We start from the raw sequence: 72,089 nt of genomic DNA on the forward strand, positions 1-72,089 counted from the left end.
GCATAACCAAAGCAGTAATGTGCTTTCATTCAACAGAGGCAATAAAGTTCTATGGAAACATGCCAGTATGGTACAGCAGTAGCTTTAGAAGTCCCATAGTGTTATTTGCTAATGGTGCAATTGTACATTTGGAAGTTCTTTACAGGGAAGAGCGATCATGCTGTCTTGCAAAAAGGCTGGAAAGTAAACAGAGATTTATAACAACTCACTGAAGAACTCAGGTATGGCCATCCTGAACAACCCTCATGACCATCTGCTCTTTTCTTTTTAGCTGTGGCTGTAGAAGAGTAGGTGGATAGATTGTGCACACAGTGATATTTCCCTCCAAATTTAAAAGACTCAGCTAAGATTTCTTTCTGCTTTCCCTAAATTGCTATCTAAAATTAATTTAGGAGACTGTCAGCCCATAGTCAATTCCAAGTGCACAGACTCTTCAGCACAGGAATGAGCTGGTGACAAGGAACCACAGCAGTTCCTGGGGCAAGGATTTCCTGGAGCAGAGTGCCTGAGCATTCAGAATCACTGAAATGTTAAGGGGAAATTCCTGCGGTCCTTGCAACAAACTTCTCTGAGAGGTTGTGGAGATGGCAAATGCTCAAGGAGGGGAAAACTTTCCTCTCATTAAAGCAATTGGAGGTTACATTTCCAGCAGTTCTCACCAATGCTCAATGTCTTTTTATTAGAGCCAGATGGAATTTCTACCTCTGACATTTGTAAGATCAGCGTTACACCAACTCACTCTAAACCAAATTAAATAATTGTGTCATGCTGTATAGCAAACACAAAAGACTTTCAGATATGTCTTTTTTTTCCCCTCTGTAAACAGTCAGAATAGGAAGTGACCAATAAGTAGTACTGCACTTCATCATTGGTCTCTTGAATTCAATTCACTCGTAATTCAAGCTCATAAGTAAGAGGAAAAGCTATAGAAATAAGTAAGTCCCACATACATACACAAGGTAATCCCAGAGGGCTCTGCTAAATGAAAGAGGGAGCTAAATAATTTTAAAAGCTGGATTTTATTTATTTTAGCATAGCAGAATAAACAAGGTAGAGAATGTGTTCTGCTGATGCTCAAAAGTGCATCTTAGGAGCAGTAATTACTCTTAATTACTATTCTCTGTAGCCAGCTGAGCTCAATATCAACTTCTCCATTTGTTCTGTTTGAATCCTATTATCTTTCCTTCTTCCCTTCCTCCTTTTTTTTCTTTCTTTCCTTCTTTCCTTCTCTCTTTGTTATTTTTGAGGAAGGACATCGCATGTCTGTGCAGGTACTGGAATGGAGAAAAGATCTTAAGGGATTGGCAGGTGAAAGCTGAATGCCTGTTGTAATTGACATGTATGCTCTTCCCTCCAGTATTACTTTCAATAAGAGATTTACAGTGTATATACTTTTGACAGGACAACAAAAAATAAGACCTGATTAAATGAATCTGTGACTTGTTTCCACCTGCAGAGTGGGCTTTCTCTGACTGAGCAAACTGGAAGTGACTCATAATTGCAATCAAGGAATAATAAAGTTCCTATAAGAATTACCTATCTAAGCAGTAGGGATCTGGTCGTGACAACCCAGACCTGATTTCCTAAAATAGGTGTTACTTGCCAGTGTAAGGAGTAAGCTAACAGAAAAAAAAAAGAACCGTCTGAAAGATATTTCAGTGTCTGCCTCTCCTTTGTCCTATTACTTGGCATATCCCCTGTTCCTGAACATGAAGGGTATCTAACTGAAAGGCCAGGTTCTCCCAGGACCAATTTAACATCCTATTCATGCAAGAGACTTTGATCCACAAACACACACACACACAAAAATCATAAACAAAAAGGATGAAGAGGATGAGGAGTCTGAAACAGGACAGAGGTGAACTTCAGGTGCATGTGATCCAGCAAACAAACAAAAAACTCACATTTTCTCTGCCTAACTGTGCTGAGCTGATTACACCTGTTGAGCTTATTTACTGTTTGACCTGAGAGTTGTCTTGGTGTCCACATGCCTGAGCATGCCCCAGAACAGTGATGTGAGCACTTTTGGGGCTTAGTCTATAGTGTGCTGAGACTCGGGTTGATGGAGCAGAATGGTCTGATCCTGAAGTTTCACAGGGCATCGCCATGTATGCGTCTCAGGTTGGGACTGCAGAGAGGAGGCACTCACTTTCACACACCCTAAATGTGCATTTGCACAGCTGCTGGAATGAATCCTAGATCCTGGTGCCTGCAGCTGAGGCATTCAAGAGCTACACTTTAAAAAGTGTAAGAGCCCAGCTGGCTCTGTCCTGTTGTGTCACTGTGAATTTGTAAAATATTATATTTACAATAGGAATGTGCATATAGAAAATGTCAGCTTTAGGTGACTGTTTCGTACTGGCACTTACCAAATCTTTAGCAAATCAAAAAACGAAAATGTCAAGACTAACTTTCTATTAAAATAAGCTAGCTGGGCTCTATGGACATGTCCCATTTTGCAACACTGAATGCAAAATGCTTTCTTATATAGGTCTTTTGGCTGGAGAACAAATGCAACAGGAAAAACAGCAATCAAAACAGTTCAATCTAACTACGTTTATCTCGGCAAACACATAGAGAAGTCTGGACAAGCTTTGGCTCTCAAAAAAATTCTCAAGCTTGAGGGCTAGAGTGCCAAGATTTCATTGCTGTTATGCTGAAAGAGTTGCTGCTTTACCGAAAAAGCTGGAAACCTGCTCCCAAATACCAAATATGATTTTGTACTTAATATTACAATCCTCCACTGGCAATGAAGGAATGAATTAGGTGATGTAATAACTATTTTCAATCTCAAAGTTCTGCTAGGCCATGTATTTTCTTTGGTAATTATTGTGATTTCATCTAATGACCCAAAAAGCGCCTCAAGCTTTGGCAGAGAATTGAGTTTTGTTAATTGGAGTATTATTAATTACAGTAATTGCATATTTCAATAAATACTTTTTGCTGCAGTGTATTTTGCAGTTCCTCCTTGAAATTTCCAGCAGTTCCTATTTTAAACTTGGTGAGAAATTGCTCAAGACTGAATGCCCAATGTTCTGCAATGATTTGAATGGGCAGCAGCACGAATTGCAAGTCCAATTTATTTCAAAATTTGACATCTTCTCATAATGCAGAGTATGTGCTATGCAGGAGGTTCTGTTTCTTTGTTTTCAACATACTGAATTTTAATCATATCTCACTTCAATTTCCAATTGTTGGAAAAATTCTGCAGACTCAAAATTGAAATAAATGAATAAATAAATAAAGCTAGTGGGAAGCTTTGGTTTCATTTACTCTACTTCTTTTTCCTCATCATATCACGTATGGACAAATGCAGCAGTGTTGTTGAAGTTTCCTCAGATACAACTTTACTGACTGGAGTCTTGTGCTGAGTTAAGGACAGAAGAATGCCATTTTGAAACCATGCAAATGATCTTAGATTTCTGAGCTGGCAATTTGATAAGAGAGCAGGAAAGACTGCCGTAAGTATTGTAGTAGGTAGGTGATGCCCCATTCTAGCGGCAGTGCTACTTGCTTTGTAGAGCTCTGGTAACTATGTTTTAGATCTTTCGTCTGTGGATAGATACTTACCAGACATGACATGGAAGAAGTAATAGGACTGAATAGAGAAGAGAGTGTCTGTAACTGAAGAAGAAGGAATGCAACATCTGCCAGATCACTTGCAGCTAAACATCATAAGGAACTTAACTGAGGTCTTTGAAGGCCCATGGTAAATTTTTGTCAAAGCATGGAAAAGTGAAAAACTGAAATACTTCAGAGAGGACTGACAAACTCTTGATAGAGGTCTGGTGTTTGAAAATGGAAAGAATGACAGAGATAGCTACCAGATTATTATACTGGTAGAACTGGGTAAAAAAAAAGAATACAGGACCATGTGCTTTGGACTACAGAGCAAAGAAGTAGAAGCTGAAAGTATTTTGATCAGAAGGTAGGTTTTGTTTGCTTTCTTTTGTTCTGAAGCTGGCAGGCAGTGGTTACTACACTGATGTCACATTTGGATTTCTCCAAGGCATTTGACTTTTTATCCATAACTTTTTTACTAAGAAACATGAATTATATAAGATTAACACTATATAGTGAGACTGTCATAAAGTAGGTCCTGGAGAGATCTCAAGCAGTTGCTACAGAGAAAGTGGTAAGAAGTAGATCTGTATCCAGCACTAAATATTAAGCAGACATTGTTCAGCATTCTCACTAACAACAAAGATGAACATACGAAAGTGTTTTCCAGTAGGATATTTAGTCAGCACAAAATATGTGGGGTTAAAATAGAAGGAAACACAATACAGGCAGCATTGATATAATTGCCTCCTTAAATCATCACACACAGTCCCATAAAATGTGTGCCAGTAGATGACAATATCTCTAGAAATAAAGATGCAAGAAACATTTCTTTCCATAGAAAAGTGAGCTGTGCCCTGGATTTCCTCTGGCTTGTGTTAGACTCTTACCAGAGTCTTAATGTCCTGGATGCTTTCCACAATCACTGGGGAGAGATATGCAGCTCCTGAGGGTCTTTCAAGCAGAATCAAGATGTGCTCCAACAGGAGTTCATTAACTCTTTAATTATAAGCCATCTATAAAATTTTATTTAACTTTTTAGTATTATACTATCAAATTAGATGTCATCAGGAGTTGTGTTTGAGAGTCTGAAGTTAGATGAGATTATCTCAAACATTCCAATGGAAAAAGTGGCTAAAATAAAAATTTATTCAATATCTTCAAAATTTTGAACTCAGAATAGTGTGATCCTGGCATATAAGAAGGAAAACATTGCACTGACACTAGGAAACACCATGTCTGCACAGCTTTGACTGGACTGTTACCGCAGTACTAAGCCCACTCTTATGTCCGCAAAAGTTCAAAAGAATGTGGAAATACCAGTTGAACTATAAATGGGACCTAAGGTTTGGGAGGCAAACCTTTTTTAAGGATTAAGATATACAACTTTCTAAACTCACTGAAGAGAATAGGAGAGGTCATTCATCCATATTCTATTGTGTATGGTAAGACCTGATAGTGGCATGTTTTTCATTCTTGACTGCAAAAGCTAAAAAGGAGCTAATGGCTTGAAATTTGACTTAGACAACTTGTTGTGAAGTCAGATGCATTTTCCTAGTGGTAAGGATAGTTAAGCACTAGAAACACATAACTAGGATGGTAGTGGATTTACAGTCTCTTAAAGAGATTTAAGTTTTACACTCTAAACCAGAAACTGGATTCAGATATGAGGATTACTTTGGTAACTTTCTTAGGCCTGGGAACCAGCAGATCCACAAACTATGTTTTTTATCTCTCTCCTTTATGAGCCACAGTGAAAACAGAAGAGTAGGCATGTAGTTCAACATACTTGTAACATCTACATTTTATCACAGACTTGTAATGTATCTCATACTTCACATCTCCAGTAAGTTGCTGAGGAAGATTTCCCTCTTTCTTTATGTTTATTTTTTCCAGATATACATGTTTACTTATTTCCTTTTTCCTACCTCCCAGCCATTACAGACTTGTTTCAACTGGAGGAGGGCCATCACAGCAATGTTCTCAGGGGAAGCAGAGATCAGTTTGTCCCTCCTGCTAGCATGCTCAGGAGTCTACTGATCACCAAAAAATTCAGTGCAGGCACCAACAGAGCTTTATTATTCTATGCTTGAGACATTTATAACCCTTTTTAGTCTAGCCCTAGCACATCCCTGAAGACATTCAAGGCCATATGGGCTAGGGCCCTGGGCAACCTGAGCTGATGAATGGCAGCAAGTGTTTGGAGTTCAGTGATCTTTAAGCTCCTTTCTAACTCAAGCCATTCTATGGTGATACTACAACTGGTATTTTCCCTTCACCTGAAAGGGAATGAAGGCTAGGATCTTTAATAGGAATGACTTGAACAAAAATACCAAGAAATTAATACCACAATTCTACAATCATTTGCCATTTTCTCTGCCATCTATTTCTATTTAAGTATGTTCATAGTCAACAAATGATGACAAACTGGAAGTCTTCAGAAAATATACAGCTGCACTTGAACTCTGATACAGGACTGTTATACTGTCTCATTCATGCAAAACTGACTAAGGACCAGTGGGTGAGTGTTGAATTAACTCATGTCGTGTTTTAAAGGGAAAGTCTTCAATGTACTAATGTTTGAATCCTGAATGTCTGAATGTCAGTTTAGTAAACATATAATGTCATTATGAGTGATTTTTGGCTCACCAGTGTTTTGTGAGGTAATGCACTGTGTAGTGGTTACTTGTTAGGAGTTGTGATAAGGGATAGCACTTAATTCATCATCTTACATTGCCTGGAGTCTATAGCTGAACGTTAATTCATCTTAACCAATCTGACGCACTTGGGACTAAATTACTCTTGGAATGTGCTTGACTAAGTATTTTGGAAGTCATCTAGAGACCTGCTGTCTGAACCTTTCTTTGAATTTCTCTCCTCCCAGACATCCAAATATTGCTGTGTCTCTATACTTTATAAGAGGGCTGCACACAGCAAAGATGAAGAGTCCCTTCTGGCTATCACAATAATACTTACTTCACTTTTGGTGACACCAGGCAAGGTGCTGGCAACAGTGAAAAGGTCAGCTCCACATGACTCAGTTTCCAAAATAATTGGTTTTTGGGTTTTGTTTGTTTGGTTTTGTTTGTTTTTTTTTTTTTGGGGGGGGAGCGAGGACGCAAGGGAGGAGAGGGAGGTTGTTTTTGTTTTTTGTTTTTGGTGAAAATTTGGGCTTGGGATGGATCCAGTATGACTTTCAGAAGGACAAAAGGTAGGACTTATTAGGAAGGATACTTCAGTGATGTGAAAGAGCACAGCTCTGCTGAAACCAACTGAGCTCTTGCAGGCTGTGTCTTGGGAGCAGCTGGCCAAAGGACGATAGTCTTCCCAAGAACCACTAGTTGCTGCTCAGGTAACAAGTCCTCAGCTGAGAGGTGCTCTGAGCATGAAAGTATAATAGGTACAGATTTTACTGTAAAGCGAATACGTTCCACAAGTGTGAAACATCTTTTTCTAAAGGTAATTTGTTATTTTTTATAAACTGTATCAACCCCTTTCAATTAGATTTGCTTTCTGTAATTATTTGCTCATTGAGTCATGTCACTTGCTGGATTATTTTGCCTAGTACTGACATCACGATGACATATCTGTAATTATCCAAGTCATTTTATTTACCTTTTTGAAGTATTAGCAAAATGCTTGGATTGGGGGGGAAGGGTGTTGCTATTTATGTTGCTGTTAAAATGCAGCAGGTATTTCAGATTGCTTCTCAACTTTTTATTTTTCTATTTTATTGTTCAAGGGATCTACTTCTTTAAATTAAGAAATACCATTTCTTATCTTTCCTAATTACTAATGTGGTAGGAAACCCAAGGATGGTATGATGATAAATGAAAGAAGAAGAATTAATGACTTATTCTGGTTGGGGTTTCTTTTGCACTGTAGATAAGTAAGACATTCCGACTCTTCTAACAAGAAGTCTATAGTTCTACTAGAACTACTAGAAAGCCTGAAGTCTTAAAATTTACTTCCCCATTATGTTTATTCTGTGTAAATCTCAGTGGTTGCCTAAAATGGGGGGGGTATCAACATTTCAGAAGATAACATGTCAGCATTAAATGTTAGAAGAGTGAGGATGCTCCAAGAATACACTGGAGCGATAGCAGATCATCTCAGGGTTTCTTTAGAAAGTGTTAAAATTAATTTGTATTTCAACTTTGGTCTTCCAAAATAGCTGGGTTATAGCTACAATAATTAACTTCTCTTGTGTATCATTACCAGTCATTAGCAAATGTCACCTGTCATGTTTTCCAGTTCCCGCATTATGACGTGCATTTCTGCTTCCCAATGACTGTGAATTGCCCTTGTTCAATCCTGAACTGTTGAGACAGCTGGCAAGAACATCCAAGATGTCAATTATCTCATATGTTTGGCAGATGGGCAAGACTTCTTCCAGAAGACCTTTCTGACAGACTCTTACTGAAGCTGTCATATCCCCCACCTGACCCTCATCCTTACTCCATTTACTTCTGTCAGAGGACTTTACTATGTATTTTCATAATTACTTTCCACAACTTATCATATAACTCATACTTTCAGTGATGAACTGTGAAATGTAACAGATGGGATTGCAAATCCCCAAAAGCCCAGGAAGTAGTCATTTTCCATGGCTGCTATATAATCATGCAAGGATGTTAGTGACATGTGAAATTGCTTGAGACTTGCAAATCTTTCAAAAACACCTGCAAAAGGGGTGCTTATTTTCTGTTTAAAATACTAGCATGAATTTCTACAACTATGATCCATTTTGGGTGGTAAATTCAAACATTTCATTTTAAAAAAGATGTCCCTAGGAAGAACTGACCATGAGAAAACTTCTGGACTGTGTAGAACATGAACTTGGGGGGAAAAGAAATGTCTAAAGAAAGTCACTAATGATTTCACATTGGTTTTCACATCCAGTGGGGGGAAGGGGGGAAACCCACCTGTCAATTCTTGCCACTCTGATTATTACACTTGTACTTGCAGATGAGCCAGTGTTGTACTTTTCATTTGGCTTGCCCCAGCCATGATGAGTGTGACTAATGACACTGAAATTTCACCTTTCTGGAAAGCTTTGAGGTCACCCCAACCTCTCCTGTGCAGCAGGCGTTACTGGTGTGCTCAGCATCAATCCTGCACTTCATTGTATACAAAATAGTACAAGCATTGAGAGAAAGTATATCTACTTAAGACTAGATTTAAAAGCTCATTAGAATAATATTCAATTCCTATTTTTAAAAGGAATGTTTACCTGAGGCTTCTGGACAGGTTCCATTCCCACTAATTATGTTTATGAAATAAATTATCACCTGCAGTTTTACTTGGACAGACTACACTTTATTTGGTTCTTGCTCCATTTGGGTAAGCAGTGTTCCTCTGAGGTGCAAGCAGCTGCTATATGTATAAATCACGGATAATTTTGCAGGAAAATACAGACCAAGGTACTTGATCACATCTGGATGAGATATTCAGAATGTTTTGCAGGTGAGCAGGCAGAACAGGTACCATAAAGACTAATTCAGGATATGGTGATTAGCATGTTCTCAGCCAGTCAAGGTCCCAGTTTCCAGTCATTTTCTGCTACGCTATAATTCTTTAATTTCAGCTTAGAACCTGGTCCTGACAACAGTTGCATGTGGAATCAATTGCATCAGCATGCTTGCTCCCATTAACTGAATGGAATTAAACACGTGAATGAGGTTACACCTTGCCTTATCATGCCTCCATTTTTTATCATAACCAATCATACTTCTTCAGGAATCTTTTAATAAGTTGATCATCTACTGGAAGTAGTCTGCTCTGGTTTTTTGTCCTTTGCAGAAAACAATTTTTACTGCAATTTCTGAAACTCAGACTTACATGTAAAACTATTTCACTCAAACAATATAATACTGTAAAAATTCAGTAAGAAAATATTTACGTTCATATACTGGCTGTATAACACAAATATTTTATCACCATTAACATTCCATGGCAGCTTAAAAATGAAAAAGCATACAATATACTTATTTCTGAAGTGTTGAATATATTCCCTTTCAAAACATTTTCAGAAATATTACTAGGATGAATCACTGAATTTCTCTGCCTTTTGGGCTCACCAGAGACACTATTATTCTCTCTTGTTTATACTGGTAATTAAATTTTTGGCAGTTCTCCAGAAATATTCACTAGCACGAATCGAGTGCAGTGAACAGGACATCAGAAAACTGGCATCTTGGACTGTATCTACTTGAGGGGCCGTTAAACACAGTCATTCCGCTAATGACTAGATATGACTCTGAGCCAATCCAGAAGATCCACACACCTCTCAGCATAGCTCCGGGCATCATATTATAAGTTTATATAAGCTATGAGCAAGCAAGGTGCTAATGTGGCTCCTATAATGTAGGAACATGGAAGGTGTTTCTTACCAGTTTCGCTCAGAGTGCAACTGTTCTGTCTGCATCCACCTGGAAGGACACCTCTCCATATTTCCCATAGTCAAAATGGAGCTTGTACTCATTTCTTCCCAATGTTCCCTTTGCCATAGCTCTCAAATATAATGATAATATACGAAGTACTAAAAACTTTGAAGAGGTTACAGAATGACTATACCATCATCCTGACATGGAATTCTAGTTTTCATTGGGTTTGAGTGTTTGTTTGTTTTTTCTTTTAGAACAATAACAATTTTTATCTCACTCCTTCTTCATCCAAGGCTGTCATCACAAAATCTCATTTCCCACTTCCCCTCCTCAGGCCCTGCATGGGGTGCTATCAGACTGGACTATTTTGCTATCTTGATCATTTTCTTAGTACCTGAAACTTCTTTTCTTTTCCTTATCTTTTACAGACTCTACCTGTTTCTCATCAGATTATCAGTGGCATTTTTCCCCCAGCCACTCCATCCATACACCCAGCCTTGACAGTTCCTTCATGCCCTGCCATTGCTAGCACAGATAAATAGATTCTTTGCTTCACTTTCAAGTGGATTGTCAATATCTGCTGATAGATGTGGCATGACTGAAATCTGCTAGATTCTTCCCTAATTAATGTGAAAGAACCCAGGCATTTAGGTTTAGTCACCCACGTGTGGGAGCATCTGTTCCTGGTTTAGGAATTGTTTAGGTAAATAGACATATGGTGAAGTTTGCAGTTAGTGTCACTAGGAACAGTCATTCTCTGTTTTCTACAACAGTCAGGTAGATTCACCTTTTTCCAAGACCTTCTTCCCATTCTTTCCAAGAAGAGGGACATTACATTTTCAAACTTTAAATAGCATTTATGTTTACCGACTAAGTTCCCTAAGCTTGCAATCAGATATCCTTGCTGTTTTTTTCTACTCTGCATTAAATCCAGGCCAATTTAAAAAAAAAAAAAAAAAAAAAAAAAAAAGAGTCTTCGAGCTGTACAAATAGTTACACTAGAGCCTACTACTTCGGGCCTAGCGACACAGTTCCTCAGCTCCTGGAAATTTTTCTTTTTTTTGTTCTTGTTCCTTTCCAAGCAAGACTTTATTCTTCATCCAATGTCTTATGCGACTAACATGCTCATCCAAGGGACTTGGTGTGAAGCTCCAGCTCTGAAGTACATGTGTTTCCTGTAGATACAAAGAGCCACTGTACAGCACAAGCACCCTGGAGTCACCACTGGACATGACATCATTGTTCTGATGATGACGATAACATCTTTCTTCCTTGAGCTTCAGGAAGAAATCAGAGCAGCAAGAATATGCAGTCAATAAAAAAGGCAAGATGCTCTGAAGTATTCAAGCACTTTGAGTAATAAATTTCAGGCAACTCTCAGTTCCCTGCATAATAGAGGATTATATGGATCAGAACTGCAGGGTCATATAAACCGTTTCAAAGCTGGGTCTTTAGTACCTCAGAAACAACAGTCCCTGAGCATGAATACGCCGTTTCTTATATACTCATATTCAGAAGCATCATAGCTACTTCAGCATGTCCTGCAGTTCAAGCTACCAAACCCTGCTAAACGTGTAGTAATTCAGGATAGAACCAGCTATCTGCCCCTTGTTCATATCCTTGGGATCCAAGGAGACATGAAATATAGTGCATGATACAGAACCAGCTCAGAACCAACAGGGTTTATTAGTCTTGTTAGTCTGAGCTACTTCTGTATATTCACATTATTCTCTAGCCAGCTTAAAGCCTCTCCTGACCCTTTGGAGGATGGAAAACATGGATATACAGGCACAAGAGAGATTCTCCAGAAGCCACTTTGAGTTGAGATAGCGCTTTGGCCAGTGCTTGAATATCCTGATGAAACCAAGTTGACTGAGTGGGGATGATGTTAGCACTGTGTGTTCAGTAACTCAGGCACTGGATTTTCCAAGTGCTTTCATCCTCAGTAGCCCAGATAACAAAGAGCTGATGGTGCAATTTTTACAAAATCACATTTGAGATTATCTTCAGATTGATGTTCTTACTGCTGTTAAAAATATAAACCATAACTTAAAGAGCAACTATTCCAAGGACAGGCAGAAACTTGCAGCTTCACACAAGAGGGAGCCATTTGTGGAAGATCTTTGTTTGGAGCATGCCCCAACTCTGGAATTTTGACAGCAAGAAGAATTACCAGGTCCTCAAAGCCATATAAAAACAGACTGTAAAAATCTTAACTTGCAGAGCCTCACAGTTGGAAAGCCCTTAGCTGACTTCTTTGGAGTATTTTCTTTTTTCTTTTTTCCTTTTTTTCATGTACATTTCTTTGAAGTGTTTTGCATGAAAGTGTTATGGCATATTTTGGGAAGTGATATTGTCCCTGTGTTTTTTTTTCCAATGTAACTATAAATTTCTACCCAAATATGCTCAGAACATGTTCACTGTCAGAACATGAAATCGACTAGTAGATAAGCATATATAAAGGTAGTTATTTTCATACAGAAATCAAAGGCATAAAACAAATTAACATTCTTTGAGTTTTAAATACAGACAGCTATATGGGTGGCGGGAGAGGTGGTTTTGCTTTTTAAAGTATATTTCCTTAAGCATGAGCTTGAATTTAAATGTCCCCAACATGAATTTGCATCTCACTATTGAAGATCCTATCAGCTTTTTTATTACACTTTGTTCACAAAACTCTATCTCGTATTTCAAACAGTGATAGAGCATTGATTTTAACTGTCTAAAAGTTAGTTAGACAGTATAAAGCATGTCATCTACTACCTTGATAGTGCACTGAGGAGGAGAAGAAGATCCCAGAGGTCATCATCCTATATACTATATAGGATCCTACATCTCAATCTTTACATACCATGAATTCAAAGCCCTGACTTTGTGATTACAGGGAGGATAGTGGCCACTTAACTTGGATGAGGTGCACAAGTTTTCACAACTAAAAGTAATAGCATTAAATCTTGTCCAAATTGCATTGAGGATATGGGAGGCTAGATTTATGCTAGCAAGTAATTCACTCTAACAGGATCAGGTCAGTGCTTCACAGTAAGGACCTCACAATTTTTCATGCTTAAGCCTTGTGCTCTGGACTAAACATCCCCCCGAACTGCTGGTTCAAAGCCTTTTAAAGGGATGGCTGTTGGTTTCAACCTTTATGTCCCCATGAAGGAGATCACACAGCATGTGCAGGACAACCAGGGGGTCAGGCCCAGCCAGCATATTTTCATGAAAGGCAGGTCCTTCTTGATCAACCTGATCTCCTTCTATGAATGAGTGACCCTTTTTGTGAATGAAGGCAAGACTGTTGACGTAGTCTACCTAGTCTTCAGCAAAGCCTTCAACACTGTCTCCTCCTGTATTATCGTGAAGTAGCTGGTAACCCATGGCTTGGACAGGTAAGCTGTTTGCTGCATAAAGAACTGGACGGATGGACAAGCCCAGACATTGGTGGCAAATGGGGTCATGTCCAGTTGGCAACCAGTCATGAGTGGTGTTCCCCAGGGGCCAATACTGGGGCTTGTCCTATTCAGTATCTTTACTGATGACCTGGATGAACGCATTGAGTGCACCCTTGGTAAGTTTGCCAGTGACACCAAGTTGGCAGGATGTACCAACTTCCTGGGGTAGGAAGGCTCTACAGAGGGATCTGGACAGTCTGCAGTGCTGGGATGAGGCCAATAGGATGAGGTTCAACAAGACCAAGTGCTGGGTCCTGCACTTTGACCACAGTAACCCCAGGCAACGCTAGGAGATTGGGGCAGGGTGGCTGAAGACTACGTAGAGGAAACAGACCTGGGGGTATTTGTTGACACTCAGCTGAACATGAGCCAGTAGTGTGCCCAGATGGCCAAGGCTTTCTTCAGAAATAGTGTTGTCAGCAGGAGCAGGGAAGTAATGATTTCTCTATACTCAGCGCTGATGAGGCCACACCTCGAGTACTGTGTTTAGTTTTGGGCCCCTGCTGTGGAGTGATCTCTAGACTGTATCCATGACAGTAGGCCCACAGGCCACTGAAAAACAAGGTGGGAGGGTTGTGGGCAGTTTATGGGCTGGTTCAGCCCAGTTCTGTGACTACTGGGGCAGTCGTCCCACAGACCCATGCCCAAGGAAAGGAGAAAGGGGAAAAGGGGGAAGGGTAGGGAGGTAGGCGATAAATCTAAAAACAGAACAGGCAATTAGATGAGGAGGATAGTTAATTTACTAAATATGATATTGGAATGCAAGATAACACAATATAATACAATATAATTGGAATTGAGGCTGATAAATCAAATAAAAGAGAGAGTGTCTGAAACCAAAGGCCTTATTCTAAAGTTGAAGGTGAAACGGCAGAGAAACATTCATTTCCAGGTGGATAGCAAAAAAACAGTCTCCCAACTCGTGAGCAGTTTTAACTTTTCCTCTGAACACAAAGTTCTCTGGGGTATGTAGTTCTTCTCTTCTGAGAACAAGGTACCTGGAAAATTGGCAGTACACAGAACCGAAGCATTAACTCTTTAACTCCCAGTGTTTTATGTGATGTTACGATGTGGAACACCGGTAACAAAAAATCATAAAGCCATGGCAGTGGCTCAGTATAAGAAAGACATTGAGGCGCTGGAGCGTGTTCAGAGAAGGGCAACAAAGCTGGTGAGTGGTCTGGAGCACAGGTCTTATGGGGAGCCGCTGAGGGAGCTGGGATTGTTCAGCCTGGAGAAGAGGAGGCTCAGGGGAGACCTCATTGCACTCTACAACTTCCTGAAGGGAGGTTGTGGTGAGGTGGGGTCGGCCCCTTCTCCCACATAACCAGAAATAGGACAAGAAGGAAGGGCCTCAATTTGCATCAGTGGAGATTCAGCCTGAATGTTAGGAAATAATTCCTCTTTGAGGGACTGGTCAGGGTCAGGTGCTAGAATGTGCTGCCCAGGGAAGTGGTGAAGTCACTGTCCCTGGAGGTATTCAAGAACATTTAGACATTGTTTAGTGGGAAATATTGGTGATAGGTGGATGGTTGGACTGGATGATCTTAGAGGTCTTTTCCAACCTTGATGATTCTATGATTCTATGATTTGTAGTCAAAATGCTTCTGGCTTAGTTTCCTTTGGATTTCAGTTTTGCCTTCCCCTCAACTGCCTTGCAATTGAACCATCACATGAGACAATCAGTGAGACCCCAACACAGATTGAAAAGTTTGCAGGGAAAGATCCCTGGTCCAGATAAAAACCCATATAAACATATTGATAAGAGTTTCATATTTCTAAATCATTGGTCTTTAGGCAACATTGTGATCTATAAGAAAACTTGCAAGCAAATCCAAGGACAAGAAATTAAAACAAATTGAACAGACAGTAATGTAAGGACAGACCAAAATCTTCTTGTACCTCTTGTGATTTACTTGTTACTCATTGTACATGTACTTATTTACATTTTTTAAAAATCTCCCCTGTCCTTTGCTAAAATCAAATGCTTATAACCTGCTGTTACAGTGGATCTTTCACACAGCAGTTCAAAGTCTGTTTTCTTTTTTTATCCCTTATACTGTCACATCTTAAATCCCTCTGCCTCTTGGTTCTTGCAAGGCATTAGGATTGATTTTTTTTTTTTTAACTGTAACGAAAAAAGAGTTCATCTCATTGTGAAAAGAAAGGTGAGATCTTCTCAGGGTGGTTCACCTGCCTGAGCTCTAGATTTCCTTTTGAACATGGCGCAGTTCAGTTCAATATCAGAATTTTAATGAGTCATAGTTGTAGTTACTGTCTGTTATCAGGTTTTCCTATACACATCAGGTCCATGGGATGAGTGAGTTGCCTTTTGTGCAATATCTATACTACATGAATAGGGCCTTGGAATTACTTTGATCTGGTCGTTAGTAGACTGAATAAAAAGAGTAGGCATTATATGAAGCAAATTCTGAGAAGGCAACAGAGAAACATTTGCATCCTGCCAGAAGCAAAAGAATCCAGATAGGAGGAGCTCAGATATGGTAGTGGCAAGATGAATATAAAAAAGAGAGTTGATAGAAAAAAATTTATTATAGCAAAATTGCTATTATAAACCAACTGCACTTCAGGAATAATTGGAGAATACACAATGAATAATATTCAAAGAGCTTGTGTTTCATGTTTCCCTTTTCAAACTGTCCCTGAGCCATTAGAAAATTTGAAATTACAAGATTTCATCAAAAGTATTTCACACATGAACACGCATGAACACACATATAACTGCAAATTGCAAGGAACATTTACCCACGTGAAACTTTCTAAATAAGGTGTATGCATCTCATCACAAAGTATATATGTAAAAAACATTAGTTGGTAAATTTCCCTTAACAATAAAGACAGAAAAGATTTCTTGTTGTTTTTGATTTTCTATCAAAATAATAATAATAATAATATTAATAATAATAAATCCACAAATAAATCTGGACTTCATATTTTTTTAATTAAATTCTAAAAATGCATTATTTTATCTTCTTCCTGCACTTAACGCACTTACTGGTATTTTGACATAGGCAGGTGGAACTTTTGCAAAATTTTTATACGTTGATATGCTCTTTTTGCTGTTTTTTTTTTTTTTTTTTTTTTCTCTAATTGCCTGATTATTAGAGGTAATTGTCTAATCATTAAATTATTAACAGCATATTTATAAACGTGGACAAAACATATCAGTAGTTAATTGAACTTTGCTCACTATTTAGAATCATGTTCTCAGCTGTTGTAAGCGTTCTGGGATATGCAAGTGTATCTATTTACATCACCGAGCCTGATCTTCTGTATTCTTTAGAAATTCTGAGTCATCAAGCACATCTTCTACTTTCTGCATAACTGTGCTCCAGACTATCAGATCCCTGGCACAGAAATAAGTGAAATAAGTGAGAGTTCTGTTGAATGATTGGTCTGATAAGAGTGAGGAATGTTTTAAGAACAAAAAGTTCATAGCTGGAATTGCAATCATTGCAGTTACTGTGAGCTGGTCTTAAAGTAGATAGATTGAACTTTAATCAATCAGCATGCTTTTCCAGATGGCCATAAGTATGTGTTGTATAATCTGCAGTTTATGGAGTGTTTGTTTCTTAACTCCTGAGGTAAGGGTAAATTAAGATATAACCCTGAAATTAAAGAACACAAATGCTGAAATTTTGCTTTCCAATACACAAATAAGATATTGTTGAAAGACAAAGATAGCCTATTCTTTTCCATTTCTGTTATGTGAATACTTGCAGGTGCCCATGAATAGTGTGCTGCCAACACCTTCATTGCTTATTCATCAGCAGAAAAGCCGCCAGACTCTAAGGTCTGAAGTTAATCAGCACTGCTCCGAGCTTTTGTGTCTGTGTGCTCGATGCTGGGTTAAAGAACATCAATTATGAGTGCTGGTCCCTGTGCAGCAGGCTGCTCCAGAGGATGGCCTTTAGCAGCAAACCTCAGCAGCAGGTCCCAGCAGCTGAAGAAGGCCCCACAGTGTGCCAGTCGCTCTAAGCAGCCCCTATTATCCTGCCTTAGGAAGGAGCAGATCTGGAGGGAGCCTCAATTGTGTAACGCCGGTATTAGCAGGGGGATCAGAAATGCCCTAATTCCTAGAGTAATTTGGAGTTGTGTAACGCAGCGAATGAGCTTTGCTTTAGCACATGCTCTGGAGCAGGAAGGAGGCACTTGAGGGAACGAAATGAAACACACTACAACTCAGATGAAGCCGTGGATTAAATGGGATTTTAAAACAACACAAGCATTATCTGTAGTAGTGGCAGAGCATACCAGAATGTACCGCCTCTCTATCTCTGCAGGAAAAATCAACAAAGCAAAAATCAGTCATGAAGGAGCAGGACAGCAGAAAGCTTCAGAGGGCTGACAACATGGTGCTCAGAGATTACAAAGCCTGCCAACTCCCTTTTTCAAGGTTGACTCTTTCAGTGTTGCTAGCACTAAGTGCTTTATCCCCAGTGGCTCCCCCACAGAATGAATGTGTTTCTTCACATTTTATTATTCAGCATCTCATAAAGTGGAGCTTCTTCCTTTATGCCCCACTGTAGGAAGCAAGAAAGACTTGTAAGGAGTCAGAAGGAAGGGAACAAGGACAAAGCAGGAAGGAAACCATAAAAGTTGGTATTTTGTTTCCAATATAAATTAAGAACATCTAGCATAGTGCCCTTCAGAAGTTTTATAAGTCAAACAAACTTAACAATAGAAAAAAAGAATGAAATCAGCTTTTCATCAGTGCGCCAGGAGCTCTTCTAGGAACATATTATGTGAGACACAGAATCCTTCTGAGCAAGATTCAGACCTTGCTTTGTGTCATCTTCTGGAAATCCCTTCCTCTCTGTTGGCTGTACAGGGAGGACATGAGAGGTCTGCTCTACGATAGGCTTCTGCTTAGGGACCTGAGCAAGGTGGGTTGAATCTGCAGCTGGACGAGTATGTGTTCCCTCTGGAGAACCTTGCGTAATTTGCCTCTGAGGTCTAGAAAACAAAAGGCAGCACAGCAGATCATGACACAATGACAACTGTAGCTGCAGCTCTCCAGTGAGCTCTTTATACTCCTCTTATTTGGCAATGAATGTATGGGAACAACTTGTTTAGCATCTCCTGCTACAGTTCCACCTTCTGATTTTGTTTTCTTTAAAACACAATCAAAAGGTGTCCCTTCTGGATAGATCTGCATTGTAAGTACTAGGGGCAGAAAAATAATATCTACATGAAATTTTAAATCTGATTTGAGAATAGTCTCTCAGACATATATTTAAACTCAACTTACTAGTCTCTTGCAAAATATGTCCTGGGATCTTTAGTTAATTGTGTAAAATGAAAAACACATTGTTGTGGGTGTTTTTGCTGTTGTCGTTGTTGTTTTGGTCTGTTTTATTGTTTTTTGTTGTTTAAGATTTTGTTAATCTATGTATTGGGCTACCGGTACGTAAAACCTACACTGAGGTGTTCATTAACATTCTTGCAGTACAGCTGTTTTGTTGTTTTTTTTTCCTCCTCTAAGTCATTATGGAATATGATCAGGAGGAAGCAAAATCTTTCACATCCAGTCACATTCCGAAAGGCAATATCAAAGCAATTCAAATGCCATGAATGGAAGCAAGACTTGTGTGCTGTACTTACTGTCCTGCATCATGTGGTTACTCGGATGCATTTGTGGAAGAGTATCTGTACACACAGAAATAACACCACTAGGAATCTTGGCAGTGCTCTTGAAAGTTTTTAAAAATATATATTTTATTACCTCATCTGGCTTATTATTGTACCTTGTATTATTTTCCTTCTTCATTAGAGTTCTGTAAAAAGCATTTGGTCTTTTTGTTAATTTTCTTTCTCTCTCTTTTTTCCCCCAGTCTTAATTGTATACCTCTGAAAATGTGTCTCTGAGGTTTTCGCTTTGGCTGGAAACACAGTAGTTATATTTATGGGTCTACTGTCAGTTTGCTGCAGTTCAAGTGATTTTCTGCTTTTTGCTTGTTATGTTTTTGCCTGGACTTGATATACTTTATGAGTTTTTCTGCGATATTGGCTTGTGTATCTGGCATAGATAATATTTTGCCTCTCTGCTAATATCCTATCAGAGACCCAAAGAGTAATAATTTTTTCTTCCTGTGTAATGTTGGGAGATTATTTTTTTTTAAATGAGCTGGAAAGCTTTATTAGTTTACCAGAAATGAAAGCTTGTAATGAATCCACATGGAATTCTTTAATCATATCTCTGTTATTTTATAACTGTACCTTCAAGTGGAATGTGTTTATATTTGCTGAGGAAAAAAAAACCACTTCTCTTGTTTAGCATTTCAACATTATAAGAGAATTTTCAGTGCATGGGGTTGCTCATCATTTTTTGAAGAGTACAGATAGTTCCCAGAAGGGAAAGAAGAAAAAGGTGAGAGGTGCTCTTCCAGTCTGAGAAAGGTGAAACAGCAGCTACTCTTTGCCATCAGAGATTCAACTTCTGGCAAGCTAACTAGCGCACATGGAGCAGGGCTGCAGTACTATAACTGACACAGTTTGTCGTATTGAAGGCTTTGGCAAATGGTTCTGTTTTATTAAGCTTGCTCTACATGATGGTGTTCCAAGAGATCTAGGCTAACAAGGTTTTCACCTCCAGAATTCAGTAGATATCCAGGTAGATATTTTGAGATGTTGTTTTGTGCATATCATAATATAAAAAGCACACACATCTCTGGCAGATTGCAGACATGAGATCTCACACGGAGATTTTGTTCATACAAATACAAACCTAGCCTGGCCACATTTGGAATGGCAGCCTTGACCTGCAACCTCAGCTGAATCTGTCTGTAGCTGTGGACAGTCTGGGTGGTACACACACGAGGCCTCAATGTCTTCCGGATGAAACTGCTTCTGCTGGGTTTCCTCTACAATCCCCAGATAGGCTGTTGGGTCTGTTGGAGAGGGTCCAGAGGAGAGCCACTAGGATGATCAGGGGACTGGAGCACCTCCCCTATGAGGACAGGCTGAGGGAGCTGGGCTTTTTCAGCCTGGAGAAAAGAAGGCTGCGGGGTGACCTCATTGCAGCCTTTCAGTACCTAAAGGGAGCCTACAGAGGGGAGGGGAATCAACTCTTTGAAAGGGTTGATATGTGTAGGACGAGGGGAAATGGTTTTAACTTGAGGGAGGGGAGATTTAGGTCAGACATTAGGGGGAAATTCTTTACCCAGAGAATGGTGAGATGCTGGAACAGGCTGCCCAGAGAGGTTGTGGATGCCCCGTCCTTGGAGGTGTTCAAGGCCAGGTTGGATGGGGCCCTGGGCAGCCTGGTTTAGCATTAAACATGGAGGTTGGTGGCCCTGCATGTGGCAGGGGGGTTGGAGATTCATGATCCTTGAGGTCCCTTCCAACCCTGGCCATTCTGTGATTTTGTGATTCTGTGACTCTGTTGGGTCTCTCAGGGAAGGATGTTCATTGCCTATTTCTATGCTGCTACTTTGACATGCCCTCTGGTAAAATCCAAAACCTCTCTGAACCATATCCCGTATCTGTAAAACCAGCACCAGCTTGTCTCCTGACTGGGCAACTCATCACTTCAGTGTTATCTTTGTGGTGGGTAGCAGCTCCTAGCAACATTTGCAGCAAAAGTGGCTTAAAATGACGTACTAAAATAGGAAAGGGAAAGCTTCTCCAAGAGTTCTAGGGAATTTCTGTTCTAAATCTTGGACTTTTTGTTTTTTAAATACTGGATCCTAACTGATGGCAGATCCTGGTTGCAGGAAGGTGGGCAATAGGTCTGGAGTTTTTCAGTTGATAGATGCCTTTCATAACAAAGCATTAAAGACTTAGTAAAAGATCCAGGGTCTGTCTGGTTAAAACATGTAGGATAAACAGACTGAATCCTGCCACTTTCTGATGTACAGAAAAGGTTCTTATTCCACATTGCTTTCAGCTGTCTTTGGAATTGCTTAACATGCATAAAAGCATTAGAGCATCATATTGTTATAATATTTTAACACTGTCAAAAAAACAACATGCATTTGTTTTTGAAAGCATTGTAAGACCTCCTTCAAAGAGTCCTGCAAAATTCCAGATTGCCTGGATTGCTTTCTTACATTACTGAAAACTAATCTCTCAATGGTCTTCACAACAATTTCCATTTCTCTACATTATGTCAACTGTTTTTTGTTTCTTTCCCCAGCTGTTAGGTAGCACTTTCATTGCCACCTTTCAATTACTGAATTATTTTCTTTCTTCCTAATGCGGCCATACCTTTATCACTTCATTTTATAATTTAAATGGGATGCCTTTCTTCCACTGTTATTTCTGAAAAACATTTGTAAAAAAATGTAAGTGAAGTTAAAAGAAAGAATATTTAAGGCCAAATCAGGATCAAATTGGAAAGACAAAGGAAGCAGCAGCTCCCTGAACAGTCTTATTTATTCCTCTATTTATTCACTTCTCAGACATCTTGCCAGGAAGGCTCAGTTTGGAGAGTATGCAAATGGTAGCAAAGGGAGAGGGTGGAGTTACGCCAAAACAACGGATATGTTGTGGGGAACAAGCCAAGTGCCAAGGGCAGTCCTGCACCTGAACAGTGGCCAGAAGATGATGTCTGCACTTCAAAGAGCTTTTGACACTCTGAGGCTTAGTTCTGGTGGAGAACAAAAATCAGACCTCTGGTGTATTTTTTGTGCAGGAGGAAACAAACAATAAACAAAACTGTCAGAGACTGCTGGCAGCATAGTGAGGACATCTTCTGTTGAAGTTAAGCTGTAGGGCACTGCAGATCAGAGACTTGAAGTCTGCATGCCCACAGATCAGACAAGAACCATGAGCTCTTGTAGGGTCTGTCTTGGTCTTTGAGCTCCTCTTCCTACAACCTATGCAGCTACGTCAGGAGGCAATGACCATAGGATCTATCTAGCTAACACCTTCCATTGTAATGTGGTTCATCCAGATAAAATTTTTCCTCTACCTCCAAAAGTACAGAAAGTCTTTAATTTGGATTCTGTCACATTTCCACATCACCAGACCTGGGAGGTTCCCTCCTGTGTCAACCTGGAGCCTGAGTAACAATGCTGTTTGACAGAGGGAAAATGTTTCAGCCAGCTCAAAAGGACTCATAATTTGGTCTAATACATACCCTCGGATTTACTCCACGTGTATTAAATACATATGTAAATGTCTTTGCATTTTTTGACATATATGTCACGTTGTACAAGCTGTCGAGAAAAAAGACGAGAGGTGCAAGTGTTTAGTAGGAGCTGCTGACATGCTTCAGAATTCTAAATAAAGTGTTACTGTAGAAAATTGTGACAAGCCTGACTTCTGCCCTCCTCAGTTTTTCAGCACTCAATCAGAGACAACTTAAAAGGATCCTGGTTTTCAAGGAGTGCTTTTGACACCAAGGTCTTTTATGGTAGCAACTCAAATAACCTGAAACAGTTGAAATTCCCTGTTTGTATTTGAAAATTTAAACGAGGAATTTATTTTTCAAAGTTACTTGATAGTCAAAGACAATTACTCACTCCATCTCCTTTCAGAAGACTGATAGTATATTAACATCACATATAAATCTTGCACAGATTATGAGAACATCCTCATGGAGATGGTTTTTACCCTTAATGAGATATTTCATTTCATATCATTTGACTTGAGATATCAAGTTTTTTGTATCACTCTATTCTGTAGTGTCAGTGCGAATGATATGCTATGGCTGAGTTTTTTCATTAAAAAAAAAAAAAAGCTGATATTGATACTGGAATAAAATGAAGCTTCGCTTTCGCTTTTAAGAGGAAATTGGAAACGATAACAAGAGCAAACAAAAAATACTATACATTTTAAAATAGGTATTGCTTCTAGTGCTGTCATCACAGGCTGACAGGGGAAGAGAAACAGATCAAGTCATCCATGTGAGAAAGAGAAGGAATTTCATCTCTACTGGAAATTCTTCCAGACCACTCTAATAATTGGTTGTTCCTGAGTTTATTTCCCATATATTTTAATACTTGATTAAAAACAAGGAAATGAACACGTGCAGGAGGGCTGCAAACTCAAGGTTGTGAAGACGAGGGAAAGCCAAGATGAGGGCAGGCATGAAGTCCTACTTAAAGATATGTAACATCGTGTTAAGTTACTGTCCTAGAAATTTACATTAAGTCAGAGAAAGAATAATTCTCCTCTGTGTATTTTTGTTCTCTCTGTACATGCAAGTTTTTTTTTTTTTTTAATTTCCATTTCTGTTTTATTTTCATCCTAAAATAGGCAGTTAGAAGATTGGATGAGCTGTTCTCTGGAGATGCTAAATTATTTCTGTTGCTTCTGTCCACTAACATAGTCTAGAGACACTCTATTCAAAAAAGAATCCTGAAAAGTCTGTGTCAGTGATACTGAAAGAAAAAGAGAAAGGAGGAGCAAGTTGTGACTTCAGTTTGCTTCCAAAGTGAGATATGAATTTCACACCTACCTTTTTCTTCTTCCTTAACATTCTTGGCTTCATGGCTTCCCTCTCAGTTGTACTGTCCATGTGTTCTTAAACTTTCTCCTTCATTATCTTTCTGTTTCTAATTTTCTCTCTTCTCTTCCCACCAATGTAACTGTGTAGTTCCTCAGTGCTGCTACAGTCCCATTGTACTTCCACAGGAGCAGTCGCTAATCTGCAGATAGATGCCTGCAAAGTGTTGTCTCCTTGTTGTTCCTTCAGGTCCTACCAATAGTGAGGCTGAGCACATCTCAGGAACGGGGTACCAAGGTGTAAATCTGTGGGGCTGTGCCCCACTCATAAATAGAAGTCTCTAGACCAAACCCTAGTTGTGTGTCATAGCTTAAATCCTCTGTGTGCAGCTTAGTGTTGGCTCTCAAGAGCACTTAAGAGGAGCTGGCTGGAGCAAAACTAGGGAATAACCTACTCTCATAAGGGGGTTGAGTCATCAAGAGCCCCATGCTAGAACTTTGTCCCTGAGCTTCTTGTTTCATCTGTGTAGATGTGCCATAAAAACTCAGTTCCATGGAGACTTATTTGTATAATAGTCATTTTGTCTACAGGGCATCAAAGTCTGTGTACCCCAAACAGACCAATATGCTATGTTCACCAAATGATCTTTCCAATGATTGGAACTTTGCAGAATAAAATCTTCCACTGCTTTGCAATTCCACAATTGCTTTTCCTTTCAGTAATAAACAGTTTTTCACAGATTTATCTTCAAATGAATCTCTAATGGTTCTGAACATGCTTGTTCCTCTGTAATTGCGGGTTTCTATAAAGCATAATGTCCACTCTCTAATTTTTCCAGCTGAAATACGTGAAGAAGATCTGACAAGGATAGAGCTGGTAATTCTATAAACCCAGCCTCTAATTTTCACTTAAGAATCTGTGAGGTAATCAGCATCTATTAAAAAAAAAAAAAGAAGGAAATTAAAAAAAAAAAAAAAAGAATGAACTTTTAATGCTCTTTTTTGTTTTGTGGTTGTTGTTTGTTTTTTACTGTGATATTGCCAAAAATCTTTCTTTCACAGTCATGTTAGATTTTGAAGTGTTTCAAATGTTCAAATGCTTTATCATTTGTAAGTATAAAAGGGTAAAAATTGTCATCGGTATTCAAAGGGAATTTGATCTTGGAGTTAACTCCAGAGTTGGTTCAAAATTTACCTTAGGTTTGATGATACGCTGATTTGTTGGTTTCTTTTTTTTTTTTTTTCTTTTTCTTTTCTGTGAACAACTGAGAAAATGTTTACCACTAATAGTAACTAGGTACAGTCAGCCAAAAAAAGATGGTTCTTGGATTGAGAGTCTTTATGCAATGAAAGAGGAAAAAAATTCGGTGTATAAGATTATCTCTTTCACATTTTTCTTATTTTTCTCAACAGTTCCACTTATTATCTGTCCTAAGATATACATTCCTAGTCATAGCTAAAAAGCTCATGTTCTATGTCTTCTTAAACATAACACTCATGTGTACAAGTATTAACAAACTCAAACATGATACAGAGTGATACATGATACAGATACATTTGATAAGAAATCTAAGAATTGTCAGAGTGGAGTCTAAGAAACTGTGTGTATTAGAGAAGCAAAATAGTACAGACACCTCATGCATTCCAGAAGATCAGAAATGTTAGAGGTCCCTGGATACCATATTTGAGTCATCCTCCCATACATCAAAGAGTAGAAAAAAAACAACTGCAAATTCCGGAGAAAACTGCAGGGTTGACGAAACATATGTCAAAAATTCTGGATTCTTTACAGTGTGACAAAGAAGCAATGGAGAGGCTATAACATGTGCAAGACTGCCTGCAGTAGCATGAGAATTGCAGTACTGATGAAGATCTGATCACTTTTGATAGGCCCCATAAGCAGACCAAAATGAGGTTATCTCAGAAGTTATTTCTCTGCTTGCAATTGCAAAAAATGGAGCAAGCCAGAAGTATACTCTGTACTAGAAGAACCCACAGCTGAAGTGGCACTTTTAAAATAGAAAATAAGAGACCTGGTAAAGTGAGGCTGTGATAGGAGTGACTGCTGCCATCTGCCTTCTGCTTAATGGATAAGGTGAAAAAGAAAGGAGGAGGTTAAAGCTTAACAATGCTTTTATCTGAACCCACAGGGCATGCCTAATGTGGGTATGATGAAACTTTAATATCAGAGGACACCTATCCAATTGGTGAAATCTGGAAATGGTAAGTACTCTTTCTCATCCTCTTGAAACCGAGTAGTTATTTTATTATTTTTATTTTTTTTTTAGTATTGAAATTGGAGGCAACTTGACACTAACACTGTAAGTTTTAAAATGAACTGCAGATTCATTCAAGTTGTTCACCCTGCAGCTCATGCAGACAATGGTAGAACAGCAACTCCAGTGGCATTTCAGGTACAGCTTCAGAACCATGTAAAAGAATCTAAACAGTCCTGCTTCACAGGGTCTAGTTTTGAATTACCACTACTCCACTCCCTTTACTGTCTCACTGTTGAAGAGGGACAACTCATTATAAATTCAAGCCCCCAACCGCATGTTTTAGAAAACTTTACATGATGTTAGGAAAAATAAGTCTTTCTAATTGAATTTTTTTTCCATATGGGTATTAGAAAAATTGCCTCTGAAATGAAGGTGTAATTATTCCTCCTGTTTCGCAAACTGCAAGTAAACATTAAGCAATCACTATCTCCTTTTTATTTCTATAAGCTTTGGATTGAGTAATGCTTGAAAGTCTATTGGATCACATCAGAAGACATGACAGGATGTACTGTACATGTCAGATGTATTTAATTTTGCCACGCATTCAGTGGGTGGCTGAGGAAGAAGCACATTCCAGGACCTTGAAAATCCTTCTTGTTTTGCAAAAAGAGAGCGTATTTTTTTCACAAAAACTTTTTTTTTTTTCCAGTTATCTTACAGTATTCACCCTACAGAACAATAACGCTACAACAGGACAAGAGAAATTTTAAAGGGACCTGAAGGTAAATCAACCAAGTGCTCAGAAGGCAAGAAAATACACCACCTTCACCCATTTCTTGAACAATAAGCTGATCTCATGAGGTACATAGAACTAGTTAATTTTTTTCAGAAATTGGTGTATTGGCACAGTTAAGAGGCACCTACGTGTTCTAGTCACTGAAGTTTTGCAAGCAAAATACCATATAATTCTATAGCTGAAGCTTCACATTCAACTTAATCTGCAGTACCTTTTTTTAGCTACAGAATCAGCTGCCATGGTCAAACAAGGTCAGGACTATAAGTAGCTCCAATGAATTGTGGAATGTGTTTTCCAGTAACAACATCTGGCTATTGAAAACTCTACTGACAGCTGCATTGGTGGCTGCTGGAGGCTATCTTCAGGTCAAACTGCTGTAGGGCTGGCTGAGCCCGCATTTTCACAAATGAGATATTCTTTTTCCATCATTTTCCTTTGAATCTGGATGATATCAAATTTTCAGCCTTTCCTTGGACTTGTGAAAAACACACTCATCATGTTAAGCTACGAACAGATGTAAGACTACAGTTGAGTAATAATACAGTTGAGGTTGAACAGCTGAATATAGTTGAGGCTTGAAAGATTAATGTGTATATATTTTTGGTTTGCAAAAATGTATCTAATAACCAGATTTATATTATCTTGTGAGTTAGATAAGGCAGCTTGCTGTGCTAACATACCAGCTGATCCTGGGATAATGCTGGCTACCTGGAGGATTGTAGGTCTTTCCCAGTGTCTCCCTCTTCCAGAAAGAAATATGTCATCACAGTGCCTTGTGAGATGAGATCAGGCTTCAGTATATGTCTTCCTAGAACAGAAGGAGGGTCTAAGCTGCATTTCCTCTGAACTTCACATCTCACATGTCTCTATTTATTTGGTTGTGTTTATTTCTTAATTTCTGTTTAATTGCTCTAGAGTAATCCTCTAATTGGAGACGATTTCCAGGGAATGCAAACTGAACTGATAGGTACCAGAATAAAAGTTCATTCCAGTAGGAATTAGGAAACATCGCTGGAAATGTTGAAGGCTGTGTTTCTAGGAGAGGCTGAAAATTAGACAACTTTTTCCAGTTGTCTCTAATTTATGATTAAATTGATTTGCATAGTTGAGAACTGAAGGAAAATTGCTGCTTGTGAGCAATTTACTAGGAAATTGTTTTAGCTAGAACATTAGTTTTGAAAATGCTCATTTGCCATTAATCCTGGAAATGCTCATGCCCAGTCCTCAGTGGATTTCAGTGTTTGTGAAGGTCTCAGTCAAACTACTGAAGTAAATGGAAAAATCTGAGTAGTGGAAAAGTCTCTAAATATGATCAAATGTATCCTCTACTTTCTCAGAGGTCTTATCTCCTCTGATTCTTAAACAAAATTCAGACAAGTACAACAGATAAAATCCTGTCCTATCTGAAATCAGTGACATATTTGCCTTTGACTATAACAAAACCAGAGTATCGAGTAAAAGGCAGAAAAGACCATGAAAGTATAGGCTTTACTTTTTTCCATTTATTCTTCTCTACTAACTGTCATTTTTTCCCAAAACTAATGTGCATTACAAATTAAATTTTAACTCTAAATAATAATTCAGCATTAGCAAGGCCTGATTATCATTCACTTTATATTTACTATTGATTTTGTGCAATTATTCATAATATACAGAGAGATAAGAATTGAATCTTTCCAATTCAATTAGATATTGTTCTGCTGAAATCAATGGGAACAGGAGTTAGTCATAATGAAAACTGGGATGTTTTCATTCTCTCTGCCCATGGAGGTTGTGGATGCCCCGTCCTTGGACGTGTTTAAGGCCAGGTTGGACGGGGTCCTGGGCAACCTGATCTGAATGTGTATGTTTGGTGGCCCTGCTAAGCAGGGGGGTTGGAACTACATGATCCTTGAGGTCCCTTCCAACCTGGGTGATTCTGTGATTCTGTGATTCATTCACATGGATGGCTTTCACTTCAGATTCTTGTTGAGGACTGGAAGAAAACTGTTGCTCAAGCACAAAACTTTCTCCCACTTTCTGAATGAATATTTAAACCTTACCTGGGTAAGTTTTACTTTTTCTTTTGTATAAACTCAACAAAGTCTTTCAAGAACAGAGTTGCAGTTTGACATTTCCAATGATAATCTCTTTCATACAGAAGAAAATAGTTATGTTGTATAAATTACCTTGGGTTATTAAAGAAAGATGACTGCAAATGGGAAAAAAAAAAAAATTCCATTTGCAATACTGAACGTAGGCAGCATTTGTATCTGGCAAAAACATTTTGTATGCTACTACACTGGCTTTGAACTTATTTCCCATGGGAGTAAATGTTGCTCAAGAAAACAGGTGTTTCAGTATAATACCCGGAGGGCATTATTTAAGTAAGTTTAATATTATTTGTTTAAGAAATCCAGTGAAGGTATCTTGCACTTTGTTTTGACACAGTTCAGCAGAAGATATTTATTAGGATTTAAATAGACTGTGATTTCTAATTGTAAATGCCCATGACTGCTACATAAATCTGTTTAGACCTGCCAACAATTTAAAATTGTATCAGGACATCACATTTTCCAAGCTCCAGTTTTTACGTGCTCCAGTTCTCAAAACTTTGAAAACAAAGTAATTAACCCTTTGGCTTATCCTGTCTGAGACATCTGACCCTGGCAGCTGCAGTCACGTTGGCTGGCACCCCTCTGTTGTGCTCGCTCAGTGGAAGCTCGCTCACAATCTAGCCCTTGGAGATGAGATCCCTCTTACATAATTCCAACTTCTCACACTTAGAGGTTGAAGGTAATCGCTGCAGTCCCTGAGAGAATGAAAAGAATGGGTACTTTCAAGAGGAGTTTCTTTGAACCATGTTCTGGTACGACAAATTGCTGCTGGAGCTGCCCACCTTTCCATGACTTACAGAGAACCTCTTCAACTTTGCATGCCTTCCACATCCAGCTTTAACACGGATGGTGTTAGGGAAGTTAATCCTATGGTTGTGACTAATGATTTACATAGCATGCCTGCACAGGTGTGTACAGACAGCCCTGACTTCCTCATGTCCACACTGCTGCTCAACTAGCTCTGAGGAGAGGTAAAATGAGCTCAGGTCTGCTTGCACCTGCCTTGCTAAGTTGTGTCCTTGGAAGAAGAAAACTAAGAGCCCATTTGCTGCTTTCTGTTGCACCTATGCAGGTCTATGAGGTCATACAAGGGGAAAAAAAATTCAATAAGAAAAGATAACAGGATGATTTCAAAAAATGCCCTCTTTCTTACCCTAAGTGTGAAAGAAAAAATGTAGAATACAAGAGTTACACCCATTGAGATATAATTAATATGTGAGACTACAATTTTTTCTTTTTTTTTTTAAGGCCATTAGGCTCTAATTGCACTGAAAAAAAGCCAAGTTCCATAAAACCAGCTTCTCACAATAGCAAATGCTCTCCTTTCCACAACCAGACTTCTCCAAGTGCAAGGCAGATTTGGAGGTGTATATGGCACCAATTAAAAAACTTATTTTCAAAACTCTCTTTATCTGAATGCTGGGAGTTCTATTTTTATAGTGCAAGTAAGCACAATAACATGTGAGTGCTACTTTTTAAAAAGCATACTTGTGTACTTTAACAAATTAAGCATATTGAAAGTGCCTGGTAGCGAAATTTGAAAAGAAAAAATGCTTAAGCATATGGTTTTAAAGCTGGCAAATTTGCATTTTAAAAAATTGTATGCTTTGCTTCTGAGTATAACTTTTTTTTTCCACTGAAGATTAGGTAAAGATGAATTAATTCTGTAGGCTTAACATTAGGCTATCATTAGTTGGTTGCATCTCCTAGCAGATGGAAATCATTCACTTAATCAAGTAAATTTTGAAAACACAAATTTCCCAAATTCCTCCTGCATTGTTATCATTTAATTGGATGAATAACACTAATGACATTTCAGAAACCCAAGGTTACTGCTGTAAATCTATTTAGAAGTACAAAATTTAATTCTGAAGTACCTACCGTTATATTTTGTCTCCAAATATACACCCTGAAAGTAATGCAGTGTTGATATAAAGATGCAAGTCAAGAACTACAGTACTGTGTGATATTGCTAATGGAGTCCACGATAAGAAGTTCCTCCAAAAGAAATAGCCCTGTTAGGTACTGTCTCTTTTACAGCCACACTCAACTGAAGCAGAAACCCCACTTTAAGCAAACAGATTCATAAAATCATAGAATTGTTTTAGTTGGAAGGGACCATTAAAGGTCATATAGTCCAGCTCCTCTGCAGTGAACAGGGACATTTGTAGCTAGATTGGATTGGTCAGAACCCAATCCAGCCTGACCTTGAATGTCACCAGGAACTGGGCATCTACCACCTGTCTGGGCAACCTGTTCCAGTGTCTCAGCACATTTCAAAACAGACTTTGCTAAAGTGTCTGTCCCCTTTTTTCCTATATTCCCCTTTTAGATACTGAAAGGCCCTATAAGGTCTCCCTGGAGCCGTTTCTTCTCCAGGCTGAACAGCCCCTGCTCCCTCAGCCTGTCCTCACAGAGAAGATGTTCCATCCCTTAGGTCATTTTTGTGGCCCTCCTCTAGACACAATCCAACAGGTCTATGTCTCTCCTGTACTGAAGATTCCACATCTGGATGCAGTACTCCAGGTGAGGCCACACCAACACAGAGTAGAGGGGCAGGGCCAATCCTGCAAACTGCTGGGCACTCTTCTTCAGCCCAGAATACAGTTGGCTTTCTGGACTGCAAGGACACATTGCTAGCTCATGTCCAGCTCTCCATCCACCAATACTCCTAAATCTTTTCAGCAGGGCTGTGATCTATCATTACATCTCTGAGCTTGTACTGATAGTGGAGGCTGACACAACCCAGGTGCAAGATCTTGCACTTGAATTTATTGAACCACATGAGGTTCCTTGTACTCACTGTTCAAGCCTGTCTAGGTCTCTCTGGATGACATCCCGTCCCTTGAGCATGTCAACCCATCACACAGTTTGGTGTCATCTGCAAACTTGCTGAGCGTACACTCAATCACACTGTCAGTACCCTTGATGAAGATATTAAAGAGCACCAGCCCCAGTACTGACCCCAGTACTGACCCTTGAGGGACATCACTCGTCACCGATCTCCATCCAGACATTGAGCTACTCACCATCACTCTCTGGGTACGATCTTGCAACTGGTTTCTCATCCATTGAAAACCTATCAAATCTATATCTTTCCAGTTTGGAGTGAAAAATGTTACAGAGGTACCGTGTCAAAGATCTTAAACAGGTCATAAGACAATCAACACACTTTATATCACCGAGAAAGCAGAAAGTAGTTGAGGAACATTGATACAGAAGCACAGAGGAAGCAGTCCAATTGCAGAACCTCTCTGCCATGGCTCCAATACTCCAGATTATCACGCAGGTCCAATCGTACTGCTTTGCAGACTGCTGTCATACTAAGGACCATTAGAAAGCACCTACTGGATGTGAATAATTGTTTCATCCATCAAGAGATTCCATTCTGAGACTGTGTTTGCTTTCTGGAGTCAGAAAACTTTTATTGATATTTTGTATTCTATTCCACTCTACTCATAGACACAATGAAGAATGATTTCAATTCATTTTTTAAAATTAATTATTTAGAACATTTCACTATGCTCTTCACCTACATATTTTTGGAGTGTTTGGTGCATGGTATCACATCTATCATCTCCTTTCTTTCTCTGCCTACTGCATATTTACCAACTTGTGTCTAGAACAAGTCTTACTGTAGTATATGGACATGCATGCAGAAATCAGTGTATGATTAATTTTCTCCAAGATGAGTTATCTTCAGTCACTCTTTTCTTCTACTGTGTCATCACTGATGTGATCATGTGTCATGTATCACCATCAAAAACAGACGTCAATGTAAAAAATGGTCCAGCTTGTCTAGCTCACATATCTAACTTCCTTCTAATTTTAGGTTCCAAGTTAACACATACATGTTTATCCAGAGAAGAATGGAAGGTGCTTTCAAAGTCATCCATATAGAATTAATACCCATTATGTTTAGGGCATCTAAGTTAGGCATCGACTTTTCTCAGTTAACAGCACAAAGGACTTCGTTGATCATGGTAATGCTTCCCTAGATTCCTAAAATTTAGATTCCTGAACTGGGCAGACACAATCCCTATTAGTGGAATTAATGTGAGTCGTGGTTAAATATCTGCAGTATAAATATCTACATTTGATCCTTTTCAGAGATCTTCCTTTTCAGAGATCTTCCTCAAGAAACCATAAACTGCATGATAGGAATGTTTATTTGTGTTCGCTGATTTTAACCAAGGGTAATTATCTCAGACGCAGGTACCAACAGAGTGCAGGCATTGAAATTCAGACACTGTTTGCAGTGGTGATATTTATGGCAAAGACTTCAGAAAAATGTTGGACTATCCTTTAAATTAGGAATCATCCTGATTCATAATGAAAGCAACTTCCTGTGATAGATACTTTGCCCAGAGAGGCTGTGGAGTCTCCTCCTTGGAGATCTTCAAAAGACATCCGGACATGGTCCTGGATCCATCATGACTTCTCCTTGCATATCCTTGCTAGCTGCATTTTCAACATGTAAGTTAGTTTTCATAACCACGGTGGTTACAACTGCCATGTTTGACTGTCTTATTTTTCACTGTATTATACTTATTATTCACTGTATGTTTACCTGACTTACTTAAACAGATCTGCTTTTGTAAAGAAGAACTACTAGATAGTCTACGCTTCTTCAGTTTCAGTTCAGGAAGATAAGGGTACTCCAAGTGGATTAGGAATTTTACTAGGCAAAACCCACACAGAAAATGAGAGGTATTCAGTCTCATTATCATAAGTCACAGCAAATACTTTAAAATAAGATAGGAGATTAACAGATTCATGTCACTTCAAAGACTCTGTTATGTATTGGCATTACTATGTATGAAGATCATTTGAGGAGCAGAACACAAAATCACATACAGTTCCTTTATTAATGGGCAATTGGACTGTAGAATACCTTTCATACAGTGAATAAAGCCATTTGAAAATATCTAGGTTTACTCCGTTCATTACTATTCTAATATTTGCTATTTTAGTTTTTAGAATCCTTCTTTTATTTTCTATCCTGAACAGTATGAGTTGCTAGTTTTTAACCATTTAATCTATTAAACACAATACTTCAACTTGGAATAATTCTTTTGCTTTCTTATGTTTACCTCCTCAATTTAAAGAAAGACCAGCAGACTTCAATTTGGCTAATGAAGGAATCAAAGACCACAGCAGGGGACTTAACGCAGTGAAATTACACACATTTTTGGTATTTGGACTCAAGAGTGGAAATTAGAAGCCCAAATAATATATTTAAACTTTTCATTCAAGGATTTGGTACAGCCCAGTTCTTGTGAATAGAATTCACTCACAAGAACCAACATGTCAACACCTGAACTAACTCTGTAGGAAATGCCAGAGAGAAGAAAATGTCTGAGATTCTAGCCATGGTCTCTACCATTATATTTGTACTTCTAGTTTTTTCCTACTTGAAATATCTGGTCTGAGGTGTCCTAAGAATACCATACTACTAATCTGTTGCCTCTGGAGACTTATGTTCCTAGTTTAATACACAAACTAGCCATGAATTATGCTGGAATTTCTATGCATTTAACAGAAGTTCAGACCTGAAATACTAAGTATAGACTGATATGTCTGGTAGAGTCATCCAACTTATCAAAATGGCTGAAGATTATTCTGGGATATGCTGGGATATTGATGTCTATGAGAGTTGCTCTGAAAGTAATGCCTCCTGTTTTATTACGTTGGCCTATAACTTCAGAGATGGATGTTGAAGGTATGGCAGTACAGATAGAACCTTCCCACCAGTATTCAATTCCTTTTTGTTGCTGTGCAACAAAAGATGGCAGCAGAGGGGCAGTCTGACAAAATGGCAGTGGTCTGCATATGAAATTCATGCTGTGAAGCACATGAAAGTGCATATGAAGCAAAGGTATGTCATTGAATTCCTTCCCGCATGTGGAAAAAATGGCACCCACTGACATTCACTGACACCTTATGAATGTTTATGGGGACCAAACAGTGGATATGAGCAGAATGAAGCAGTGGGTGGTGTGTTTCAGCAGTGGCAACAGCAATAGTCATACAACTTCAACTGGTGCAGAAATCTGTGAGCACAACATGCAGGCTCTTGTTCATTGCTGATGAAAATGCATAACTAATGGTGGTTACTGCTGAAAAATAGTGTTTTGTAACTGAGAATTTGCTCTAACAAATAGCAAATTATTGTGCTCTTTGTATCCATTATAGTTTCTATGGCAATAAATAGGAATCGTTATTTTCAGAGCAACAGATGTAAAATCTAAAATTTTAAAATCATCAAATCCAAACAGGCAAAATTTTATTCTGATCTAACACAACTAATGTCTCATTATTCTAATAGCACTGCACTATTTCAATTGAATAGGAAAAAAGAAATTTCAATGTATTCATATAAAAAGCAGAATTATCATCAGCATAAATTTCATGTTGCAAGAGCATCAATGCATTAAGAAAAAAGTGTACAAAAATAAAACAGACCAAAAGTGATATAAAATAAGACGTATTTTCTTATTAGAAAAGTTTAGTTTCACACAGACAAGATATTCTCAACAATCATTTGTTAATCTACTACAGTTGTAAATCTCTCAGCTTCTCCTAAATATTTATATTTCAGTCTTAGTCATATTTCTATAGGTTATTGGGAGAATATATTTAACCTTTTTGCACAAAAATGTGAAGACTACTGTCATCCCAAATTTGAAACTCCATGAAATCATAATTGTAAGAGCAAATATAATGTTATGAAGAAAATAACTAGTTAAAGCCTTCCTGAAATCCTCTCCACCCATCAGTGTAAGATATATCAAGTTTTTCACATTCTTCGTCAGATTTATTTGGTTGTCAATTCAGTTACTGAAGCAATTAAAAGGCTTTGTGTAAGTATTACATTTCTGACAGAAAAAAAAAAGAAAAAAAGAAAAAAAAGAAAATACTATTTGTGCATTTCACTCATTCATCACTGTTTAAAAGACACTTTTTTGGAGTTTGGTTACATAGCAACATTCCAGTCAAACATCCCCAGGGGCATATTTTCCCTAGTTACCAGAAATGTATCAGTCAACAGGTGATAGTGGCATTAGGTGTTCTAGTTTGTTTCAGTGAGCTAAACATTCATGAGCACACAGATACCAAATTTAAGACCTTAAGTTACTAGCAAATTAAATTGGTATGGGTTTTGGTTTTTTGCTTTGTTTTGTTTTGTTTTTTTCAAGTGTGCCTATTAAGAAGATGTGTAATTAAGTAGAAAATAATTTCTCTACATCATAAAGATCCATTTAATATCTATGAATGTCCAAGTAGCAATGACATGGATCAGTAGAGATCGCATTGGTTTAAATGGGTCAAAGTAAATGCAAGTACCACTGAAAATAGAATGAATCCCTCAGTATTTATCTAAGATATATATATGTTTTTTCTTTTGATATCCATGTTCATCTAACCTGCGTTCAGGTTCTCAAGTTCATTATGCAAGACAGCCAACATCTTAGGTTCCCTAGGTTACTTGCCATGATTTCTACTACCTCTCCAGATGGATACAACATCTTTGGATGTTGTCTAGTATCCAATATCATCCCCACTGAGATTTTTTTTATACCATGAAAGACATTATAAGCAACACTATATGCCTATATTTAGACAGCTGACTAGAATTTCCAGGTGTTTAATTTGTCTTTTGGAGTGAGTTTTATGTATCAGCATAGAGGTGTTTACATGTCAACAAAGTTTCTAAGCAATGAAATTAATTTGAAGGCTAATTAATACAGTTGTTGGAGTATGGAAGTCTTGCACTGACCAAATGAAGTTGTCTAATGTGGAGAGCGTTGAACAGCTCTCTAGATTATAATGGCTCTTCTAAGAGTAGGTTAGCTGATTAAATGTAGAAATTTAGTTCCGCACAAGCTGTTCTAGGATACTCTGACTAATGTCTAGCTGCCAGAACTGGTGGTGGTCTTGGCTTTCTTGTACACCCAAACAGATAACACAGGCATCTAAAATGTCTCCTCAGGGTCTCAGTGAAGACGTGCAAATCAAATCCTGCATCACCACTGACAGTAAAGAGAATGTACACATCTATCTCACATGTAAACAAAATTAGCCAAGCCGAGTACCTCTCCAGAATCAACAATAACAGGCCCCTTCAGTAGGAAATTCAGACGTTTCTAATGTTGGATATAGTGAGAAGAAAGTGGCTAATTCTCTCAGTGGACATTCCTTTGTATATTTACGGGCAGTGAGGATGATGCAAAAGAACAAATGTGATGCTGAGTTAATGACTTACATGAGACCTACAGATAGCAGAATGTGTGTAGAATCTTTGAATATCTGAAAAGATTAAAGCAATAAAACATGTTACTGAAGTAAGTGACAAGAATTTAAAACTTAAGATTCAGTTGGAAGTCACAATTTGGGGATCAAATCCGTAAGATTTTCTACCTTAGATGTTATCAGTATCAACGAGGATTATTGATTTCTCATTTTCTGTCTATGTCATAAGGTCGATGATGTATGAAGTTTTGGTCAAATATTTAATTTATTTTCAGCTAGTCAATGGATGAATAAAGGATACTTTCAAAAGAACACACAGTCTTAGCATAAATCTGTCTCAGTGTATGTTTGCAAAGGAGAAAAAAAAGACACTGGGAATCCATATTGTGAGAGCTTCCTTCTGTGTGGATTGAACAATGCAAAACAAGTAGGTTTCTTTTATTATTTTGTGGAACTGACTTTTAGGCACAATCTGAATGGGTGTGGAGCAGTTGTTTTTTAGTTCTTGGGAGTTTAAAGCCTGTCAGTTTGAATTCAGTAAATCAAGAGCTCTGAATAAGTTAAGAAAAGGCTTGCCTGCCTGTCTCTTTTATTAGACCTATCAATTCATAATATGGTATTATGTGACTGTCCAATGTACCAGGAGATGCAGAAACAAAGCCTTGATTTAAGATAGTGATTTCATGAGCTTTGGTCTGTACCTCTTAAAAAAGATAAGTTCTTAAACCATTCTCTTTAAACCTGTCAGAATCAATCTAAGGTTAAAAACGTTACATAATTTAAACAAGTTCTTATCTTCTTTTATCAAAAATAAAATGATATCACAACTATTCTGCTGGACATCAGCTGTCACTTTGGATTTTAGAGATAATGGGTACTGAGACACATCAGGAAATAAACAGTGCAGAGACAGAAATTATCTAGGATCCACATCTTGAGATTCTTTGACTCACATTGTACAGTCTTTTTAAGTTTTGTTTCTTCCTACAGATTTGAAGCCTTTCTTACCTTTTCTTTAGGCCTCATCTGAAATAGAAAGCGGAAATAGAAGAAGAGCTTATCTAGATTCCACTGTGCTTTAGACTAACACCAGACACTCCAGCTTCATCCAGATATATTTGACCTCTAAAACTTTTCATTGTTGCTATAGAAGTCATAAACGAGGGCTATGACTATCCAGTGCATGCAAATACACAATTTGTCTTTTGAAGATTTGTTGACTGTTTTGCATTCCAAATTGTTCTTGCAGCTATGCAGAGCAGTGTATCCTATTTCTGTCCAATGCAGTGTCCTTCCTTCATGACTAAGAATGTGTAGTAGATGTAAAAAGCTCTCTGAAATCCTTCCTAAGAGGATAAAGATACATCCATTGTCATGAAATCTATGATGGGTGCTATGATGGGTGCTACCTAAATGAGTTATGAAATAATAGAGGGAAAGTGTGTGGTCTTAAATTCTATGTGCTATCTGCTGAAAAAAGAAATGAGCTTAGGTATTTCTCTACAGATCTTTTCAGTAACATAGGTAGATACCTATGTTCACATGGCCACATAAGCACATCTGAACAGGCTTTTTGATTAATAGTTATTTAATTTACAAAGAATGCTACCAGCGTTAAAGACATGTTAATACCAACGGATAAGCTAGTTAATCTTTTATAAACTGCCAACATGTAGTGACATTTTCTGTTGTTAGTTTTTTTTTTTTTTTTTTATGAGTTTCATCACAGAGAAGTGCTGGTTCTGATCTATAATTCAATCCATTTTACTGACTCATAAAGGGTGGAGTAAAATGACAGTGTCTTTTGGTCCTTCAGTCAGAACTTTTCATAATACTGAGCAATTATATACTTATCTGCTTATTAACATCAAGAACAGCACTATGTGAACTCTTCATCCATAATTACCATTGTAAAACTGACTTTAAAGTACAACAGAACTACTCTGACATCTAAAGAGATAGAGAAATATGCTGGATCTAAGGAAGTACATGTAAAGCTCTAGTCTATTATTACCAGCTGAGAGATGGGGGAATCCCAACCATAATGTTGTAATGAATAAAGTCTTGGCCAGAGACCGAAGGCTCCATGTAGCAGATAATACAAAGAAGCCTAAGAGGTATTAAATAATGTTTGTCTGCCATAAAACAGGAAACAGGAATACCTATATTAAGTGTTTTGGAGCAGGGAGGAAGGAGATCACATGTGTGTGAGTCTGTTTTCATCCACGCTTTGTTTGCTGGAGAAAAAAATAAAATACAGTGTGGTTTTGACACTCATGTCATGTAGATAGGATTCAAAGGTTTTGTGAAAGAGCTTCACACAGGAGTCTGCCCTTTGTGGCTAAGCTCTGATGACTGCAAAAAATAAAGATTTAAGAAAGATTTAAGAAAGTGTACCAATTTTATATAGGAATAAAACAGAAGACTTTCACTGTTAATAAACAAAAAATGAGAAGGCCCTGCTTTCAAAAAGGCTACTCTTAGTTGTTATACTACTTAGCTTTCACGTGCTTCCATATCCAACTATATTGCATATCTCTGCACCCTTACCACTAAGTTATTATTCAGTATTTTATGATGAATCTTCTGAAGTAATTTTACTGTGCACTAGCTAAAAATACTCCAATAATACTCTAATGTGTTTATTTTTTCTCACTGGAATCAAGGAATTAACAAATTCAATCACAGCAGAGGAGGGAGGAGAAGAGGAGAAGTAGAGAACAAGGAAGAACAAACATCCAGACTTCATCATGTCATGTTCCAATTTTTGGCAAGGAAAAGAAATCATGAAGATTTCTAAGTGACTTATGATCCCAAGGCTTGTAATTCAAAGAGACAAAATTTTAAAACCAGCTAGACAGTTAATTATTTAGATACAGTCACCAGAGAACTTTGTTTTTTAAAACATTGAGCAGCCAGCAGAAAATAATTACTGAAATCAATAGGAGTTTGTTCTGACAATAATGCATTGTTTAGAAATCAGCTGGAGCCTGGATGTTCATAGAGTTCTGTTATTGTCCTAGTTCTGACTGATCGGCACAATACAACAACCAGCTCTGCTGATTTGTGCCCTACCATTTTCAAGGTGCTACTGTCAGACCAAGGCATAACATTTTCCTATATGCCATTAGTTAATTATTTCAGAGAAACAACCAAAATGGAAAACAATGGAAGAGTTATGATTCTATAATTCCAACTGTTCTGTCAGAATGTCAGCTAAGCACTAAGATACCCTTTTGGGAGGTCAAAGTGAATTAAATGTCAGTGGAGAGACCTGAATCTAAGTCTTTCTGAGTGATTAAGCAGTTTAACTCTGATATTGACTGAAACCAAAACGTCAATCACTCTAACCTTGTAAGATTTCTTTGTCTTGTTGTTGTTGTTTATGAATAGGTAAAGCTTTAAATATCGAGGCCTGTCTTCAGTTCTTCAGTGAAAAGACACTGACAGAGCACAGCTCAAATCTTGGGTGAGCCAAATCACCCTCCGGAGAAACGTCTTCTTTGACAAGGAGGGAGGCTATAGTGAACAGGCGCCTAACTTCAGTAGTAAGAAACCAGCCTTTCCAGTCTGGTGCTTCCGTGTTGTTGCATGCTTTTGACAAACTCTTCTTAATGGTTACCTTTGGCTCAAGTGATCTGTGTTTATGTTTCTTTGTTGCTCTCTATACACAGTATGTACGCAGGTGTGTACAGGTACAAAATGCAAATGTACTGTTGATGAATCTTTCTTCAGAAAGTATAACTACCAAGAAAAATGGAACTCATGATTTGAATTACATTTCATTACCATGAAATGGCAGTTTTTGCCACTTTTATTAGCCACCATGAAAGTCTAGAGGCATGGGAGACCTAGGTTTATTGACATAACATGCAAATTGTGAATGGGACATGATCTATGATTCTGAAGAGTGCAATTCATAGTCACAAATGTTTAAATTAATAAACACCTACTCCAATACCTCTTCGATTTTTTTACTGCTCTATTATCCAGACTTTTTGAACAAACTTTGTAGTTCCTTTAGACCAAGCTCTTAGACCATCAGCAAATCCAAGTACTTCAGGTAGTTAACACAGAAGCAGAGGTAAATAGTCTAAATTCTTCAAGACCATAAATGAATTCAGAATGAAACATTTAATGAAGAAGTCAGAATTTCTGATAGAGCCATCTCAAAGAAAGTACTAGTGGTAAGTCTGTTGAATAATTAAAAGGAATTTTTTAAAGCCAGGATTTGAGATCATTCCATTTATATTGTTCCCTCAAGGACTGACTGAACAGGCCCTGCCTGATTTCCTAATGTGGAGGAGCTAGGGTGAGAGGGAAGAAGTGAAGTCAACATACTGGGCAAAGGGAAACATATTTTCCCTGGCAGATCTAAGAGGTCAAGGCTGCTACAAGCCTCGAGGCACTGCTGCATTTCTATCTGACTTTAAGGATGACTGTATGAGAACAGACACCTTGTTGTAAACAAATATAAAGAAGATTCTTAGAAGAAGCTGTTGACTTTGAAACCAGGGTTGATAGACCTAATGCTAGGATGACAGTGTAATATTTTACAAGGCAAGTCTCACATTATTTCATTTTTTTGTTGAAAACCAAGTTCACAAGACAAGCACTTATCTATAAATCTCAGGTGTTTCTTCTTCTTTTTTTTTTTTTTTTTTTTTAAATGGGAATTTAAGTGAGATATGTTGGCCTCTATGTATAGTAGATGTAGAGAAAGAGTCACCTCTAGAAAGTGATTCATCTCATCCCAAGATAGGTATCTAGATAGGTCATACGAATTGCCTCTGGTGATGTTTATGTTCTCCTGTACTGACTATAAAACCCTTGGTTGACTAGCTCAGATTTAAACGTCCAATTTACAGACATCTGGAAGCCATCTCAAGGCAGTGTTTGAGAACCTGAGTAATAAGGCCGGTTGTGCTAATGGGATGCACGTGGCTTTTGGTTTTCTCAGAGACTGGGCAGAGCCCACTCAGTGCCTGTCTGCAAAAGACAGTAAAGTCATACCCCATAAGAGGTTATCTGAGGGTATTCCCTCAGAGAAGAGAGAATTTTTTACTTACCTGCAGCAAACCTTGAGCAATAGTGGCAAAATTGCTGTAAAGTACTGGGAAGATATGATGAATACATGAGGAAAACTAGAAAGCTATCTCCCAAGAAATTGAATTTCTTTATCTGCCCTGACCTTAGCACTAGGAATAGCCACAGGTGATAGAAATTCCACCATGTGTCTATCTCCCTGAAAAAATGTGAAACCAATGACAAAGAAATATCTGCAATTTCCAGGCATGTTTTGCCTAGGGGTTCAAATGGTCACAGCAGGTTTCCTTGATAGCACCAAGTTTTACGACATGCATAACAGAACTTTATTCTTTCACTTCAGTTTATGGCTCTTTATACATGACAATAGATACTAATTGTAAGCCATGTTTATGACAGTAATGTCCCCAGCAGTTTTAAAGATGAATGGACTACCATGAGACTTCACAAACGACGTCTATGTTTCTTGCTTTTCATAGCTAAGATATATGACTTTAGTGTTAACTGGAAGATGCACCTGCTTTCCCAGGCTTTGAATGAGCAGAAGAGGGGGAAAACGGAGTGAATAATGGCTTTTTGGACAGACGCATGCTAGAAGACTGTTTAGATGCTCAGCATTAGTGGATGGCTTAGCAAGTATTATATGCAGAAAGAATACAGTTTGAATGATTTAGTACAATTCAATTCACTGTTTCCAGATTTTAGTTCACAAATTCTTCAGTATGTGCAGACTATGAGATATCCACAATGAAGACCTAAAGAAATAAATAATATGATACAAACTTACAATCATTAGACTGTAAAATTATCTAAATACGAATAGGAAAAAAGGTCTAGCATTTCTATTTAGGTGCACATTTGGAAGCTTGAAGCCTAGCTCACTTGCTCCATCATAAAAAATAACTTCTGGAAAGATGAGCACTGCATAATTAGCTAAACTATTGAACTTGGGAGCAACAGAAGGCAATGAATGTCTTATACAGCTCACTTACATAAATGAATAGCATGCACTGTTTCGTGTATAAACATTCAGCATAGTTTCATTCAGTTATTCATTTAGTGTAAACCAGAAATGCTGGGTTCTACATGCACATTACAGTAGTTCTGGATGCACACTATGCATAATTTAGTAGCTATGACACATTGTGTTTCTTGTTCACATCCTGAAACTGTACGTGCGTTTTTGGTGCCCAGGTGTCCAATATCTTTCAAGTAGACCAGTGAATTCTCAATTGGAGCTATCATAAGATGTCCTTCTCAATATTCTTTGACTAATTATAGCACAGACTAAATCTGAGTAATTTTAAAAGTATCTAAGATTACTATTTTAGATGTGTAGGTGACCTAAATGCTTCAATAATCAATAGAAAAAACTAGTCACTTCTGAGGGTGCTGAATCACTTTCAAAATGTGTCTTTCTTTCCCTGTTGACTCCTCAGGGGCCTGGAGGAATGAATTTTCTGGCTTGCATGCTTCAGTTAAAGTGTTTAGGGGAGGAATTCAGGTCTACACGATCTCTGGCAGAAAAGCACAGAACAGGCCAGACTGCATTCCCTCAATCAGCTTTCCCATGGAGGCCAATGGGGGCCTTGGCTACATGGTCTCTACAGCAAATAGAGATCTGAGGCCTGGTCCCAGGGCAAGTGATGCTAATTGCCTCTCACCACTGCTTTGGATTTGCTCCCTCTAGAGTAGACTTCCCTCAGGCAGAAGCAATTGGAGTATCCCAAGCAGAGACTGGCAGCAATTAAACTGTGTAAATCTTCAGTGCTCAAATGTGCTCCCTGGCCCTGGCTGACTTTTCCTGTCTTATTATTATCCTGTACACTAGTATTTATATTCCAGAGAAGTATCAGAAATAGCAATTTATTGTGCACCCATTCTCAAAGATGGATATTTATGCTTCAGGTTCTTTAGCAAAATACTTGTCAAGCCTTCCCATCCATTCCTCAGTTACCAGGCACAGATTGTTAGTCTAATTCAGAAAGTGAATGGTCATTGTAACATCACATTTGTGTGTGCTGCTTCCACCTGGAAATTTTAACCACTCTAGTGAAGAGAGATACCTGGAAGCCATCTGAATTCCCCCCTTAACCCTTTTTTCTTTTTTCAATAATTTAATCTGTTTTAATCACTACTTTGTATACATCTCTGTATTAATTGTAATTTCTTTTCAATATTTTAGAACCCTTTGAAAAAATCCAAGTTGAGTATTATGTAGCAAAAATACCAAGAGAGCATTTTGAGAAATCCTGCCCACATGCTCTAGACCAACATTACTCATTCTGCAGTCACTGGCAGATGGTTCATGAAACATTTATCAAGAAATTGAAAACAACAACAACAACTGATATATACACACTTTCCCACATGTGCAAATTATTGATTGAAAGCCTTTTCCTCCATGAGGACAGCCAGATAGTAGAGCAGCCTGTCCAGAGAATTTGTGCTTGGAGGTTTTCAAGATCTGACCAGGCATGTCCTGAGAAATCTGTCTGGCACTTGAGAAGCTTATGCCAGAGAGGTCCTCCTGCCTGTGTTATCCTATGACCCAGTTATCCTGTGTTTATTTTATAGTGTGAGTGGGAATAAAAAAATCAAGGAAATATCTACAGACATTTAGTCTAATATTGATTTAATCGTAAGAAAAAAAATTATTGATATAACACTGTTAACACTATTGATATATACAATTCCTGGATATCATTCAACACAGGAGGCCATACTTGGGTTTATTAATTTTTTTCCAAAAGAGATTTTACAATAAATGCACCTCACAAATTGAGCTGTTTTACGTAATTTTGTATAATGAAATTAACTGTTTTTCCAACATCCATTTTTTTATTGTTAAAATGAAGAATGCAGTGAAACACCTATTTTTCTGTCAACTGCTAAAAAGAATAAGTATTTTGTTATTTCTCCTTATAAAACAGTGATAGTATTTCAGAAGGATCTGATCAGATGGAACGCAGTTTCAAATAAGAAAGTGGTAGTAAAAAGCAATTTAAAAATATATATATGTTATTCTTTTTTTAAGACTGGTTTTAAAATTGTTGGATTGTTCTTTCTCTCTAACTAATGATTTTGAAGACTTTAAGTGCTGTTTTGGAATTGTTAAGATCTTGCAAATTGTTCCAGTAGAGTAAAGAAGCTTCATCTGGATGCATACATTCACTAGTTTTTTTAATAACTCCATTAGAAAAAGTTTCAGCCAACTTCAGTTTATTTCCACATCAGATATGTTTTCTTCATTTCTTTATTTTCAATACAAGAGCATGGTCTGTATCCCATAAATGTTTTTTTTTTTACTGTTTACTTACAGACTTGTTGCATTGAAGTGGTTCCATGTTTTTTCAGAAGTTCAGTGCCCAAGTTATTAGAAATGGCCCATTTGTTTCAGAGTTTCTAGCATATTGTTTAACTGCAAATTGTTCTCTGACACCTTTTCCCAAAGTTTTTCTGAGAAAGATATTTAAAAGGAAATAATTGCAAGACTACTTTGTATTCATCTGCTTAATTGCTGCACATAGATAAGAATCACACATTCAAAATATTACAGATAGTGAACACAACATATCTAAATATAGTGTTTTAAGATGAAAGTTGACATATATACCTGGAATAGATGGTTTTATAATTATGTGGATAAAGATGCTTATAACAATTCCTGCTCATACTGGTGTATTATTATTGATCTCTTTTATCATAAGTGAGTCCTGTGGGGATAGGCAAATTACCCAGGAATATGGGAGTAGAAATTTTCTTCCGTTATCTGTGTCTTTATCTCTTTTGCTTTTGCAACTGATAAAAAATAATCCCTGATCTGTGAAGCCTGGAGAATCAAGTGAACTATAATGGGAACAGTCAGCTCTGCTCTATCCCCTGAGCACAGCACAGGGAGGTATTCTGAATGCCAAGATTTTGTGAGCTGCAGAAAAAATTAAAAGTTGTGTAATCACATGCCACCAGCTTGCATTCACTGATTTCAGTGATGGAAAGCTCTGTCCTTCCCCCTTCTGTCCTGGACTGCTGCTTGGTGCTGCTCTATGTACAGCAAAATTTTTTCAATCTAGAGGAATTTCCAGATGGTTTGAGGGCAGAAGCTTCTGAAATTCACACATCACTTTGGAATCACCGTGTTCAACAGCAAGTCTATATTAATGAGGATATTGTCTTATCATCATGCTGGCATCAGGAACTCTCAGTATTCCAGCAAGTCTGCACAATGCCTTGCACCTTGACTGATCTTTAATGGCCCTGTGGTGTGCTACCCATGTGGGATTAGAAAATCCCACTGAAAATCACACCACAGAGTCACGCCACAGTGACCTAGATTTTTCCGTGTTGTTTCAAGTACTTTCCACCGGATACCAGATTCAGAGAAACTCTAAATCAAGCCTGACACTGACATCAAAGAGATACAGTCAGCATTTTTTATTAACTCCTCAATTTGATAAAAATCATCCTAGTTCAGTCTGAGCAAAGAGCAAACAAGAAGTCCTGAGTCAGCCCTTGCAGTGTTAGCTGTCAAATCATCAATTAAATGTTTCAGTCTGTGCTTCTGGTGCTTAACTTCTTAGGAGCTATCAGCCCAAATTCTTTTCTTATTTCTCATTGGCCAGGTCTCCTCATTCCTTACCTACAGACTGGTTGGAAGAAGCCAGTGAAAAGGAATTTGAACTTGTACAATCAAGCTGCTTTTGCATCACAACTAGGCCAAAGTGAGTTGTACAACAGCAATAAGCATAATAAATAAGGATTTTGCTGGTGTGTACTTTAAAACAGACTTGGCTAGTATTTTCCAAACTCTTCTAAAACTAAGCAACAAGCTTTCCAAAATCAAGGAAAAAATGTTTACCCCTTTTCTGTCTCTAAAACAAAGGTAGAAAAAAGGGGGCAAGAATACAGCAAATGCTGAATAGAAAATAAATCACATTATAGAGGTCTGTTGTGACCTCAGTGTGTGGTTCTCCTTTGAAAAAGGTTTCTCTAAAGTTTTTCCAGCTCCCATTGTGCACTCCAAGTTCTAGCCTTCTCTTTATTCATCACCTCCAGTTTTAAAGATCATGTGGGCTACGCTAAAAAAAAAAAAAAAAAAAAAAAAATTAAAAATGGGCATTTTTTTTCCTGACCATAGTCCAATGGAAAACATCTTTGCCCTCCCCAGTCAGTTTCCCAGCTCCTGAAACATCTTTGCCAAATTGCAATTTATGTAATTTGCACTTCAAAATGTGGGCACGTAACTTCAGCGCTCTCAGAGTTGTGGGAATAAACAGAATTTCTCCACAAATCTTCAGGGGAACTTTTAATCAAAAACTTGCCTGGGGCTGGATGTTATCACGCAACATGAAGAAGCAGGATTCTGATAGATCTACACCCAGAAAGGTTTAATCAAATCTGTTCAGTCAGAGTACTCTGCCTTTGAGTCACTGATGGGCATAGGCAATGCACGAGTGATGCAAGAAAGTCCTTAAAGAAGCACAGCACTGCCTTGTCCCTTGCATCAAACTGTGTCAGCGTAGGCCACTGAGCCCTGCTTGCTTTTTACTCTTGGGATGACAGATAACATGCACTTACTCTCCTTTGTAGGACTTGCGTAAATATCCTCTTAAATCACATGACATTTGTATGTGTCTCTGGAAAGTGTTTTCAAATTCAGTAACCTACAAATGACGAATAATAAAAGTATTTATCACCAACAGAAGAGTAACCCTGAGGAAATCTCAGTCAGTAAGAGGGCATTTACACTGTAATTTATTTATTTGTAAGTTTATGTCTAGCTGCATATAAATTGGTTATGTTGATTATTAACTAATCATTTATTAATACCACATTTGCATATCAATTGTGCTGGTGCTATTCTGAAATGACTCCTCGAAGTTAATTCTTTTGAATCCAGCAATCCAATCTGGATTTTAAGCTGGAATTTCCCCAAGTTTATACTGTTTTATCTGTGAGCGTAGAATGAAGACTTGTGTCTGGAAGAGAGGCTAAAACAACCATAAGCAATTTGCTGTAGGCTGTCAGGGCATCATAAAGAGATCATCAGTGAAAAGTGGCTTATGTATTTATAGCTCAGATAAAAGAGAATGACATGCTTATCTGTGGTACCAAAAAAATGCATTTGCTGCTTTTCAAATATCTGCGATCAGCAGGCGGAAAATTAGGGGCATTTAATATAAGGCACTAAGTTGCAGTTAGGCTGAAAATGTCCATCATTTGAGCTGGATTTGCCTTGTGCCTTTGTGCGCCAGTGCAGTAGGACTTGATCACAGTAGTACTGATAAAACCGTGCCCTAATACAGCAGGGCCAAATAACCCTAAAATTAGAAGTGAGTTCATTTTCACCACCTGGTTGTAAAATTAATTAAGTGCACTGGTTGGGCAATGATTGGAACAATATTTATTTTAACATTTTTCCACAATTTCTTAAACCAAAACATCTTCTGCTTAAAATACATGGGACACTGAACTTTTAATAAATACGACTGTTGGAATGTGGTTACACTACTTCATGTGTCTACAGTTTGGGATTATTTTGAAGAAATAAGAGGACGTGGTGCATTTCAAATGCTTTCTCCGTTGAGTAAAAAAAACCACAACTTTTAGGAAAATAATTCCCAGTAAGTCAGGTTTTGGTTTTCCTCCTACAGGAAAAGTATGGGTTCCATAGGGATAGAGCAGTGTAGGAATTTTCATCAATTCAGACTTTCAGCAGAAAGTAATGATTCAGTCAAGAGATATTTCAAGGAAAAGATTTTTTTCTACCTACATTCTTTCAGGAATTATTTCCAAAATTTGTTTTCTGTTGCTAATGGCGTTTAAATTGATAGCAAAGGTAAGCTTCTTTCTCCATAAAAGAAGAAAAAAAATGAATTCTCAACAATTTCCAGAAGACAGATGCTCTATATGGTTAAGATGGTTAAGGACTGAATACAATTGTCTTGCCAACCCCATGTGTACTGCTTTCTGAATTTTTATCCAAGTATAGACGCATGTTTTTAGAGATTTTAGGAGCAGGATTGCCAGCAGGGCCCTTTTGCCCCACAAAAAGCTTGGCTGACAATGGGAAGCACACAACACATGAAAAGTGCAGATATCCTAAACTGTGAGATATAGCCCTGAGATGTTACCACTAAAGGTTTTGCCTTTAACTCTCAGTGTCCCCACAAGAGCTTGGGAGAAAGCAGTAGAGAGAGAGTCCCACCTGCAGCATTTTAAATCATTCTGAGAGGGATAGATTTACAGTATCCCTTCAGGCCAGAGTGAAGGGGATGTACAATGCTGCAGACAGAGACTGGAGATGTTTTACAAATTGTAAAGACGTGGAGACAAAGACACAGAGCAAAGCCAGGAGTGAAATCTAGGCAATCTTGCAAACGGCTTGATTATTCAGCCTCTGAGCAGGAACTGAGACTTCATCCCTGTGAGCAACCTTTGAATTGATCTTATGCTAAACTTCAGATTATATTGATGGCTGCATTTCTAAGGAGTACAGGTCCCACCAAACTGACAGAGAGCACATGAAAGCTCAGCAACTACCGAGGGCAGGAATGAAGAAAAAGCAGTGACTTGCTTTAAGAATATGAAACAGATCCTGTATCATTTATAAATATTTACAAAATGATCAGAAAGAAAAAAAAATCAAAAGGAAAGAACATGCACATCAACAAATGAGGTACATCTAAACACTGTCACTAAAGCTTGCATGTCAAAAAGTTAGGAGGAAGAGAAGGTCAGCTGTAGTCTATAGAAAAGTTCATTAATGCTTTCAAATCACTCATAGGATTTAGGTGCTGAAAGGCATGCTAAATTGGGATTTATACATAATCAGATCATTGAAAAACATACAAATGGCTGCCAGAGTAAAGTACAATGTTCACTTTTGAAATTACAAAAAATCCTTTGTTTCACATAGTGAATTGACTAAAGTTTAGTTTCAGTGAAGCATGTTTTTGCTTTGGGTGTCATTATTTAGTTTGGCATCCTCACCAGAGAAACCTTTTTATTGACTGCAGTTCCTTCAACTGTTGTTTTTATTCTCCAGCAACTGAAAAAAAGAGAAAAGAAAGGAAAAAAAGGAGAAAGAAAAATCAAGGCTGTATCAGATGCTTCATATTTAAATGAGAATTGCTCAGTGTTTACCTTTAATTTTGAGATGGCATAGAGGGAGAATTTCAGGGGGCTTGATTGCTTGCCAGCATTTCTAAAATAGGATTTAAGCCTCTTTACTTAAATAACCTGGAAAATCAAGTTAGACAGGTTGAATCTAAGAGCTGGCGAGTCAGTAAAGAAAACATCCATCCATCCATTCGGCCACCCATCCATCTCTCAAGGCAGCTATATCGTTTCCATCACCATGGTATCTGTGCACCTTCACTAGCAATGTCAGGCAGCAGCTCCAGATTCCACACACCACCAAGTATGCCCCTGGCAAAAAGCCAACAGCTTTGCCAGAGATAAAGGATTAGGTATGTTATGCCTGCACATACTGAGGAAAGAGGTTTTGCACTTTATCAGGCATTTCTGAGGTTTCTATGGCTAAGATATTCAAGCACAAACATATTCTAAATCTCAGTACTTGGTGATGATGAATGGACCTAAATGTTCAGTTATTGTATATTTGCATTAACCCTGCTATTAGGGGAATAAACATTTATTTCCTTTTATGGATAGAGGTTGAAGGTAGTGTTTCCAGGTGGTTACCAGGTAAACTCGTTTGTCATTATTTTGCTTCCTTTTTTTTTTCTTCTCTCTCTTTTTTTTTTTTTTTTTTTTTTTTTCCATGTGAGAACTGCTTGTCTCAATACCTGTAGAGACAGGAATTATTTAGATAGGAATTCATTCAGAGGAAGAGGGGAGAAAGTAGGGGTAGAGCTGAACTGTCTGTTTGGACATCCACCCTTGTTGATGGTTGTTCCCATGGATACAATATAAAAATACATTTCTCTCCAAGGAAAAATGAAGCTCCAGTAGAGAAGGGACATAACGTGTTCCGTACAGACTTTGATCCTCCTAAGCTTCATTGTCTGTGGAAGATATTTTATAACAATAGAAAGAGTAACCACAGCCTGTGTCCGGGAGTAATACTACATGAAAAGGTCTTAACAAAGAACCTGAACCATTTCTCCCCCTCCCCAGCCCAAACTTGGCAGAGTACACTGACATCAAACTAGTTTACAGATAGAGAAACAAGCAGAAGAATTAAATAAGTTGCATACTTCCTGAGATTATGTATTGCACATGCTTTGTAATGATTTAAGAATTGATTTGTTGCCAAGAATCAACGTAGGAAAAAAGAAGACGCATTTATCTTTTCTGAATTATATGTTTATAGAGACATTCGTGGTTCACAGGAGTACTCGTTGCTTAATTGCACTGCTTTCTGAGCTATTATTTATATCATATTTCCCATCTTCCTTCAGTTTTCTAGCAGGTCAGGAGACTCCCATTTCTTCCAATTGAACAACACTGCAATTAAGTTGTGGATGTTCTTTCCACAAGATGCTGAAGATGTGGGATCTTTAATTTGTTCACACAAGATTGACCAACTACATGATATGGAAAAAAAATTGGGGGCAATTAAGCACAATGCCATCATCTCTGGCACAGGAAATACATCCTCTGGTATGTGACGGGTAGGACCAGTCCTTCAGCACTGCATGGCGCGTGGAAACAAGACATGGAGAGAAGAACATTGGTCTGACCACTGCAAAAGCTGTTATCCTCTGCTGGGTTTGGTGACTTTTCAGCCACACAATAAGAGCTACAAATACAACAACTCTTCTAAATTTAGATACTTAACTGAAATTAACTCAAGAAGTGAGATGCACCACAGATCCCATAACCTCTCGATAGGGGATGAAAGAAGCAAATACTGCACCCATCTAATATCTGAACTGCCCTCCAAAGAGACCTCTCTCTCCACTAAATAGAGACTACCGGGCAGCTGGACTCTGAGCTCCTTTAATGGCTAATTGCTTAAATTTAGGTAGGCTAAGTCTAGGCCTGTGCTTTCATATGTTGCACTAGAAAACTCTTGAGAACGGATGTTTAGTAATTGGCTAGAATACTAAATCTACATGTGTACTGGAATCAGGAACCAGGTTCATTTCAAAGTGTAGAACACTGGAGAACACTGGAAAACCCTGATTTCTGAGCTTTTTGGTTTTTTTCTTTAATATTTTTAATGTATTTTTCATTTATTTTTCTTTTTTTTTTCTTTCTTCAAGGAACACTGGTGTTGAAAAATATTTTCAAAAAAAATTAAGAGATAAAAATAGCTTGTTTTCTTTTGAAAGTCCTTGAAGGTCATTAGCAAAAGCTTTAGGTTGTTCACTTCCTATTAAAAAGAAAAGAAAGAGAGTATGAAGTGTCAGACAGAACAGCTGTGCTCTAAATCTCTTATTGTGGTCAAAAAACACTTCTCAATTTAAAAATGCCAGTGACACAATGTCTCTATGTTCTAATATGTAGTTAGAAATGCTTACTGTTACATGTAATCAACGACTTTGTTAAAAGATGCTTGTAAACTGAACAATCATTATTTTTAGGCATGCACAGTATACCTTAAAATTATGATTTTTAAAATGGCACCATCTATTTCATCCCAGTTGATGAAATTAGAAGGGTCTCTGAATCTCCAAAAACTCAGACCCCTTAGATTTATTAGCAATGGTGCTTCATATACCGTTGTTATAGTGTTTTTGTTTTATACTGAAAATAACATCTAGTCCCCAGGCCTAGACAGGGCGTTAGCGTAATGCATACAGGTACATGGAAAACAAGTTTGTAAAAGGTTTTATAGAAATCACCATAACATGCTGTCATGCAAACATAAAAAGTTTTCAGTTTGTGTTTTCGGAGTGTTAATGCAGCTATGTTGCCAAGGCTGGAGCATAGAAGCTCTCTGCACACTTATTTAATTTGGGCTGTAGTTTGTTAGCTTTATTTATACTGAGTAGCAGTGGAATCCCTGTATGAATCAATGAAATATTTATAGGGCATAAGGCTGACCACAACCAAGAACATGCTTACAACCAAAGTGAAAGGAGATGCAAAGAGCCCAACGCCTGCTCTGAGACTAGTATCAACTCTGGAAAACAGTACAATAAAATTAGACTAATGTGACAACAGCATTTCCATCTGCACTGCAGAATTCAAGATTTGCAGTCCTTGACTCCGCAAAATGCAAAATGCTTGTCCTATGTAGACCAAAGAGAGTGCACAGTACAAAATGCATGGCTCTGGCTCTCACTGAAGCTGATCCTATAGTTCCATTTGAAGGCAGTGCTATAGCTCATTAAGGTAGTGTTTCTATACACAAAGCTAAGAGTGTATGTGACATACTCCCTGCTGTAGAGTGATGGGAACAGAGCTCTTTGGTGGAGTAGCTATAGCTGCTGCCAAGTCCTGCTCCTTGCCAGACACAATGAGCTTGGTGACAAGAAGACCCTCCCATCCTCTTGTCTCTAAAGAGTTAAACAACCTATTTTTACCTCCATTTTTTTCCTCTCCCCTAAAAAATTATTTACCCCTCAGTGTTTGAGGGGCTCTTTTTCATCTCCTTCTTTATGCTGAAAATCTGAAGTGATTGTGCAGATCACTGGGCTCAATACTGGTCACATCTTCAAGTTTTAGGACACAAATCATGAGACAAAGTAGAGAAAATGTGTAAACAGTTCAAAAATGAAAGTGCATTCTTATTTTGTCTTCGTTTTTTCTACTGAAGGTTATATGCTCTCCATGTCCCTACTTGCTTCCTCTAATTGGTTTTGTAAGTCAACTGTGCAAAGATACACATTTGTGTACTGACTCTACTATATATAGAACAACCAAGAAGAAAGGATGGGTCTCTTTTGCTCCTCAAAGAGCTTTAACTGCCAAGAGGATGGGTAGTGAATCACTGGGACAGACTGTCTAGAGAGGTGGTAGATGCTCCATCCCTGGAGACATTCAAGGTGAGGCTGGACAAGGCTCTGAGCCGCCTGATATATCTATAGGTATCCCTGTTCATTGCAGATGAGTTGGCCTAGATGACCTTTAAGGGTCCCTTTCAACTCAAACAGTTCTATTATTATATGATTCTGAAAAAAAAAAAAAAATTCAAATCAACAGCAACAACAGAAGATTTGATCTTAGGAGAAAAATATTTGAATTCTGAAGTCCTGCCATCTTTGTGCCATTTCAGCAAGGATACCATCCCCATAAAGACAGGGAAGACAATTTTACAAATTGTCACATACATATGCTCACTAGAAATTTCCTTATGCTCAGTATGGTAGAATAAGTAGTGGGCAGGAAGTTACTCATCTCATTGCACTGCGCACATGAAAGAGGCAAGATTAACAGGTTCCCTATAAGTGCTTGTTTCTTTACCCAGACAATAAAAGCAGTTTAGAGCAATGCAGATGTCTATATTATAGATGTTTGAAGTTAGATGTAAACAAAATATTTACTTCTGGATTAGGATGTCTTCATGCCACTACCATAAATGCACAAAACTCTTCTTTCATACCTGCTAATAATTATGAACTTGGCCCTAATATCAAAGATATTTAGAGATGAAACATATTTTAGACTTTTTTATTTACCTTCTATGTTGTGGGGGGAAGTTCAACCTTCAAGGCACAGTTTGGTCACATATTTAAGCTCTCCCTTAGAATGAAGGCTAAAAGTCTCATGTAACCCAATGACTCTGGAATGTGGAGCTTTAATATTCCCTTTACCTTTGTTAGAGTAAGAGAATTAAAAGTAATTATTTATTTACAATGTAAGAATCAGAGAGGTGTTCTCTACAAAAATATAATGCCCATTGCAGGAGGTTTTTCTAGTTTTTTTCTTCTAGACTTAAAATGAGTAAAAACTGTATTATCAAAACCACTTATATTTATGAGTATCTATACATCAAAAAGATGGAGAAATGATATTTTAATGCAACAAGTGGACTTCTGGGGACTTTGTTTTCTTCCTTATGTTTTAGGTGGAGATAGAATTCAAGCAGAGCTGGTAAGATGGGGGCTACCTCAGTGCTATCTGTTGTTGCTGGGCACAGTTGTCTGTCCGGAAGTGTGTGCAGGCTCATTGCACTGAAGCACTATTCCAAACAAAATCACTGTGTTCTTCAGTATTAAGTGGCTTCTTTTAAAAGATTAAAAATCAGATCCTATTTTTTATATTGAGTCCTGTGAGATGAACAGCTCCTGAAAAGAAGAGACTGTACATTTACACATACTAGCACAGGCACAATTATGTTTGAATGACAATCCTTGTGGATCCTGTACGAAGAAAATACTGCTAGGTAGATGATAAATAAAAACATGGTGGGTTGCATGTGAGGCTAAGTCTGAACACGAATTTTCAGAACTAGCAAATGAATACAACGTGAACAAAGGAGTCAGCAAGAAAACAAGAAAGAGTTTCATAGTAATGCTTGTTACATTGCTTTCCAGAGGTAATTAAGCACAGTCAGGTGCAACAGCAGTCACTGTTATGTGGCTGCAAAAATTAAGGTGAGAAAGACAAAAGCAAGTTAATTTTAAGGTGGAACTAAGGCAGCTTTGTAACACAGAAATACAGATTCCGCCAGGGCCTCCAAACAGGCAGAAGAGTTAATTTAGGTCAGGGATGAAACAACATACAAATAAAGCAAACAAACCACATAGTAAGAAATAACCTTTGAAATCATTTATTCTGAGAATTATTTAAGTGCAGACTAATTTCACAGCTATGTGACACAAATTATATATAAATATTATTTTCAAGAAGCAACCTGTGAAATGCTGTGAATTATGCTGATCTTACAGATGCAAGGCTTGAACTGACTAGTTTAGTGAAGTGAGGTAGGTTTGGGTTGATTCATAAAAATTGGTAGGCATTATCCCAAAGTTATTGCTTTGCTGCTCGAACTCTATGTTGTTTTCCTGTAACTTATTCAAAATAGGATCAAGCCATGTCTGCCATATCAAAACTGCAATTCTTGTTTGTATTGAGAAGTTTCTAATTTCCTTTAATTTTTTAACCACACTTTAATTCAATTTATGTCATTCTTCTTGATATTTATGTCGGATTTATGGTATTCTTTGTCTTCTTGACCTCATCACTGATGAAAATGCATAGATAATGGTGCTGACTGTGTTGAAAATGGTCTATTGCAGCTGAGAATTTTCTCTGTCAAATAGTGTTATTGTACTCTTTGTGTCTGTTGTAATGTCCATGGAAATAAATGAGAGGCATTATTTTAAATTGATCTATGTATTATGAGACTTGTGAAACGTCTTAAGAGTCAGTAGAGCTGACTTACAGAAATAGAAACATGTCGGTGGTAGGAGCCCATGACGTTCAGGACAGATTTTCCCTCATAAAGTAGCAAATGTATCTTTTTGACTTTTGAATTTCACTAATCTAACAGTATGGCAGTCTCCATGTAAAGAAACTGGAAAACGTCACCTCTTTTCCTTCATACTGGAATTTCCCCTCAAAATGATGGCAGACCAAAAATGGGATTCAGAATAAGTGACATTCAGACATACGGGGGGGGTGGATTTAAAAGGCAGCTTATGCAAAACACATGTTTAATAACTGTTTTTAAAAAACATTCAGTCCTGCAGTGCTAGAAGCAAGAGCTGAAAAGGTCCTGCAATAAATACTAACCTTCAGAATTCTAACACTTTTATGTTTAGGAATAGAAATTTGTGCTGGTTTTTTATGATTCTTCTTGACCCATGAAAGGTAGGTTTCATGGTAATAAGGGCATGTGGCTTTTCAAGGCTACACAGCATAACAGGCAACACTCCCTCATTGATGGTTACAAACCTCCTTCTAATTTCTAGCTCCAATTTATTCATGGTGAGTTTATACCATTTGTTCTTGTGCCAGCCTTATCCTTTATTTTTAATAGCTTTTCAACATCCCTGTATTTACCTTCCCAATTTATTTATAGCAAAAGATTTCATCTCCCCTCAGATCTCTGCTAACATTTTTCAATGTCCTCTGGTTAAAAATATTTAAAAGATTCTGCTCTTACATACTCAGAATATGCAGAATACATGGCATTCTGCTATAAAATTTTATGTATTACGAGGGCTTCTCTGAAAGTATTACCTCCCATTTTATTATGTTGGCCCATGACGTAAGAGGTGGTTGTTGGTGATATGAGAGCAGAGTCTGAACCTTCCCACCAATATTCCATTACATCTTGTTGCTGTGTTACAGATGGCAGCACAGGAGCAGTCATGGCATCTGACATGGAAACAGGAAGCACATATGGAGCAAAGGTGTGTCATTGAATTCCTTCATGGAGACAAAATCGCATCCCTTGACATTTATTGATGCTTGCTGAATGTTTGCGGAGACTAAAGATGGATGAGAGCACAGTTGGATGGTGGATGGTGTGTTTCAGCAGTGGCAACAGTAATGTGAAAGACAAGCCACGTTCTGGACAGCAATGCAGATTGGTACAAGTGTGGCATGCAGGTTCTCATTCATCACTGATGAAAATGCATAGATAATGGTGCTGACTGTGTTGAAAATGGTCTATTGCAGCTGAGAATTTTCTCTGTCAAATAGTGTTATTGTACTCTTTGTGTCTGTTGTAATGTCCATGGAAATAAATGAGAGGCATTACTTTTAAATTGATCTATGTATTATGAGACTTGTGAAACATCTTAAGAGTCAGCAGAGCTGAGTTACAGAAATAGAAACATGTCGGTGGTAGGAGTCAAGAGAACAAAACAAGTATCACTGCTGTCGATGGATTATCTGGAAGGCTGGAGAACAATCTTTGGAAAAAAAAAAAACAGGAGTACTATTAGGAAGACTTGAAAGTTCTAAGAGTGTTCTGATTACACTTTTGAGAATTGATGTGAAGGTGATCCTTTTCTATGAAGAATCTCTTAATGTATCACCTACTGTTGTTCTGGGTCAGGAAAGAGGCTTTTAGCTGCTTAATATCCCAACTTTTGCATACTTGGAAATCTTGTGGCTGTTTAAAAAATAGTATGCTGGATAGTAGCCTTTATCAAGTGGGAATTACACAGCGGAGATCACTGGAAAACAGCTCGCTCTAGTCACAACCCTTCCAGATAGGAGAGTGGTCAGCTGCTCAATTTAGGCAATTTGCCAACCTTCTTGTGTTGTCAAAAGTGAATCTAGCCCAAAATATATGAGGTTGGGGCAAGTGCCTGAAAAGTCCATAAAAGCAGGGGAGCTGTTTAGATCTTGAAATCATGAAGAAACTTTTACAGTTGCTTCAGTGTGGGGGTGATGCGTCTGCACTTCTTTGTACTTGTGAAAAAGGCGCCCGCAGCACTCTGCACCAGTTCTAGTCTGGAGGTCTGAGACTTCTGGAGGCCAAAGAGAAGAAATTGCATTGATGCCAATAAAAAGTATATGGTATGCTGAAGTTTAGTTCAAAAGCAAAATGACTAGCACACCTTCCAAGGGAACAAATAACCACAAAAAAGAAAATCAAACCATGGAAATTGTTTAAAGAAGAAAACTCACATTTAATTGAGAATTGCTTCATGTGAGGCAAGGGAGCCAAACCCACAGAGTGTTTCAGCTCTATTTGATTTATTGAGCACAGTGGGTTTGTCTCTATCAGCTGACACAGTAATTTTAAACTATCTTTGAATTATCTTTTTAAATTACATTTCTAAAGGATGATTGGATTTTCTGTTTGAGGGATTATTTGTTTGCTTAGAAAACACAGTAGACATCTTTCAATTTGACCTTCCTTTTACTTCAGACGAGAGCTTGGAAACACTCAATAGTTGGCTGCTGTTAACAGTCAGTGAACTGCAACTCCAAAGCTGGTACATCCTTTCCTAGCAGAGTCCTCCCACTGCACGAGAATTCTCTGGTAACACACATCTCCAATAGAAGCCTGCATGTTTCCCATCAACTTTAGCTGTTTAGGTATGAACTTTCATGTCTGTCTCATCCCTGTCCACCATACTGGACACCATCTTCCCTGACAGTACCAAGGAAGATAGTAAAGAATCCTTAATGTGTACCTATATGAGAGGTGCAGAAAAGGAGAAGGGAGATAGTAGTGGATAAGGTCATACATGGAGATCAACTTTAATCAGTGCTTTGTATCAATACAGAAATAGAAATTGTTACATCTTGAAGAAAACAGAAGAAGTTAACTTTCTACAAATTAAAGATGAGAGCAGCCAGAAGCAGACATTTCACTCTCATTTCAGTGATAGTAAACAAAGCTGAATGCTTAAGATTAGCCTCATCCAATATCATATTGTAGAATCAGAGGCACAGTATCAAGAGTTGGTTTTGGTTTGTAAAAAATAATGAGAGGATTAAGCTATTTGGCTACAGCAACATTAGAAAAGCAGAAGCAGAAGAACACATCCTAATAGAGAATGAACAGGCAGCAATCATTCCAGTGTGAATGAGGGAATTAGCTCAGAAACACATTTTAAATGACTGACCTTTTCAACCATTCACAGGCACACTGAACCCTGGGATTTAGGCACAGCTCAGATTAACGCTGAGCTATGGACTCCATAGATTTTATCCCTAGTAATTCGTGAATAATCAAACCAGTGGCTGTTACACAGTTATTTTCTCCCTCAGAGGGAGAGATTAACATTAGTACTATTATGAAATTTTACAAAAATACAAAGAGAGTTAAAGACCTGATTTCTCAGACAAGTTTCAATACTCAGCGAACTCTTTCATTAGAACACCTAAGCAAATTTCACAGAGTTGGCTAGAGATCTAGCAAGCCATTTGGAGGAATCTTCTCATCTTATTTTGCACCTGTACCACGTAGACATCTACATCTGATCTAGTCTTGCTAGTTTTTGTTGATGAAAGAGATCAGCATGCAGGGCACATTTTGTCTGAACTGACTTAGATGTTTCTATTATGATAGAGGTGCATCACACATGAAAAGATATTTTTCTCTCCAGTGCCTATTAAGGAGGTCTCAGATGTAAACACCTATTCTATAGAACGCGTGTAGACATCTACAGATGGAAAATATACCCCACGCTTTCTTACTCTTATGACACAACATTACACCTGATCCTAAAAGCTGCTGTTTTGCCTACTTAATTTTTGTTTATTTATTTATGATGAGGAGAATATTTGTGCACAATCGGTTTCATATTTTTTCTTATAGACATAACAATCTTCTGATCACACAAGTTCTGAACCATTCATTTTGACACATACAAACATACAAGTGCGCATTATAATAGTTGATCTCATTATACCAGCAAAAAATAGTCGTTGTTCTGCGCTAGATGACCTCAGCCATGACCTGTAGATTATCTGCAGATGATCCACCCTCTGTGACTCCCTGACTGTTTCTCAGACCATTCTCAATTCACAATGATGACTGATTGTGATGTAGTGAGCCAAATGACTCAATTTCTAAGTATCTCTGATTAAACTGCTATGCTTCCAAAACCAGTTAAACAGTTTTAATTTAATTCTAAAATTGGGTTTCATTTCTGACGGGAAGAAATGATTTATTTCTACTTTATTTAGAATTTTCTACAGCTTAATGTTTCTGTCTCTGTTGTTTGGGCGTATTTTTTGTTGTCATTCTTCAGCTGAAAAAATCAGCACATTTTTTTCAATGATTGGAAAACCTATTTCTCAACTTTTTAATCCTTTAAATTTTTCTAAATATTAGAAAGTCTTAGTACAAGAACAGCTTTCACTGTGTATAGTCCCTTACTCCTCACGCAACCCATTTTTTCAGTGGAAGAAAACAAAGGGCAAGAGAAAAAATGAGTGAAATCTCATTATTGAAGGACATGGTTATGTTTTTAGCTTTACCATCCTCTGAAAATAAAACATTTGACTAAATTAATTTTTTCAGTTGTTTTTTTTTTTTGTCCATTTATATTTTTAATATAAAATTGGCCTTTCCTTAAGAAAAATGGCAATAAATTGTAATTAGCATCTCAGTCTTTTAAAATAGATTTGTATTTCTTTACAGCACCTGGGATGAATAGCACAAGACTCCTCTGCTTTAAAAAAGGGTTATTTCATGAGCATAGACAGCTCACCCAGCTCTTGTGTTTACTTTCCAGTTCCAAACAAGATAAACTTGCTTCCATGCTATAAAAGTTTTTGCTCATTTATCCTGCCCACAGAACAGATGATTTTCTACTGCTGTATCAAGCTAGCCAGGCAATGCTGTTTCAGATGGGAGGAAGGCAAAAGGTCTATGCAGGTATTTATGCTCATCAGATTTCCTAAGAATTTCATGCATGCAATTTTCACTAAATTTATAAGGAAAGAACCCTTCCCACCCACTCCTTGTTCCAAACACTTGTTTATTTCAATGACATTGTATCAGAAATCATTGAGAACACAAAGACATAGGAGATCATGTAGGCCTCTGGAAAGTTTCTGAAAGCTTCAGCCGGGCCCTGACTTCTCTGGTCACCATGGACAGATTTACATGCCAGTGTAATGAGTACGAATGATGAACTGCTCTTTGTCACAAACCACCCTATGGGTCTGTCTGCAGATCAAGTTTAAAAGCAGATAACCTTTGCATAGTAGGCTCTGCTCCAAGTGGACAGATGAAAAGAAAATAGTTCTCAGTAGATGCAAAGTTAGAGATAGTCCAATTGAAAAGAAAGTAGAGCTCTGGAAAACTCTGCAAGAATAGTGGAGAATTTGAGACATTTCTGCAGTAAGGAAAGTCATATAGTGTTGGTGAAGAACTTACCTGCACAATTTGTCTTGTGAGACTGACATTCGTACAGACATAATGTGACCATAAAATGGTCCTTCTCAGCATTTTCTGTCTCCTCTGGCATGATGTGAAGCAGCAGGACACCAATGAAAAAATGCAAGTAGCTCAGCAGTGTCAAATCAAGTGCTGAAACACACATTTTTAGCAAGCTGCAGACTTATATAGATGTGCAATCTATGATACATACACACCATTTTAGACTTTAGATTGAGACATAGCCTAGATAAAGACAACACAAGAGAAGTGAGACAATAGAAAGGAAATATCCACCAACATTCACTAAATGAAAGTAAAGCATTCACTTTGATCCGTGTTTTAAACTATTTCTCACAGACATGAAAACAAAGAATTGTTTTCTCTTAATTCTTACTATGAAGTTGCAAGTAGTATTAATTTGTTGCTATTTGGACTAGAAAGGGTATTGCCAATAAACAAAAATCTCAAGCCAGTGCATAAATAGGACCTAGATTTTAAGGTGTTAGAAGGCATGAATTAATGGATTTTCCAAAAGTGATTGTTTAATTACTTAACCATACAAGTTCTTATCCATCTTTAATCCCATTAAAAGCTATTTGTTCCTACCATTTCTTCAATGATGTTCAAAAAACTGACCCCCTGTTTTTAAACAAAGAGTTTGGTATGGTTCTTTTGAAATCACTTTTACTTCTTTTGTTTTATAAAAATGTCAGTTATTCTATGAGGTAACAGATATGACTGTTGTACAGAACCAGTCAAACTCCACAAACAGTTTCTAGCCAATACTTTGGAGTGTGCACATTTTAAATAGTCCATGGATGGCCTATACGCTCAAAAGACTTACAGAAGCTTTCTCAGAAATATTTTGAATATCTTTCACATAGAGGGAGAAGATATTTTTTGGCCTGTTTTCTAGGAGTAGCTCTTCCAGCTCTAAACAAAAGTGTAATTAGAGTTCCCAACATCTGAGATTTTTTTGCTTTATTTTGTTTTGTTTTTTAAACACACCACGTTTTCCCCTTCCCAAGGTTACCTTCTGTATTTTGCAAAAATTAAACATGTAAATGCCTACCTCAGAAATTGGAGCAGTGAATTAAAATGATATTCAAAAGGAGCTGAATTCATCTAAAACTAAAGTACATTGTCAACCACCTCCACTTGCTCCAGGCACTGATGCTATGATTAGCTATGCAAGAAGCTACCTGCTGTTTTAGAATTATATGAAGTCACCTCAGGGTATCTACAAGCTTCTCACGCACAAGATACTGACAGTTTTTTTACTTGGCTTGAAACATAGTTGTTGCTACATCCAACTACTATATCACAGATTGTTATTTCACAAGCTGTCATTAAGGTAGCTTGCCTTATTCTCACCAAACAATTAGCCTGCAAACAGCAATGGTTTGTTCCAAATACCCTCAAAGATTACAAGACCTCTAGCATTTTTTGGGTAACAACTTCTCATCTGAAATATTAATCTGCATTCCTTTTTTAATAATAGAGAAGTAGAAAAAAATAATATAATAGTCTGCCTTTACAAAGCAACGTAAACTAGGTGGTGGCAGAAAAAGGAAGACCTACCATGATACTAAGATGCCTGGTAACAAATACCTGGGAATCTGAGCACTAATATTTAGGTACAGAAGTCTGAAACTCAAAGTGTTTTTACCTGACTTTTCCAACTTTTGAGAATTCATGTATTATTTGTTTGTTGATGGTTACTGTGTATGTGAACAGGAAATCCTGGCAGTGCTACGGATACAGTGACACATATATTTATGGTCTCATGATGAGCAGCATAAATGTTGTTTATTCTTTTTAAAATCAATGAGAATATTTAGGTTATCAGGTGCTTTATCTACCTTCAGTGGCCTTTTTACACACTATTTTTGATAGCTTGTTCTCAAGGTATCACTAACCCACAGGTCAGAATGAAAGGAATAGTAGTTTTGATGAGATCAAGCATTTTGTAAGCATCCTTATGCAATTGCATCAATACAATTCGACGCACACAGTCACGTCTTTGCTCTTCCGTATTAAGATGTGTCCTAGGCTGAAGTCAACAGACTCTACTGCATTTTGCAGCTCTCACTGACATGAACAAACATTTCCTTAAAAAGGTGCTTCAGTAATTATGTACCTCATTATTCAACATTTTGTTTGACTCATTTTCACTTGTAGTCCAACCAGACCTTCAGTGCCATAAAAAAAATGAAGTCTAACAATCAGTCTTCTCTCTGATCTTCCCGACTTCTGTGCTCACTTACTCAGTCTCCCTGAAGTGAGTCCATATAACTTTCCTCATCCTGGTCCTTTTACGCTTGCAGATGGCATTCATGATATTTGCTTGTGCGTGCATGTCAGGAATCTCTGCTTGGCACAGCACAACATGAACGTGCCTCTTAATAATTCTACCAGGGAAGATGGGAATAGATGCTGTCAGCACCATCCAGGAGTAATCTGCACCTTTGAAAAGAAACTGTTTATATTTAGGTACATAAATATAGACTGAAAAATCTAATTCTTAGGTTGAAAATGTTTACTTCAATGAGCAGATCTCTCTGGCAAAAGCCAAAGTACTATTAAATAGTCAAAGAGGATGATTTGAACTCTTCATTGCATTAATCTACTGGTACACTCTGTAGCCCCTAAGCAAATTCTTTCTTGAAAATTATAATGATCTTAGCTAGCACACAGAATTCACATCTTAACATAACTGCCATTAAACCAAAATATAATCCATGAGTAATAAGAAAAAACATGTTTTTATAATGGAGGAATTGTAAGACAGCACCATAGCTGTGCTTCAAGAAACTCTTTCACAGAAGAATGCAAAGGGCACAGAATAGAGAAGACATTATGTACAAAATATGGGCACATAGACAAACATACATATGGCTATACATAAGCAGTCAGTATTCCTGCCTCAAAAAGTTGATACTGTAATCACAGACAAGACGTAACATTAGAAAACCACAAAAACACGAAGTAGAAGGAAGGAGGAAGAATGGAAAATGCTAATGCTAATGATCAGCTGAGATTTCACCACTATATGTTATTCAAAAACATACTCATTAGTGACTTCAAAGTACACGGAAGTCAGCATAAAGGCTCTTATTTGTCTGCCATAGATGTTGAAGTGGGCCTTTGAAAACGTAAGGCTACCTGCTTTGTGTCAGGTGCTGTTAACCAATGCAGAATGTCACTCACTGAAACAAACAATGCGCATGAATAGCTTTTCTGTTTCTTCCATATTTTGCTGTCAACCTGCCATACAGGAGTTGCTTCACAATAATAAGCAGACCATGGTAGGTTTGATTAATATCAGGTTTTTATCACTGCAGTTTCAACCATTAATTATCTGTCTGACTAATGATGAGATGTACTGTGGTTCTTATCTACTAGACAAGGATATCAAGTTCATTAAGGTTCATTGAGTAAAACACAAAAAAATTAGATACTACAACTTTTCTAGAAGTCTCACAAGGGCAAATACTGTATTATGCACAGTCACGTGGCTTTTTTGTCCCATCATGGTATAAAACTTAGGCAGCATTAAACAAGAAGAACAATTGAGAATTAGTTGGAATAGTATTTGAAGTTTCTCCAATCTTAAAACTATTTGTTGTTCCCGAAAAAATATTTAGTAGCTTCCTTAGTGGGTGTTTTCTGTTATGATTTAAAATTATATCTCATAAATCCCTTGAAGAATTATCCTAAAAATACAGGATGAAACACAGGCCTATTGAAGTCAATGCCAAAATTCCCATTGACTGCAGCAGAGCCAGGATTACACCCACAGTAAGATTCAAAACAAGAAATTACAAAATGTCCTTTCTTTATGGATGTTTAATACCATTGTTTAATGCCCCATTCTTCAGTGGTTTTAGTGTTCACTTTTACCTTGTCTTTGAAACAGGTTTTAAAGCTTAACAAAGTTTTAAATTGCTCTGAATGTGTTTTGTTTTTTTGTTTTGTTTTGGTTTGGTTTTTTGTGCATTCATGCTTGTATTTACAAAATCTTTCTCTGTGTACTCACTCAGTATCTAAAGAAATACGGTACTTGCACTTATTCTTGCCCTTGTGTATCCAAATGTTTTGCTGCCACAATTTGCATGTATATTAAAAAGCTTGATTAAGGCAACTGAAAAAAAATGACTTGTAAATGACTACAGCGATAACTCCTTGCCTTAGAGAAAAGGCACGAATTCTGTAATGCAAGATAAGAGAGCTCTTTCTTAAATTGACTACATCTTGAATTTTAAGTGTCTGGCATCCAGATGACATTTTAAGAATTTAACATTAATATCCGGGAAATAATGAAGCTGTTATAATTAATACTGGGAAATCTTGCTTGTGAAGCTCATGGGACTACTACATATGCAACATATTCAAATCAAGGCTAGAAAACAAGCAAAAGAAACCTTAAGCTACATGCAGATTCCCTTCTTTCAAAACTTGTTCTTTAAGAAGCTTCTTTAAGAACAGCAAACTCTTGCCATCCATTCAGTCATTTTTCGCAACCTGCTACTTAACCAGATTTTGCTCACAAAATGTTGTTGCTGTGGGATAAATACAGGAGACTTAGACAGTAGTTCACCAAATACAAAACAAGACCAGGAGGTGGAACAGATCCTTCATGAGCACAGTGGCTGCATGACCGTGATCACCTCCTGTGAGCAGCATTTCTTGCACAGCAGCATGGGCACCCTGAGTCATCCTGTGCCACTCTCCAGAGAGTTTTGGATTCGAAGGGCTGATCTCTGTTAATGAGAAACAAATAACTGAGGTTGCCATATAGTTCAGTCCCATCTGCAAAATTTTTAAAGAGATTAAGTTCTGCAATGAAAATGTATAATTAAGTCACCATTTTCATTCTAGCTCTTTGTATTCACTTGCCAGATGAAAACGATAATAAGATGATACGGTCTCTCTAGCAAGAACCTATCCGCCTTTAGCTCCAGGGTATTAGATGACTTGTTCTCACAAAAGGACATACTAATAGTACTCATTAACAGCACTCTAACTTTCTTTCTACCAGCTTATAATAACTCAGAAAGGCCGGAGCCTATTTACTAAGGCCTGGGCACTGCTTATTCAGCACATTCAGAATATGCATTGATGAGTCTGAGTTACTCAGACAGGAAAAGGCACTTTTTATCCTGAATAGCTCTGACGTGGTCCTGGCCGGCTGGAAAAGCACAACGGACAAGTGGAACAGCTCGTCAGCATCTGCAGTGGGATGCTGTTCAGAGTGAACATTATTTGATGACATAGGAATACATAGCCAAGCTACATTTTGCAAGAAACAAAGGCATGAACTTCCCTCTCAGCTCTAGGGAGCATTATGTTTTCACACATCATAGAATCATAGAATCACCAAGGTTGGAAAAGACACGAAAGTTCACCCAGTCCAACCATTCACCTATCACCAATAGTTCTCACTAAACCATGTCCCTCAACACAACGTCCAAATGTTCCTTGAATACCTCTAGGGTCAGTGACTTCATCACCTCCCTGGGCAGCCCATTCCAGTGCCTGACCGCTCTTTCAGAAAAGTAGTATTTCCTAACGTCCAGTCTGAATCTCCCATGGCACAGCTGGAAGCCACTCCCTCTAGTTCTATTACTAGGTACACAAGAGAAGAGGCCGACCCCCAGTTCATTACAACCTCCCTTCAGGTAGTTATGGAGAGCAATGAGGTCTCCCCTGAGCCTCTCTTCTTCAGACTGAACAATCCCAGCTCCTTCAGCTGCTCCCCATAAGACGTGTGCTTCAGACCACTCACCAGCTTTGTTGCCTTTCTCTGAACACACTCCAGGGCCTCAATGTCTTTCTTGTACTGAGGCGCTGCCATGGCTTTATGATTTTTTGTTACCAATGTTCCACATCATAACATCATGTAAAGCACTGTGAGTTAAAGAGTCATTGCTCCGGTTCTGTTGTCTGCCAATTTTCCAGGTACCTTCCTTCAAGTGAGGGGTCCAAAACTGCACACAATACTCAAGGTGCAGCCTCAGAAATGCTGAGTGCAGGGGGACAATTACTTCCTGCTGGCAACACTGTTTCTGATGCAAGACAGAATGCCACTGGCCTTCTTGGCCACCTGGGCACACTACTGGCTCATGTTCAGCCAAGCATCAATCAATAACCCCAGGTCCATTTCCTTTATGCAGTTTTCCATCCACTCTGCCCCAAGCCTGTAGCATTGCCTGGGGTTGTTGTGGACAAAGTGCAGGACCCGGCATTTGGTCTTGTTGAACTTCATCCCATTGGCTTCAGCCCAGCTCTCCAGCCTGTCCAGATCCCTCTGTAGGACCTCGCTACCCCTAGGCTGATCAACATTTCCTGCCAACTTGGTGTCATCTGCGAACTTAGTGAGAGTGCACTCAATGCCCTCATCCAGGTCATCAATAAAGATATTGAAGAGGACAGGCCTCAGCACTGACCCCTGGAGATCACCACTAGTGACTGGTCACCAGCTGGATTTAAATCCATTCACCATCACTCTCTGGGTCCGGCTCTCCAGCCAGTTCCTTACCCAGCCAAGAGCGTGCCTGTTTTGGATTAACATGGCACATACAGGTCCTAAATCCTATATTTATGCAACTTTCATACCCATAGATGCAGGGAAGAATGGCAGAAACATAGAATGGTTGAGCTTGGAAGGGATCTCTGAAAGCCATGTTGTCAAACACCTGCTCCAGCAGAGCCACCTAGAGCAGGGTGCCCAGGGCCAGGTCCAGGTGGCTTCTGAAGATCTTCAAGGAGAAAACTCCACTTCCTCTCCAGGCAACCTGTGCCACTGCTCTGGCACAGAAGTGTTCAAGGGGAACCTCCTGTGTTCTGTTTGTGCCCACTGCCTCTTATCCTGGCACTGGGAGACACTAAAAAAAAGCTGGCTCCATCCTCTTTGTATCCTCCCTTCACGTATTTATACACATTGATCAGAATCCCCTGAGTCTCTTATATAGAAATCACTGACTTTCCAGAGATGTAAAAGCTATCTCAAGCCCCTGTCTTTCTCTGGCTAATTATGAGAATCACCATTGCTCTGTGTCCTCAAGGCAAGAAAGAGACAGCAGCACATTCCTCACAGAAGCCTTGTATAACTTGAAACAACTTGCTCCTATGACCTCCCAGAACCAAGCGTGGTGATTTTTAGAAGGTGGAGAGGACTGCTTATTAATTCTGGCATTTCCTCCATGTAGACCTGTGATCACAACTTCCTTGTTTCAGCCTGACAGTGCTGTTTCTGACCTACACAGTCCTAAAAGGCTTGACAACAGTCAAAAACCTGGAGGATTACTTCTTTCCCTGCTCTGTGCCGCTGCAGCTGAAATGATACTCCCAGAAGAGAAGGCACTGTTGGCATAGCATGGAGATGAAATGAATTTGGTTGGATACCTAGAGGAAAAAGGTTAATACTTTGATGTTAATGTGACAGTTCACATAAAAGTGACTGCACTTTAAGGATTTGTATGGGGTTGTTAAATCCTGTTATAATTAAATGATAGACATATCAAGTTGCAGTGAAACAGTAGAATTATCAAGCCACCACTGGACTCAAAAAACTCCAGTGCAGTGTTGAATGCAGAACACAGAATGTGACAAGCAAAATGATGTGGATCCCATACACTGTTAATGCCTGAGGAGAATCAAACAGAGCCTTCTGGTAGGATCCACACAGCACTTAGTCTCTGTTACTGCTCTTTCCCAGGAGCAAAGTGCAGTCCTCTTTTGTGCAGCTAGGGATTTCCAACTGCTTGCTAACAGAGTTTCTTGCTGGCCCCACAAGGGCCTTTTACATCTGTAGCAGTTGAACAGCCCTGGTGCAGCTCAGCTGTGGCTGGAAGAAAGAACTACAAAACTCAGCCCTTCCTTTTCTCCTTGGCTGCTCCCCTTTTCCTCCCTGGATATCTGGCACGTGAAATCATGATGGCCAGCATAGTGTGGCAGCTACAGCAGCAGGGTCACACTTGTACACATATCCAGATTGATAGTTTTAGCCTTTCTGTGGGACACAATTTAATTGTTCCTGTCTGTTGTGGACGGTCTACATCCTTTCCCCAGAAAAATTTGAAACAGGTGTTGTGGCAATTGCAGTGGCATTTACAGTCGTGTGTGGAGTATCTCACTGGTATTTCAAGCATCCCTATGCTCGCTAGTCTATGCACATGTAAGATCCTATGGGCCCTGTCATGTTGAGATAGTATCTTCACTCATTTAGATATATGATAGTCATGGCTCTGTTTATGTAGCCATTTGAAATTGTTAAAGGATTAATTGATAAGAATACACTTTCATGTCCAAGCTGCGTTCACTCCTTCTGAGCACACACAATGAGACTGTCAAGAGCAACAGTGTATAGTAAAGGACTCATCCTGGAAAAGCTCTGAAAGTATCTAGATAGGACTGTTGCATGGGGGATTGTAAAAGCAGTACACAGATAGGCTAATTTATTCAAATGAGGTTCATCACCCCTCCAGCACTGGTGCAGAGCACTGAGCAAGACACCTGTTCTGCTTTATCTACAAAAGCAGATGACTTGGACTGAGACTGTCCTCTGAAATCCACATTGAGAAACAAACCAGGAACCAGTACAGGCCAGAATAATTTTACAGGGCAGATGTTTATAACAGGTGTAGTTCCATCACCATAGAACAGAGAGAATTGTCACTTTTCCTCTTTCTATCACCACCTTGCTGAGCTGCCTGCCTTCCAGGGACTCTGCATGATACACATGAAGTGAGGAAGGAAGCACTGAGGAACACACAGGAGATATCTGTTGGGGGCTAAAGCTCAGGTAAACACACCAGAGCTGCTCATTACCTCAGGCAAGCCAAAACAATGTAGCTGTGACAACAGAGAACTTGGGGCAAGGTGCTGATTAAAAATATGACAAAATACTTGGGTCGTTAGCTCATGCTGTGCATTGTGTTATAAGGTCATGGTTGCTATCAGTACATGGGGAAGGAGGCACAGATTGAAGCTTAACAAGCTGAAGCCATTGGATAAAGTAACGCAAGGCAATGGGTTTTCACTGTGAGATGTGTGGTGAGGAAGAGAAGAAAGTCCATTACCACAAAGTGATACTTCACCTTTACCCTGTATGCATAGAGATCCTCTATACTCAGCAAATGAGTATCTAAGAGATAGCAATATTGTACAAATGCTAGCGTGCTAAATCTATTTGTGTCCACCTAGTAGAGACTTTTCTCCTGCATACTTTTTTCTCTTGGCTTTGTGGAAGGTCAGAAATTGAAAGATTCTTCTCAGTCCTCATTTTGTCAGCCAATGTTACCCACAGAGGGTCAGAAACGCCCTTACAACATCTTAAATGCTTATTGCTTTCAGAGGAATGCTCCTGCATCGAAGGAAAGCTCAGCTGTGTAGACCATCGCCAGGCTGATTGTGTTTCATAATACAGAGTTCAAGTTGGAGGGGAAACAAATCAAAGTACATGTGATCCCATCCTGCCCATTGTCTCTGGCAGAGATGATATTGCAGAAACAGAAAAAATGCCAAAATTGTTGGGCAGTTGTGAGTGCAATTGGACTTATTCCAATTATATATATATTCCAAACTTATATTCAGGCATCCACAGTGTAGAATTATTTTTAATATCAGAGCTGGTGAGGAGTCACATTAAGCGAGAGCTATCTGTGAATCAAGAAAATGACCTCAAGCCTAACTTTGAGATAAAGAGCTCCATTTTTACTTCCCCAAAGCCCAGATACTCAAAGATATTCAGAAGCTACATTCCCATGGACCTCTCTGTAAGATTTCAGGTTTAAAATTTCTGTGTTTTTGAACCAGGTACACCAGTATGCTCCTCAAGTCTCTCTAAAACCAAGATTAACCTTCCATTTGCTTCCAGCTTATATTACACAGTGATGACAGAATTTAAGGCAGAGTACTTGACAGGTAATAATAAATTGCAATTGCTTTGCATTTCTGGGTGAAAATCCAAAAGGAACAAAGAGAATAAAATATTTTTCCTTCATTGTAGTTTTTGCTGAACCAAATTACATTTACAAATGTGAAAGCTGTATATAGAATTCACTTTGGAAGCAAATTTAGTTTGGAAATTAATTTATAGAAACACACTGATAGAAATAGATACAAAATATCTATATATAGATAGAGA

Source organism: Centrocercus urophasianus, unplaced genomic scaffold (assembly GCF_019232065.1).
Source record: "Centrocercus urophasianus isolate 14NV4802_14NV808 unplaced genomic scaffold, USGS_Curo_1.0 seq_9, whole genome shotgun sequence".
Classification (NCBI taxonomy): Eukaryota; Metazoa; Chordata; class Aves; order Galliformes; family Phasianidae; genus Centrocercus; species Centrocercus urophasianus.